The sequence below is a fragment of the Rana temporaria genome, chromosome 2, assembly GCF_905171775.1.
Source record: "Rana temporaria chromosome 2, aRanTem1.1, whole genome shotgun sequence".
In the NCBI taxonomy this organism is placed as follows: domain Eukaryota; kingdom Metazoa; phylum Chordata; class Amphibia; order Anura; family Ranidae; genus Rana; species Rana temporaria.
In genome coordinates this window covers 265,903,205-265,975,293 of record NC_053490.1, presented here as the reverse complement: position 1 = coordinate 265,975,293, position 72,089 = coordinate 265,903,205, and the positions used below count along the sequence as shown (strand labels likewise).

Here is a 72,089-nt window from a genome sequence, read left to right as displayed (position 1 = left end):
CGAGGAGGAGATGGGGTCTTCCTCAAAATTTAAGTTATCCCTGGAGGAGGTGGACGGTCTTCTCAGGGCCATTTATGCTACCTTAGGCCTTAGTGAGGAGAAGAAAGACCTGAGTTTGCACAACCGCATGTACGCTGGTCTCTACGAACCCAAGGGGCGTACCTTCCCAGTCCATTCAGTTATCTCTGAAGTTATATTACGGGAATGGCAGGATCCAGAGAAGAAACCATTTTTCTCTAATCGCGATCCACAGACTTATCCTTTGAGGATATGGGTTCTCTGAGGGATCCTATGGATAAGCGCATGGATCTTCTCCTTAAGAAAGCCTGGCAGTCGATTCTTATTAACCTGAAGCCTGCTATGGCTACCACCTGCGTGTCCCGCAACTTGGAATTTTGGGTAGATCAGCTTAAATCACATATTGAGGCAGATTCCCTGAAACAAGATATTTTGGATTCTTTCTCTACCATATCTGCAGTCGTAGCTTATATGGCGGATGCCTCGGCCAAAGGCGATTAAAATGTCCGCCAGATCTGCAGCTTTAGCCAACTCAGCCAGGAGGGCTCTGTGGCTCAAAACTTGGCCGGGCGATACGGCGTCTAAAAGTAAGCTGTGTGGGATCCCGTTTTCAGGTGATCTTCTCTTCGGGCCTGAACTGGATAGTATGCTGGACAGGACGGCAGACAAGAAGAAGGCCAGATGTGTCAGGTACAAAAAATTCAAAATGGATTCGATTTTCTCAATCAGGAATCTCTTGACGCCAGATTGTTTCATAGCGTCGATAGACTTGATAGATGCGTACCTACACATTCCGATCTCTCCGCAGTCCCAGAGGTTTCTCAGACTAGCGGTAAAGATGGGGGGTATAGTTCAGCACTTCCAGTACAGGGCCCTCCCTTTCGGGCTTTCGTCATCACCTCGGATCTTTACCAAGGTGCTGGCTGAGGCCTTAGCCCCACTGCATCTACGGGGGATAGCAGTCATCCCCTATCTGGACGACCTCCTCTTCTTTGCTCCCTCAGAGGAGAAGTTGTTGGAGGATTTGCCTCAGGCACGGACTCACTTGGAATCCCTAGGCTGGATCTTAAATCTTCAGAAATCCGCCCTAGTTCCTTCTCAGGAAATTCATTTTCTGGGATACCAGGTGAATTCGCGAAGCCAGAGAATTTTTCTCCCCCTAGAGAAAGCAACCAAGGTTTTGGATACTGTTCGGTTGCTACAATCCCATCAGTCTTTGACAGTCAGGCAGGTGATGGCAGCTCTGGGAATTTTGACTTCAACCATGCCGGCCGTCCAGTGGGCGAGATTGCATTTCAGACCCCTGCAAGCATTTCTCTTAAGAGCGTGAGATCACAAGCCTAGCTCGCTAGATGCCCAGGTGAGGATTCCAACCAGGGTAAAGAGATCCCTTTACTGGTGGAAAAACCAGCGAGTGCTGCAGAGGGTCTGGAATGGTCATTCCCAGTAGGAAAGAGGCTTACCACGGATGCCAGCGCTTGGGGGTGGGGAGCCCACTTAGAGGAGAAGTTCGCTCAGGGAAGGTGGCTAAAAAAGGAATCCCTGCGTTCCTCAAATTGGAGGGAATTGAGAACGGTTGCCCTAGCCCTAGTGAAGTTTATTTAAAGGTGATAAGCGCTAAAGTATAAGTGTATAACACAGGTGGCTAAGCGCCGACACACTAAGACTAGTAGTGAAAGGATGGGCTAGAAGAGCCCAAAACGTGAGAGTAACTATCCCACTGTGCAAAACGATGAACAACAAACAATAAAGTCTATATGAAAAAATGGCAAACAATAGAGTCTATATGAAAAATGGCAGGTGGATAATCTTGGAGGACTTATCCAGTGGATGGATCATCTAGATGGGTATATACAATACGGTAACTTGTCTCCTATTGCCCTTACCTTAAGCCTGTTAGATCAGCGCCGTCACTCCTGGATCCGTTCCAATGATGTCCTGGTTCCGTTCCAATGATGTCCTGGTGGATTGACGGTCCTGGGATCCGTGTGTCCGTGGTCCCGGAGATGGAGCCAAGGGATAGCCAGGGGATGCAATAAGGAAAAGTAGCCACAATAGTGAAGTAGGTTGTGACCGATAATGGTTTTATTCCAAAAAAGATAATATTCCAAAAAGTATGTTTAAAAGATCAAAAGTTCGCGCTACAGCGCCACAGCATATAACAGCGTCGGACGCGGCGTGATGACTAGCCGACTTACTTCCGTTGGCCTCCGGCTGCTTGCATAGGTCTCACTTCCTACGCCGTTACGTCACTGTCTCGTGACTTCTTCAGGGATCCCTGAAGAAGTCACGAGACAGTGACGTAACGGCCATCCGGGAGGCTTATTTGCAGGCAGGCCTGATCCCGCCAGTAGGGATCTGCGCCCATTCGACCAGAGCTCTCGCAACTTCATGGGCAGAAAGAGCTGGTGCCACGCTGGAGCAAATCTGCAGGGCAGCGACGTGGTCAAGTTTTCACACGTTTGTGTGACACTATAGGTTGGACCTCGCCTCGGCCAGTCACCAGGCTTTTGGCAGGAAGGTTGTCCTGCCATAAGGTAGTAAGTCTCTGTTATCCTCTCAAGGTGCTGTCCTGAAAGACGCCTAGGGAAAATTCAAGTTAGACTTACCGGTAACTTGTTTTCCAGAAGTCTTTCAGGACAGCAATGACCCGCCCTACTATTTTGGATGTATTATGCTGTGACTAACGTATGTGTTTATGTGTTCTAGCCGGGGGCCGGAGGTTTCTCTATGACAACTGACTAGTGTAAGGAGGGGCCTCCTCTTTTAAAAGATTGAAAGAAGGTGTTTCCTGAAGGAGTGGGAGGAATCATGATATGTCAAGGTGCTGTCCTGAAAGACTTCTGGAAAACAAGTTACCGGTAAGTCTTGAACTTGAATTATCACCACTAAAACAATCTCTGACGTGAGGACCAATACAATTGGGATAGGCACTACAAATTGCTTTGACAGTTTGCCGATTCCCTCATTTTTACTTTCTATATTTATTTTTATTTTTACTGTAGTATCTGTACAAACATAAGGATGTCTATATGCACTCGTGAATTTATGTATACCTGTGTAATCTCAAACATAAAGACTGATATAATCAGGATCGGCACTGTAAATGGTGGTTTGCCGACACCATCATTCCAATAACGGCATCCACACGATCATAGGAATGTTCATATGTACCTGTGGATTCATGTCATTATCCCTATTCTCTATCTCCATTTTCAATTCCTATTCTCCACGTTATTTTCTTAATGTTAGTATAGTCCAGGGGTATTGAATTAAAATTCATGGAGGTCCGATAAGTAAAATTTTCTTCCAGCCGAGGTCCGCATCGCAGTTTCGTACGATTACCCCAATTCTTTACATTGCAGCCCAAGGGTGCAGGCACGACACACCATTCGTTTGAATGGGCTGCTGCGCCTGTGTTTCTGCTGGGAAAAGGTCCTGGCATCTTTTTAAAAATGCAATTTCCATGTGCAGAAAATTGCACTTTGCATTTTAGTGCATTTAGGAGTCAATGGTACCCCTTTACGTTTTCTGTGCAGCACCTCATTTTGTGCGCAGCTGGTTGTCCGCTTCACATCTTCCCCACCACAGCCCTGTCCCCCTTCACATATCCCCCCACACAGTATTACCCCCTTCACATATCACCCCACACAGTATTACCCCCCTTCACATATCCCCCCACACAGTATTGCCCCATCACATATCCCCCCCACACAGTATATTACCCCATCACATATCCCCCCCACACAGTATATTACCCCATCACATATCCCCCCCACACAGTATTGCCCCATTACATATCCCCCCACACAGTATTGCCCCCTTTACATGACCCCCATCACAGATCCCCCACACAGTATTGCCCCATCACATATCCCCCACACAGTATTGCCCCATTACATATCCCCCCCACACAGTATTGCCCCATCACATATCCCCCCACACAGTATTGCCCCATTACATATCCCCCCCACACAGTATTGCCCCATCACATATCCCCAACACAGTATATTACCCGATCACATATCCCCCCACACAGTATTGTCCCATCACATATCCCCCACACAGTATTGCCCCCTTTACATGACCCCATCACAGATCCCCCCACACAGTAATGCCCCCTTTACATGACCCCATCACATATCTCCCCACACAGTATTGCCCCATCACATATCCCACCACACAGTATTGCCCCATCACATATCCCACCACACAGTATTGCCCCATCACATATCCCACCACACATTATTGCCTCATCACATATCCCCCCACACAGTATTGCCCCCTTTACATGACCCCATCACATATCTCCCCACACAGTATTGCCCCATCACATATCCCACCACACAATATTGCCCCATCACATATTCTCCCACACAGTATTGCCCCATCACATATCACCCCACACAGTATTACCCCCCCCTTCACATATCCCCCCACACAGTATTGCCCCATCACATATCCCCTCCACACAGTATATTACCCCATCACATATCCCCCCACACAGTATTGCCCCAATACATATCCCCACACACAGTATTGCCCCCTTTACATGACCCCCATCACAGATCCCCCACACAGTATTGCCCCATTACAAAACCCCCCACACAGTATTGCCCCATTACATATCCCCCCACACAGTATTGCCCCATCACATATCCCCCCACACAGTATTGCCCTCTTTACATGACCCCATCACATATCTCCCAACACAGTATTGCCCCATCACATATCCCCCACACAGTATTGCCCCATTACATATCCCCCCACACAGTTTTGCCCCCTTTACATGACCCCCATCACATATCCCCCACACAGTATTACCACATTACACATCCCCCCACACAGTATTACCACATTACATATCCCCCCACACAGTATTGCCCCATTACATATCCCCCCACACAGTTTTGCCCCCTTTACATATCCCCCCACACAGTTTTGCCCCCTTTACATGACCCCCATCACATATCCCCCACACATTATTGCCCCCTTTACATGACCCCATCACAGATCCCCCCACACAGTATTGCCCCATCTAATATCCCCAAACACAGTATTGCCCCATCACATATCCCCCCACACAGTATTGCCCCATCACAGATCCACCCACACAGTATTGCCCCATTACATATCCCCACACAGTATTGCCCCATCACATATCCCCCCACACAGTATTGCCCCATCACAGATCCCCCCACACAGTATTGCCCCATCACAGATCCCCCCACACAGTATTGCCCCATTACATATCCCCCACACAGTATTGCCCCCTTTACATGACCTCATCACATATCCCACCACACAGTATTGCCCCATCACATATCCCCCACACAGTATTGCCCCCTTTACATGACCCCATCACATATCTCACCACACAGTATTGCCCCATCACATATTCCCCCACACAGTATTGCCCCATCACATATCCCCCCCCACAGTATTTCCCCTTTACATGACCCCCATCACAGATCCCCCCCATACAGTATTGCCCCTTTACATGACCCCCATCACAGATACCCCCCATACAGTATTGCCCCATCACATATTCCCCCCCTCCACACACAATATTGCCCCATCACATAATTCCCCCCACACAGTACTGCCCCCTTTACATGATGCCCCTTTACATGACCCCCCCCCCTTCACACACACAGCACTGCCCCCGCTCCCCATCCTTATCATTTTCATACATTTTCCTCCTTTCCCTCTCCACTCCTACCTTTCACAGAGCGCGTGGGGCGGGAGGCGGGACAGTCGTGGACTGAAGGCGCGGGAGCTGTCGGGTTGACTTTTCGGCGAACTGGTGATTGGCTGCTAGGACCGCCTCCTAGCAGCCAATCACCTCCCATCTAACACGACAGGCAGCTACCTCTCTGGTCCCGCCTCCCGCTGTCCGCTCCTCTGCTAATAATAGCGGAGGAGGCTGGGGACCAAAGCGGCGACTAAATGGCGCGATCGCCGCGGTCCGGAAAGAGCAGCAGCTCGGGCCGGACGCGGACCGCGGGCCGCCATTTAGTGATGCCCGGTATAGTCTATATACAGGAAATGTGTGTGTGTGTGTGTGTATATATATATATATATATATATATATTGTAAGATTTGGGTGAACAGACTCCAGCGGTAGGTACGCTTTTAGTGAGTACGCCAGTCCAGAACTGAGTTTTTAAGGGCCTGGTAGCCCACTTTTATTTAAAAGCACAAAAAGTTCACAAATGCATCAGTCGTCCTCGCAGGGGGTTCCGCCATTACTGTATCTTGCATACTCAACACTTTAGCCTCCTGGCTTTCAATCTTGCCATCCGGCTGTTTCAGGCCATTAGCCTAGGCCTTAGGTCTGTTCCTCAGAACAAACAAAGTATCCTAGAGATAAGCTTACTCCTGGCCAGCGCCTTGCTGCTTAATCACCCATGACATCTGCCTCCTGCAGACATGCATACTCTAGCTGCACCCATGCAGCATCTCTGACTCCTCTCAGAGAGATGGGAGCTCACCTGACTCCCAGGAACAGATTTCCTGTCTGTGGGGCGGGGCTCTGAGCCATGTCAGATCAGAACTAAATAGCTGGCGTAAACCAGCAATCTTTAAGATCGCACAGAGTCCCATCACAACAATATACAGTGGGGATTGAAAGTTTGGGCACCCCAGGTAAAAATTTGTATTAATGTGCATAACAAAGCCAAGGAAAGATGGAAAAATCTCCAAAAGGCATCAAATTACAGATTAGACATTCTTATAATATGTCAAAAAAAGTTAGATTTTATTTCCATCATTTACACTTTCAAAATTACAGAAACCAAAAAAATGGCATCTGCAAAAGTTTGGGCACCCTGAAGAGTTAATATCTTGTACTGCCCCCTTTGCCGAGTATCACGGCTTGTAAACGCTTTTTGTAGCCAGCCAAGAGTCTTTCAATTCTTGTTTGAGGTATCTTTGCCCATTCTTCCTTACAAAAGTCTTCCAGTTCTTTGAGATTTCTAGGCTGTCTGTCACGCACTGCTCTTTTAAGGTCTATCCATAGATTTTCAATTATGTTGAGGTCAGGAGATTGTGAAGGCCATGGCAAAACCTTCAGTTTACGCCTCTTGATGTAATCCCCCTGTGGATTTTGAAGTGTGTTTAGGATCATTATCCACTTGTAGAAGCCATCCTCTCTTTAACTTCAGCTTTTTCACAGATGGCATCAAGTTACCATCCAAAATTTGCTGAAATTTTATTGAATCCATTTTTCCTTCTACTCATGAAATGTTCCCTGTGCCACTGGCTGCAATACAACCCCAAAGCATGATTGATCCACCCCCATGCTTAACAGTTGGACAGAGGTTCTTTTTAGGGTTGTCCCGATACCACTTTTTTAGGACCGAGTACAAGTACCGATACTTTTTTTCAAGTAGTCGCCGATACCGAATACCGATACTTTTTTTTAAATGTGTCCCCAAATGCAGCCATGTCTCCCCACAAATGCAGCCATGTCCCCCCCATATCCAGCCATGTCCCCCCCATATGCAGCCGTCTCCCCCCCATGCAGCATGTCTCCCCCCCATGTAGCCATGTCTCCCCCCATGTAGCCATGTCTCCCCCCATGTAGCCATGTCTCCCCCCCATGCAGCCATGTCTCCCCCCCATGCAGCCATGTCTCCCCCCATGTAGCCATGTCTCCCCCCATGTAGCCATGTCTCCCCCCCATGCAGCATGTCTCCCCCATGTAGCCATGTCTCCCCACATGTAGCCATGTCTCCCCCCCATGCAGCATGTCTCCCCCCCATGCAGCATGTCTCCCCCCATGTAGCATGTCTCCCCCCCATGCAGCATGTCTCCCCCATGTAGCCTGTCTCCCCCATGTAGCCATGTCTCCCCCCCATGCAGCATGTCTCCCCCCCATGCAGCATGTCTCCCCCATGTAGCCATGTCTCTCCCCCATGTAGCCATGTCTCTCCCCCATGTAGCCATGTCTCCCCCCCATGCAGCATGTCTCCCCCATGTAGCCATGTCTCCCCCATGTAGCCATGTCTCTCCCCCATGCAGCATGTCTCCCCCATGTAGCCATGTCTCCCCCCCATGCAGCATGTCTCTCCCCCATGTAGCCATGTCTCCCCCCCATGCAGCATGTCTCCCCCCATGTAGCCATGTCTCCCCCATGTAGCCATGTCTCCCCCCCATGCAGCCATGTCTCCCCCCCATGCAGCCATGTCTCCCCCCCATGCAGCCATGTCTCCCCCCATGTAGCCATGTCTCCCCCCATGTAGCCATGTCTCCCCCCCATGCAGCATGTCTCCCCCATGTAGCCATGTCTCCCCCCCATGCAGCATGTCTCCCCCCATGTAGCATGTCTCCCCCCATGCAGCCTGTCTCCCCCATGTAGCCATGTCTCCCCCCCATGCAGCATGTCTCCCCCATGTAGCCATGTCTCTCCCCCATGTAGCCATGTCTCCCCCCCATGCAGCATGTCTCCCCCATGTAGCCATGTCTCCCCCATGTAGCCATGTCTCTCCCCCATGCAGCATGTCTCCCCCATGTAGCCATGTCTCCCCCCATGCAGCATGTCTCTCCCCCATGTAGCCATGTCTCCCCCCCATGCAGCATGTCTCTCCCCCATGTAGCCATGTCTCCCCCATGTAACCATGTCTCCCCCCCATGCAGCATGTCTCCCCCATGTAGCATTTCTCCCCCATGTAGCCAGCCATGTCTCCCCCCATGTAGCCAGCCATGTCTCCCCCCATGTAGCCAGCCATGTCTCCCCCCCATGTAGCCAGCCATGTCTCCCCCCATGTAGCCAGCCATGTCTCCCCCCATGTAGCCAGCCATGTCTCCCCCCATGTAGCCAGCCATGTCTCCCCCCATGTAGCCAGCCATGTCCCGCTTACCTGTCCTGCATCCCCGCTACCGCCAACAGTCAGTGTAATACGCGCGCCGTTCCATTACAGCTTTGAATAGCTGTAATGATTGGCGCTGCATATAGACACTCCCCCTTGTTTGGGATTGGACAGTTCACCCGAGCAAGGGGGAGTGTCTATACGCGGCGCCAATCATTACAGCTATTCAAAGCTGTAATGGAACGGCGCGCATATTACACAGTCAATCGGCGGTAGCGGGGATGCGGCGTAACGGCATTGGCGGCGGCGGCATTACGGCATTGGCGGCGGGGGGGGAGTATTCTATTCTGGTATCGGGGGTATTTGCGGGAGTACGAGTACTCCCGCAAATACTCGGAATCGGTCCCGATACCGATACTAGTATCGGTATCGGGACAACCCTAGTTCTTTTCATTAAATTCTGTGCCCTTTCTTCTCCAAACGTACCTTTGCTCATTCCAGCCAAAAAGTTCTATCTTAACCTCATCGGTCCACAGAACTTGTTTCAAAAATGCATCAAGCTTGTTTATATGTTCATTTGCAAAGTTCAAACGCTGATTTTTGTGGTGAGGACGTAGAAGAGGTTTTGTTCTTCCATGAAGACCATATTTGTACAAGTATCTCTTTATAGTGGAATAGTGTACCACAACTCCAGTGTCTGCCAGATCTTTCTGGAGGGATTGTGCAGTCAAACGTGGGTTTTGAATTGCCTTTCTCACAATCCTGCGAGCTGTTCTGTCTTCCACTTCCACTGTTCCTGATGACTGCCATTTCTTAATTACCATATTTGCCGGTGTATAAGACGACCCCCTAATTTTACAGTTTTTTATGATTTTTTGCCTGTACTCATTGTATAAGACGACCCCCTCTTCCGAGGCTTCCGACATTTCATATTTCTTCATTCTGGAGCCATATTCTTCTTCATTCTTGCTGGAGCTGGAGCCATATTCTTCTTCCTTCTTGCTGGAGCTGGAGCCAATCACAGCAAGCAATGTATTCTATTAATGAATACAAAGCCTGCTTGGATTGGCAGATTGGCTGTAACATCATCAGCCCACGCCCTTCTGACTCTCAAAGCCAATCCGAGCAGGCTACTGTATGTAGCCTGCTCGGATTGGCAGAGGTTGTTACTCCAATCCGAGCAGGCTCTGTATTCATTTGAATACATCGCTCACCGGGATAGGCTAAGCGGTATATACTGTATGTAACCAAAGTTACATACAGTATTACCGCACATCCAGCAGGCATCCGAGCAGCTGACCTGGCGTATAAGATGACCCTTGCTTTGTGGCCAGTTTTTTTAAGTGTAAAAGGTAGTCTTATAAGCCAGCAAATACAGTACATTCCGAACAGAGGATATTGACATCTGAAAACACTTTGCTATCTTCTTAAAGCCTTCTCCAGCTTTGTGAGCGTCAACTATTTTCAGTTTCAGTTTTCTAGACAACTGCTTAGAAGAACCCATGGTGCTGATTGTTGGGGCAAGGTCAGATGAGTCTGGGCATTTAAAACCTTTGAGATTGACATCACCTGATCTTCCCAGACGATGATTGAGAACAATCCATGACACTGACAGGTCTCAGCTTTGCAAAGGGGGCAGTGCATGCTATAAATTCTGCAGGGTGCCCAAACTTTTGCAGACGCCATTTTTTTTTCTGTAATTTTGAAAGTGTAAATGATGGAAATAAAATCTAACTTTTTTTTACATACAGTATTGTAAGAATGTCTAATCTGAAATTTGATGCCTTTGAGATTTTTCCATTTTTTTTGGCTTCGTTTATGCACATTAATACAAATTTTTACCTAGGGTGTCCAAACTTTCGATCCACACTGTGTGTGTGTGTGTATATGTATATATTTGATCTTTACATTTTTCAGAATCAAAGTCTCTTTGTCTCTTTAGATATGCAGTTATGGTCCCCTCTACATCTATACACTTACCGATCGAGAGCCATTCTTTTCTTAGTTTTTCTTAGCTCTCAGCATTTCATGCAGAGAACATGGACGTATAATATATGCACTCATACATTTAATAGTAGAATGCATGATCTCAACAACAGTACGATGTGTTTTTATAGATGTGTCACTCGAATAAATACATTCCAAACAATTATTTTAATCATAGTTTTTTTTTTTTAAGTCTATGATCCATATATGTATTAAGTAAAGATTTGTATATCAATTGTGTTTAGAACATGTGTATTAACTTGTACAGGAGCAGCCTCTGCTCTGCCTCTCTGGTTGAAAATCGTCAGGTGTCTGTAATTATCAGGCATCTGCCGGTTCTCCTTCTATACCTAGAACCCAGGTATAGATTATATGACTATTGGTTGGCGTACTCGTCTCCTTTTCTATTTTTCTCCATCACTTTTTTCAGAGTTTTAGATAAGTGTAATTCAGCAGCGGGTGGGGATCTTAGTGCTGACCTTGCACTGGCAGAGAGTCACTCAGAGGTTTGCCATCGGGAGGGTTTGTTTGGACACTGGCCACTTAGCGAGCTAAAATGGTGGATGGCAGGGGGGCCCTGCTAAATTAATGATCATTTATGAATTTTACAACGGGCGGGAATCAGACACTTTTGGACCCCCTTTTATGCTTGACTGGCAATCAAGGTTGGACAATGAATGTCAGTGGGATAGTTTGTCCATTTGATTGGAAGAGGTGTGTTTGTTTTTTCCTTCCCCTTTTCCACCTCCAAGAGAGGCACGAGTGGCTTTCCAAGTAGGGTATGGCCATAAAAATTGGGGGATAGGCCTGTGATAATGTTTGGACTTGGTTGCACGCTTTCTGGTGTTATTTTGTATTGATTTGGTTATGAACCTTCATTAAGGTGTAGTTAGACTTACCAGTAACTTTTTCTCCAGGAGTCTTTTGTTATTTTTATTCTGTGACTAACCATATTCTGATTGAGTGTTCCAGCTTGGGCCAGCGGTTCTCTGCTACAACTGAAGAGCTGTGAGAAGCCTCCTTTTAAATTTGGTGAAAGTGGAGTTTCCTGTGGTGAAGTGGAAGGAGCCACTCGCAGGTGCTGTCCTGAAAGACTCCTGGAAAACAAGTTACTGGTAAGTCTAACATGAATTGTTCGAGCAGTCATATACATAGTAAAAAAAAACAATCTAGGCCCAGGCAGTCATCAAAAGTGAGGAAATGAAAAGGAGATCACTTTGAAGGAACATACCATCAGTCTCAAGCCTCTCTTGCAAAAACAGAGAGAAATACCCAGATCCAAGTGGTGTCTTGGAGAAACCCCAGATGACACAGAACCGTAGTGGCAGGTTCCTACAGCAAATTCAAGGTGGCGATATCTAAAAATACACATATTTGTTGTCCACCATGTCCAGAAAAAAAACATTGGTGGGCTGAGGCAATGGCAAATATATATATATATATATATATATATATATATATATATATATATATATATATATATATATATATATATATAGATAGATCGATAGAAAAAACAGGAAATTGCCACCCTAAAATAAACAAAGTAACATAAGCTGCAACAACTAAGTGTTATACACACAAAAAGTACAAAGAAATAGAAAATGAAGTTGCGCTGTGATTAAATAATAGCGAATACTAAACTAATAAAAATACGTTAAAGGGACAATGTGTGAACAAAATGACCCTTATAAAGTGAATACAAAAAAGTCCAATTGTGAAAATAAAGTTCAAATGACAAGAGTAAGCCAAATCAGCTTGCAGTTGTACTCCCAGTTGAAAGGATTTTGTGAAACAAATCTTGTGTTGAAACCAGTCCAGATTAATGGAGGTCCAAAAAAAAAAAAAACCACCACCAGAAACAACACCTTTAAAAAATGGAGGCTTACCAGAAGGCAAGCATAACGAGCCTGCAGCTGTAAACCCCAACCTGGGCCTTTATGAAGTCCACACCGGGTAGGAACCAGTTGAGGGAACCTCCAAATGGATCGTCAGCAGGTTGTGTGTGTCAAAAAAAATATATGCATAGTGAAGTATTGCAAAATAAACATATGACTGTCACTAGCAAAAGTGCCACCACCACCAGATCACCTAGTAAATTGAAGGCTTACCAGAAGCCAAGTAATATGAGCTTGTGGCTATACACCCTAGCCAGGGCCTTTGTATGGACCGACTGCTGACTCTGATGTCCTACAGATCCTTATGTTAGATAGCTGGAGCAGGCAAGTGATGGATGTTGATGGTGTCCATTAACAAACATCAGCAATATGTCCTTGCACACAGAATGCAGTGTCCTTGCTGTGAGCACACAACATGCTGCTGTATTAATTAAGACCCAAAATAGCTGTTTTCAGTGGATATATATCGGCCACCGATATATCGGTGCATCCCCAATTTTATATATATATATATATATATATATATATATATATATAGCGCAACACTTCCCATCATGCCTAGTCATGTCTGCAAATGTCAGGAGTTTTACAATGCCTCATGGGACATGTAGTTCCGCAAGAACTGGGAGGCCAGTTTGGAGATCCCCTGCTCTAGAGAGATGACTCCTTTGGTCCAATGACCTAACTTATCTTTGCTGATGTATGTTCCATGTTGTTCAGGCAGCTGGATCCTGGAGAAATCATCACTGAGACACAACCTCCTGCATGCAAACATCAAGATGCTAAACGTGCAGGTGTGTGCCAAACTCAGAAGATATCCCCCTACCACAGAAAGAAGAGGGAGCAATACACCTTCCTGCCAAGGACAGCTTCGCCATGTGCTTGGCTTCTTTAGGGTCTCAGGACTTTTGGGCTGCCACAGAACCAGGGCCTTAGAAAACCTTTGTATGGAAACAGTCCTGAAGATATGAATGGAGCATTTTAGGGAAAAGAACGAGTGTGCGATCTTATGATGCAAACCCTTCATAAGCCCTCAGGGAATTAGTACTCGAACCCACAGTTATGTTTTTAGCAAGTTAATCAAACACAGCTACAAAGAAACTGATGGCCACAAAAGGATCACCTTTTTAGAGACCTACTGTGCAATCCATCACTTTCAGCCATAGTGGTCTGTGCATCAGTACCAACCTGAGTGATGCAAGAGCAAGTGACTGGCACCAGTGTGTAACACTTTAGCACAAAGGGAATCTGGTTTGCGAGATCCACCAATTACTAAAAAGGAGAAGTTCACCTTTTGTAATGTGTTACATCCATATTCAGGGGATAACATGTTATAAATCCACCGGCCAACATATCCCCTTGTGACAGGGGACAGAAGATCCTCTCCCCCCACTCTCCGTCACAATCAAAGAACGTGGCCGTGCAGGGCATCAGCCGTCATTCAGAGTTCTGTGAATGGAAAACTGCAAGGTCCGGCAGCCTTTGTGGAGGTCGGCTTGTTATTCTCCATAAACTACAATGGCACTGTTGAGGGGTCTTGCAGGGTTGAAAGGAAACACATTACAAAAGAGTTTGGGTTGCCCCACACTCACACGCGACTAACAGACTAGGTAAGTTCTCTCCTGCACATGCATGAGAGAAAAGGGCGCGTGTACAGCATTCCCTGACAGATCACTTCCCCCTACCTACTCTGGCTCACCCAGGATTGGCTGCGCCACATCTGAGCAGAATTGGCCAAACTGAAGTCAGATGGTGTCTTCCACCATTTGATTGGTCGGCACTCGTGAGTGGCTGGCCAGGTGTTAGAGTTGTCCTGCAATCAGCCTGGAGATTGCTGGGGGAGAGGGTAGAGTCCAGTGAGGTCATGACTCCGTCCCCTGAGCTCCAGCATGCAGACACACCCACTGATTAGCAATTTGAGGGCTGAGACCAGGGGATCAAACATTTAAAAAAAAGGTAAAAGTCCAGCGCCTTGCTTTTAAACTGTGAACACATTATTATGGTGCATTTATTTCATATTGCTTGCACTTGAGATTTACAGCTACTTTAACCTATTAAGGTGGGCTCTGATGTGCTTTAGTTTTAAATGTTATGCATGCTATAAGATTACAGTGAGCAGTAAAAGCAATTTCAGTATAGGAGAGAAGATGTACATCGGTCTAAGACTTAAAGTGACACTAAATTCAATTTTTACATCCATTTTAAAATATGAAATATACCATGGCTCTTTAAACAGAAAAGGTATATTGTTCAGGCTGTTTTTTTTTTCCAATCCTCAGTTAATGCACCTTAGCCCTACTAGTGTAGAGCGACCTTTCTGGTCACATGTTCCCCTCTTCATACTATTACTATAGTGTTGAATGCATGTGTAGTCAAAGTAGATGCATAGTCCATTGTGGCAGGAAAGGGTTGCATGGAAAATGAATGTAGCCACCCTACAGCAGGGAGTCTGAGAATAGCAGGGAAAAAAAATAAATGCTTGCATAATAGAGAATTCTAGTTAAAATTTAAACATATTGCATTTATATAGGTGTGTTTATTTGTACCAAAAAAGTGTTTTGTGTAACTCAAAAGGTAAAGCTGGGGTTCAGTTAAAAAATACAAATAAAAAAACAGGTGCTTTCATTTTTATTTCTTTATTTAAGTGAACAAAAAAAAAAAAAAAAAAAACAGTACAAATTAATTAATGACAACTTACCACAATCAGTAACAGTTAAAATAAGTTAAAAAGCACTTTATGCAGTTTTGCAAAATCCTTAAAATGTGTAAAATCATCAGCAATATGTAAAGGGGAAAAAAATAATAATACATGATTACATATTAAATAAGGTTTTATTTTCTTAAAACACAAAAGATTAAATTCATACTAGCTTACCAACCTCTAAATACCAGCCAGTGGTAATACATAGTTGGATCAGAGAAAAAGATGACAGAATTATGCTAAATATGAAAAAATGTTATAAAACTTTCAAACTCAACCTTTTAAACAGACTTTATGATGTAAACCATTTCAGTTGAGCTCTTCAAAAGTGGCATTTTATTTTGATGATACTAGAGCAGGGATATGCAATTAGCGGACCTCCAGCTGTTGCAAAACTACACGTCCCATCATGCCTCTGGGCGTCATGCTTGTGGCTCAGTCTTGCTATGCCTCATGGGACTTGTAGTTCTGCAACAGCTGGAGGTCCGCTAATTGCATATCCCTGTACCAGAGCATTTATCCTGTGTAGAAATGCTCTGGACACAAAATATAACCCAGAAATATACATCTACCTTACACTGGTTGACTTTATTAAAAGTTGGCAAGTGTTTTTATACTTGACATAAAAAGGATCAGTGTCTTTTTTTTTTTTTTTTGCTGTACTCAAGTAATTTAGTTGTTCAGCTGCATTTGTAAAGCTTGCCAAATCTAAAACTAATGAGGTAACAGCCTCTGATAAAAATATGTTTGAGAGACTTTCCAAATTAAATTTGGTCCATCCTTTTATTTATGGACAAGGATAAGCAAGGATAAGCTGGCTGCTATTTTTAGAAAATGTACTATTATTATCATTTTAAAAAGGCCAAGTATGTCAGACTTAAGTTATTATGATGCTTCAGCCATTTAAAGACTGGGGGGGGGGGGGTTGGGGGGGGAGAGAGAGAAAAAAAAAAAAAAAAAAGGGGGAGAGAGACTTAACATTTCTTAGCATTAGTTATTAAACAGTCCATTTTTGTTTCTCAAAAATGTCAAATCTACACCAAGCTGGAATTTCTGAAATTGCCAAGAAAAAACTTAAAACTAATGCAGCCTTCCAAAATTTGTAGACATTGTCTAAAATAGTCACTTCTATTCCCATATATACATACATATAAATTGAGATAAAAAATTACAGGCATCACATTTGCAGTTTCAGTTCTAGGTAAGATTGCATTTATAAAATAACGGTGTGCATTGCTTATTACAATATATTCAATTATTGTAGAAGTTCTAAACTTCAGCAAAAGTACTAAAATAGTATCTATTGAATAGATTTAAGCATTTAATTCCATCCCCAAACTATTCTGCAAATCATTAAAAGGAAACGTCTGGCTCCTCACATCAGTGCATTCCAAGAGCCAATTTATAACTGATATTTTACGAGTTGCTCGTTTTGGGTCAGTGGGGTAGATTTACTAAAGTAAACTAGCATGGTAACTTTGCCAAGTGATTGAGATAAAACAGTGTTCATTTAAATCATTTGAGCAAAAATCCTGTTTTTGTTCTCTTGCAAGGGACTGGGCATATAAAACAAACACAGCTTCATCTAATTTACGAAGTTAAGTGAACCTTCACTTTGGTAAGAGAACAGTCTACTCCTACAGCGACACCTAGTTTTTCAGGGATGTTAGCAATAAGTCTACACGTTTGCGTTTAGATTTCCTTATATTATTCACTCATAATTCCATGTACTTGGTCATGTTCATTCTTTCGAAAACTGGTCATAATGTAATATATAGTTTCACTAAAATATTATAATGTACAAACTTTAAACCCAAAAATGCTATACCATTTTTGTTTATAACCTTTTGCTCTTTCTAGAACCAGGACAGAATAAAAAAAAAATATCTTTACAAATACATCTTTAGTAAGCTTAACCACGTAATGACCGAAAGATTTGCCCCCTTAATGACCAGGCCATTTTTTGTGATACGGCACTGCGTCACTTTAACTGACGGTTGCGCAAACGTTGTACCCCAACAAATGTTATCCCAATAGAGCTTTCTTTTGATGGTATTCGATCACCTGTGCAGTTTATTTTTTTGCGCTAAAACAAAAAAAGTTATATATATATTGCATATAAAAAATGTAATTCATCAGTTTAGGCCAATATGCATTATTCTGCATGTTTTTGGGAGAAAAATAAAATAAAAATTGCAATAAGCGTACATTTAGTTTGTGCAAACGTTTTAGTGTCTACAAAATAGGGGATTGATTTATGGCATTTATTATTTTTTTTACTAGTAATGGCAACGATCTGATTTTTAGCAGTATTGCGGTGGACAGATCGGACACTTTTGGGACTATTGACATTTTATACAGCAAAAAATAGCCACTGATCGCTGTATAAATGTCACTGGCAGGGAAGGGGTCAACACTAGGGACAACCAAGGGCTTAAATGTGTTCCCTGGAAGGGGTTTCTAATGGTGGGGGGGGGGGGGGTAGTGTGCTGACTGGGAGGAGAGAGAGATGTCTGTTCTTGAACAGCAGATCTCTCTACTTCCCCATCAGAACGGGGATCTGTTTGTTTAATACACAGATCCCCGTTCTGGCACTGAGGAGCGATCGTGGACAGACATTGCGGCTGCTGGCCACGCACCCCCTATAGTCCTTAAAGCATCTGTCGTACAGCTACCGCGATTCAGGCAGGGGAGTCAACCTGCAGCCGTATAACGACGGCAGCTGGCCAGCAAGTAGTTAAGGAGCAGTTTTCATTTTAAAGGGGAATCAAGTGTTTTCCAGTTAAATAGGTGGTTGATTACCTCAGAATGCAATTCCGTCAATGGCCATCCCATGTAAGGGCACCTGAAGCTGGCGCTCTTTAACTTCCAAGATTTTGTGCAGCTGGCTACCCAGCATGCACATCTAGCGCTCAAGCCTGTGCAATCATCACCCTTTGCGGTGTGTAAAGTTGAAATACCATAAAGCCACAAGCTGAAGATTCCTGTTGACTCCTGAGATTGATGACAATCATATCCAAGGAGTCAATAGGACATTGTAGTGACACAGATCACATAGGCAGACAGATCCAGAAGTGGAGACAGAGGCTCGGTCTGAACATTCACATAGGGCATACTTGTGGAAGAGGGCAAGAGCATCACTCAGCCGAGAACCAATGAGATCGATAGGCCTGTTATCAGTCTAAGCATTTCACTTTTAGGCAATGTATTTTATTTTGTGCTCATTCCAGACAAAAAAAAAAAAAGAAGAGAAAAATCAGAGCAAATTTAAAACACATTACAATAGCTGCCGGTTAGGTCCTCTTAAATTGACTAAATCTACCCTAACCAAACGTTACAATTTCCATGTGGCAAAGCAGTAAATGCTTCATGTACAAGATATAGTTTGGAAAAAATAGTCTTCATTTGCCTCAGACTACTTAAGAGACCATTACCTTTCTTTTCTGCATTCCAGATCATTTAAAATACATGAAGTTCAATCGTAATCTAGAATTTAGGGCTCTTAAGCCACCAAAGATAGCAACTGAAGTTATGCTGGAGTTTTATTGTACAAACAGGTCTAAATCCACTTACAAAACAAATTAAAATCTTGATCAAACCCCTGTTGGTAATGTTAGGTGCAGTGTAAAATGGGGTAGCAACATTTTGTAGTGGAGCTAGATGCAGCATCATGATTATACGCCCAATAATAGTGATCTGTATATTTCAGTTGTAATTCAGCATAATTTTGGCATGCAAACTTACTATTTTGCAGAAATATGTATAAAAAAAATCCTACAGCTTGGGACCCATTTGCATTTGTGGTGTGTTGCCTAAAGGCAGTATATTTAAAATGATTAGGCTGCAACCAAACCAACAATTTCTGGCAGTGCACTACATGCATCAGCAAGGTGCACTGGAGTGCCATTCAGAATAAACCGCACTGCCTTCTGTTACCAGAATAGTGTGATAAAGGACCAAGCCTCTTAAGATTTGGCATTTACAGGTTAAAAAAAAAAACTTTTTTTGCTAGAAAAATTACTTGGAACCCCCAGATATACCATTATTTATTTTTTCAGACACCGTAGAGAATAAAATGGCAGTTGTTGCAGTACTTTGTGTCACACCGTATTTGCACAGCGATCTCACAAGTGCAATTTTTTGGGAAAAAAAAACACACATGATGGCCCAATTTTTTTTAGATCGTGAAAGATAATGTTACGCTGAGTAAATTGGTACCAAACATGTCACACTTAAAAATTGCGCCCACTCGTGGAATGGCGTCAAACTTTGACCCTTAAAAATCTCCATAGGCAATGTTTAAAAATGTCTTCAGGTTACCAGTTTTGAGTTAGGAGTGCTAACGATCGCGGCGATACCTCACATGGTTTGAACACAGTTTTCATATAAGGGCACGACTTGCGTATGCTTTCGCTTCTGCGTACAAGCTTGGCAGAATGGGGCGCTGTAAAAATGATTTCCTTCTTATACATTTAACTATTTTTTTTGTTTTTTTAAAAGACCGTGTAAGAAATAAAGAAAAAAAAAAGCATGACAGGACCTCTTAAAATGTGAGATCTGCGGTCAAAAAGACCTCAGATCTCATATTTCCACTAAAATGCAATAAAAAAAATAAAAAAAGTATTTTTCCCTTTAAGACCATTGGGCGGAAGTGATGTTTGACGTCGCTTCTGCCATCCAATGGGGTGGAGCCCAGTGGGGGGACATCTTTCCCACACTTGGCATCGAGCCTGTGAGGGCAGAGGACCCGATAGTTTCTGCCGCTACCGGTAAGCAGCGGAGATGACCGGAGCGCAGGGGTGGGGTCACCTTCTCGCCCCCGATAAAAGTGTTCTTGTGGTGAATCCGCCGCAGATACCACTTTTATCTGAAAGCCAACTGACCCTGAAGAAGAGGATACTGGGGTTATGGCAGCTAGTTACTGCCATAACCCCCGGTAGTCCCCTTCAAACAGCCGCCGTATAATGACGGCGGGCGGTTGGCAAGAGGTTTTATATGCACAGATCCTTCCCTCCTACACTGTATCTAGGGAAAGCTAGCTAACAGTCAGGGTAGCCAACCTGCACATGCTCAGTTGTGTCTTATGCTGGAGAGAATAATTACTTGTTCCCAGAGATAGCCGGGTCACATGATATTGGTATCACACATGTGGGCGTGTATACAGGCTGAAGTGGAAATCTCCTCCTACTTTAACTTTCATCACTAGAGATACTGCAGTTTATCATGTAAACGTGGTATATAGCTCAGCCAAAAAGATATATAGTGGCAGTATTTTAATGTAGGGTTGCAGAAGAACCATTTTCATATTACTGGGTTTAGTAACAATTTAAGACTACCCATCTTCCATCAACCTCATGTGGAGACATTCTCTTGCAAGTTGCTTTAATCACCAGCCAACCTTTATGTTATCAAGTACAGGCACCCACCCTCTAGAGAGATGATTGAACAGTCAGACACCATGAGCGCATTTAGTGTATTTAAATGAATTCAACCACACCCAATTAAAGTAAATCTTTTGATGGCCAAGTAACTGCTTTTTATAGATCACGTCCTCAACTACGAATGCTGCTGCCATACACGGGCTCTGCATAGTAGGAGAGAGCCCATGCTCCCCTATACTCACAAGCAATATGCGATGAAGAAAGCCTGTCACTTTCCTCCATATGGTAAAAAATAGTGTTTACATTTTTTTTATCTGCATTTACTTATGTCTTTATAAATAAGTGACCACTTAAAATCAATTTGATACATTCCAGACGATCTGAATTTTTTTGTATTAAAACCTGTTCCCAATAACAATTACGCATTCGATTAGAGCCATTTTCTTGACGCAATTCAGACACGAGTCACACTTATCTAGAAAACACACAATGCTCAACATCGCCCTCTGCAGAGCTCAGGTGGAACATTGTGACAGTTGATACCTTTAACATGTACATTAAAATGTATACATGTCAGTCATACATATGTACAATTTTAAAATTATAGGGATCCAACATTATGTATATATACACACACACACATATATAAAAATGTTAACATATATTAACAATTTAAAACCACAACCAGCTAAAAGATTGGAAATCCAAAAAAGCCTACATCTGGAAGGAGAGACTGTGGGGCCCGCTTATATGAAAAATGCAGTCTGAAAACAGGAAACATATTGAAGTGATGGAAAATAAAAACATCAATACAGGCAATGGGTTTGAACACGATATGCAAGAATTATTCAACACACACATATACTTTTTCTATGCTGATGTAATAAAGGATGACCAAGTTTCTTCTGACCTCGAAGACTGCGTCTCATTATAACCCTCTCTGTACTCCTCCTTTTCGGTGTGGTAGAGGGGCCTTCAGCCTGCACACCACTACTCCTAGTTAAGGTCCGTCTTGATTTTTTCACTGCAGGTCCACAGTTGGACTCCTCTAGAGTTCGTTTTAAGGAAGATAACTTTTCCGTTTCAGTTTTTGGACTATTACTGCTTGGCGTTTTAGTGCCCTTTGTACCAACAGCTGAAGAGGGGCCAGGGAAGATATATATAGAAGGGGAGATGTTTGGAGATCCACTGGCCCACTGACTATCTTCAGGGTTTCCAGAATCCCCTAAAGGATGTGAGGGGTTTGCAAGTGCTTTAGATTTGCCTGACTCAGAGCCCCATTTGCTACAACTATCAGAGAAGGCATTTCGGCGAATAAGGGATGGAAGAGGCTCAGATAGAGTAAGTCTCCACCATGGATCATCTTCCAGTATCTAAAATAAACAGACACTCATTAGAAAAAAAAAAAAAAAAAAAGCACACATTAAATCCCAATACTATTATATATCACTTAACTGAACATGTTTTAAAACTATATAGTCAACACTGGTAGTGTGGTTTTGGAAAAGAGTAATTGCTCAGCTCGACTCGGGAGGGGGGGGGGGGGGGACAGAAAAAAAACACAGAAAAACAAAAACAAAGACAACCGTCATTGAGGAAGCACTTTATTTTCTCAATACTGGAATATATATTTTTTTTTTTGCAATGTTTTGTCACAAAAAGTATCTCAAACCATGACGACATTTATTAGTGCAACAATAGGCAACAAGACATAGCTTATGTAGACGCGTGGCCAGTGACCAAATTATTCACAGCATATATAAAAATTGCACATTTTACAAAATACAAATACATTTAATATATTTCCCCCTACAAATCTAGGCATTTTAAAGCAGACCTACAGTCAAAAACGGTTTTACTATGAATACCCAATCATTTATTATGCAATGCCAATTCCCAAATCTGGCAACACATGCTACTACAGAGAAATCATAGAGGCCATCCACTTTCTGCACAGAAAATACACAATCACAGTAGTCCCAACACTGGGAAATAGCCAAAGCAGAACTAAAGTGCTTTTTATATCTAATGCAAGCATTTGGAGAAATTAAATTAAAAATTGTACATACACATTTGTGTGCAAAATTTTGCATTATCTAGACTTCAATTTATCCATATGCCCTCTGCCTGTTCTTAAGCATTTTGGGCGTGAACAAGGTAGCACTTCCACCTAAAGGAAGTGATGCAGTTTGCCCACAGAAATTTTTCTGCAGGTACCATTTCCATTCTTTGTCAGGAAATTGGATATGCGATGGAGTATTAGGGTGGTTAAAGAAAACACCCTGTTTTATTTTCTTTCACCAGACACTTGTAACTTGTTCTTCTAAACGCTACAGTTAATCACATAATGAGGAACAAGGGACATGACTGGGAGCCACATTGTTTTGTGCAGGGATGATCTCTGCCTCCAATGCAAATTTAGGAGCATAACAAAATACATAGAGGGAAATATGGAAAAAAATATTAAGTCTGGGCTGGGCAGCTTGCAGAGCTTATACAAAAAGGTCATATAGAATCAAAAGGAAATGCTGATAGGCCTGCACAGCAGCCGAGTAATCTGAAAAGATACAAGACCAAGTTTTGTATAGAAAAAAAAAAAAAATCCCCCACACACACACACACACACACCACACTTTAGTTCTGCTTTGAAAATACCATTATCAAAAATTAAATACATTTCATATAAAAACAGTTTCATATATCTGTGCAGGTCTCCTCAGAATTATACTTTAACATTGTTTTTTACACACATAAAATTACATTTTTATAATATATATATTAAAAGCACCTTAATAAATAAAATATACACAGGTATTAAATAAATACTGATTAAAAATTAAAGCAGAGTTTCACTCAAAAGTGGAAGCTCCACTTGTTTGCTTCCTCCCCCCTCCGGTGCCACATTTGGAGAACAGTACCTGTCCCCACTTCCGGGAGACCTGGCTGCAGTTAGGTACTTTCTCTGCCACCATGCCAGTTGTAAAGCGCAGCACGATTCACGCATGCACAGTTAAGTGTCAGCAGCTACTGTATTTAGCTGTCAACTTAATTTCTGGAGAGGGGGGGGGGGGGGGCAGCTGGAGCTCCGCTTTGAATACAATACAGCTTAAGTAGCCACCCAGACACATCAAGTTTGTCAACTTCTCCAGCAGCCCCCCCAGCTCACTAAGCCTGGGTTTCACACTATTGCCATTTGTGAACCAGCATGATTCCAGTGTGGGTTCCTGCATTGCATTTCTCCCTCCTAAACAGTTCACACTGCCCTATGCAAACCACTGCGGGTGTCAATACAAAGTTAATGATACCCCCAGATCGGTTTGTAGTGTGAACAGTGAATTTGGCAAAGAATCAGATCCTAATGCAGGGAAAAAAAGGTTCCTGCACCCTTTTCATGCGAATCCAATGCAATTTCATCCATACAAATGTATGGCTGAATTCCCATTGCATGTCATCTGCACAGCAATGTGGTGCAAATCACATGCGATGTCTGTGCTCGTAACAGTGTGAACTCGGCCTCAATGAAATGCCATGCCATCAGGATCAACCCTCTGGTGTCAAAGCATTTTTATGATTTTTCAAAGAGTCTAAGAAAGAATTAAAATAACATTAATTCATATAAATACAGTACTGAATTCTGAGATGAATGTTAAAGGAGTTGTAAAGGAAAAGGTTTTTTCACCTAAATGCCATCTATGCATTAAGGTGAAAAAAACTTAAGTGTATACCGGGCCCCCCCGAGCCCCTGTTTTACTTACCTGACCCCCTGGAAGTCCCGCGCTCGGTCCCGAGATCCTCTTCGCCACTCAGCCTGGCCACCGATTGGCTAGAGCGGATGGATTGAGAGCAGCGCAGCCATTGGCTGGCGCTTCTGTCAATCACATCCAGCGGCGCACCAAGAGGCGGGGCCAAGTGATACAGTGAGCGGCTATGGCGGCTCGCTGTATCACCAGAGTGCGCCCGCAATTACTCACCACAATGCAAGCTCTCTCGCATGACTGTGGTCAGTACTTGCGGGGAGGACCAGAGACAGCCGCCGAGGGACCCCAGAAAACGTGGATCGGGGCCACCCTGTGCAAAACGAACTGCACAGTGGAGGAAAGTATAAAATGTTTGTTATTTTAAAGAAAAAATTTTTTTCCCCCTCAACTAACCCTTTAAAGCAGTGTTAAACCCAAAAGCAAACATATTGCAGTTTATTAATTCTTAGATGTGATGGCTGCATTAGTTACCCTTTTTAGGCTATTTATTCTGCCGATTCAGGCAGGAATTCTGTTTTTCAACAGAAAAGCTCTTGCAGTTACAGGGATGACAATTTAACCACCACACTCCCCCAAATGACATGGTTGCTGTCCAAATCTACCCCATTGCTCCTTCATCCAGAGTAGGGCACGCCAATACAGGAGCTGTGTTACTGGCAAGATCACCAGGAGGGCGCCATCCAATGATTGATAAACTGCAATATATAGTTGAGCGAAAAAGTATTTGCCCCCTTTCTGATTTTTTTTTTGCATAATTTGTCACACTTAAAATGACTATTACACAAAGATAAATACAAAAGAGTAAATACAAAATTACGTTTTTAAAATGATGGTTTCATTTATTAAGGCAAAAAGGCTGTCCAAACCTGCCTGGCATTATGTGAAAAAGTAATTGCCCCCTAAACCCAATAACTGGTTGTGCCACCCTTGGTAGCAACAACTGCAAATCAAAAGTTTGCGATAACTGGCAATGTGTCCTTCACATTGCTGTGAAGCAATTTTGGCCCACTCTTTGGAAAATTGTTTTAATTTGGCCACATTGGAGGGTTTTCCAGGATAACAGCCTGCGTAAGGGGTCACGATACAGCATCTCAATTGTATTTAAGTCCTGGCTTTGACTAGTCCACTCCACATTTGGAGGTGGACTTGCTGTTGTGTTTCGGATCATTGTCCTGCTGCATAACCCAAGTGGACTTGAGGTCACGAACTGATGGCCATACATTCTCCTTTTGGATTTTCTGGTAGAGCTCAGAATTCGTGGTACCATCAATTATGGCAAATTGTCCAGGTCCTGAAGCTGCAAAGCAGCCCCAGACCATCACGCTACCACCACCATGTCCGACTATTGGTATGATGTTTTTGTTATGAAATAACTGTATTCATTTTATGCTAGATATAAATGGGACGCACACCGTCCAAAAAGTTTAACAATTTCAGTCCACAGAATATTTGCCCAAAAGTCTTTCAGGATAATCATTATGTTTTTTGGTAAATGTGAGATGAGCCATTTTGCTCTTCAGTCAGCAGTGGCTTTGGCCTTGAACTCTCCCATGGAAGCCATTTTTACCCAGTCTTTCTTATTGTTGAATCATGAACATCGATCCCATCTTAGGCAAGTCAGGCGTGCAGTTCTTTTTTTTCACAAGAAAAGGCGTGCAGTTCTTTAGATGTTGTTCTGGGTTCTTTTATGACCTCCTGGATGAGTCGTCACGCTCTTGGAGTAATTTTTGTAGGCTGGCCACTCCTGGGAAGGTTCATTACTGTTTAAAGTCATCTCCATTTGTGGATAATGGCTCTCCCCGTGGTTCACTGGAGTGCCAAAGTCTTAGAAATGGCTTTAAAACCCTTCCTAGACAGATACATGTACATAACTTTGTTTCTAATCTGTTCTTGAATTATATTTTTACATTGGGGCATGTGTGTGGCTTTTTGTGATCCATTAGCGTGCTTCACTTTGTCAGACGCTTCTATTTATGCGATTTCTTGATTCAACAGGTCTGGCAAGTGAAATTTAACTCCGCTTTCCAAAAGATTGTGGTTAATCACAGTTCATTCATGATTCAGCATGGGAGGGGGCAATTAGTTATTCACATAGGGCCAGGCGGGTTTGAACAGATTTTTTTTTTTTCTTAAATTAAGTATTTAAAAACTGCATCTTGGATTTACTTGGGTTATCCGTGTGTAATGTTAAAATTTGTTTCATGATCTGAATCATTTAAGTGAGAAATATGCTTTTAAAAAAAAAAAAAAAAAAAAAAAAAAGGTGCAAATACTTTTTCACAAACTGTATTACATTTTTGGTGTTGGGTTTAATAACACTTTAAATAGATCATCATGTCTCTGTAAAGTAGCATTCGATGTAGCTGCATCAAGGTACATATTTAAACCAACATTTCAGAACCCAAAAATTCCATAAAAAAAAAAAAAAAAAAAAAAAAAAAGTGGAAAATGTCATTACCCCTAGGGCGTACAGTTTAATAGATGAATTACACTTCATCCACTAAAGTGTGTAAACATAAAATTACCACACTTCAAATAACTTTCAGGGCCAGTTCATTCCTTTCCGGTTTGGTTTTGCAGCCCATTCACTTAAATGGGCTGAAACATGCACTGGGGCACAGAAAAAGTAGTACAAAAACCCACTACCTTTTCAGAACGTACTGCACCAAACTGCATGGTACCATGCAATTTGGTGGCTGTGACTGCACTGCATTTGCGAGTTGCATTCAGGACTTGTATGCAAATCGTAAGGGCAGCAAACTCACCTGCAGTGCAAAAAAACGCAAGGAATATATCTTTCTCATGACACATTTTGGTGTGAACCAGCCCTAAAATACACTATTCTTTAGAGATCACTTCAGTGTTATATTTGTTCATTTAAAAAACCCAGAGGTTAAAAAGTACCATATTTAGAATATGTAATTATTTATCAAAAGCATAAATACAGGTTTACTTTTCCACTGGAAAAACTAGAGAAATAAAAAAAATAAAAAGTATCTCTACTGTATAAAAAACTGTTCATAATGTGATCAAGCACATGTCGGAAAAAAAAAGTCCTCCCAAAGCAGCATTAAAAAAACTCTGTATTTACCATACTTACAGTAGGGCTGTTACAAGTTTTTATTAATAAATATATAAAAAAAATAGCTTAAAAAGCCAAGTGTCCTTGAGGAAAATCATTTTACACATGTATTACCTTGACTGGAGGTGTGGAACAAGGTGACGTTGACATGAGGTACATGTCCTGGCTATTGTAGTGCGGTCTCTCAGACAAATTTATTATCAGCTCCTCATTAGAACATCTGTGTTTTTCTGAATCAGACGAGATGCAAATGACAATGGCACTTGTGTTGTCTGCTCGCAACATGCGTTGTCGCCACTGTGTCAGTGCCCGATTTACTAGCATTTTTGCACAAGACTGCCCACATTCTCCCTAAAATTCAAATAGATTTGATATTAGAGAAACGCGTTTACCTTACACAAATTTGTACACAGAATACTCAGCTGGACAGGTAAGCTTACTAACCCACATATAGTTGGGCGTTGCTAGGCCTCAAACACCGTGCTCGTGCACTTTGTAAAACATGTTGCATATACTAAAAGTTGCCAGTACCCAGCATCAAATCGCTTTATGATTTTGTTGGAAATGTCAGAAACACCGTGTTCACCGCTTTGATACTATCCATGGATGAGCTCACAGTACCAATGAATTGCGCATCTTGACATCATGTATACTTGTATATGTATACTTTCATGAACTAAAATTTAATTCAGCGGGCGGGGTTGAATGAAAAAAAAATAAATAAATAAATAAAATAAAAACACACCACACCCCCTATTCGGCCTTAAATGCGCCATTGAATCCTGACAGTGGGGAGACACTGCTATCAGAATACAGATCAGCGCTGCAGCCCATTGCCATCAAGCAGCTTTTATCAGACAGGGCAGTTGCTCAGTAAATAGAGTTCTGTTCAACAGCAGTGGCCAGAAATTTAAATTCAGCTGGTCCCTGCTGCACCAGTCAAATTGTGATCCATGAATGGCCAGTTTAAGGGCACAAAAAGTAAATATATGAAGCGATAACGTCTTGGTAGTTAAAGAAATGTTTACTCACAGATGCGCAGGATTTCTCCAGCTCCTGACACAAAGAAACTGAATCCTGTGCGGAGACCATGTTCCAAAGGCCATCACTGCCAATAATGATAAACTTGTGCTTCTGAGGATCAATTGTGTGCACACTTGTATCAGGTTCCGGAGACACCACAAACTCCCCACTGTAGAAATCATAACTCCATAAGTCACCTGAAAATGATAGAACATTAACCATCAGCTTTGCAACGTAAAAACACAAGTACAGCAGCTTATTAGGGGGATAATGTATACATGCCCAGAAAAATGCCCGAGGCTTAAGAAGCCAGCATGTATTCCTTTAATAGCAACAGGACAGAGACTTGCGAGATCAGTTAAGCCCACAATATAAAACAGTTAAACATTTCATATTCCTGATATGCGCTTACTGTACCAAGTACTTTTAAGAAGAAGAAAAAAAGTACACCGTTATTTGTATTGCTTCCTTTGCATGAAATACTGGATGTTCCCGTTTGTCCAGTTGAGAAACCAAGGACTACCCCCTGCACCCAACCACCTCTGTCTACACCCTAACCCTTAGTACTCCAGCTGGTCCACAGTTTCATCCACTGACTTAAAATATGGGCGTCCATCGATTGTCTGTCCACTTTGACAGGTTCCTGGCGGGATAGCCCAAATGCCTGAGCTTGTCTCTACAAGCCACAAATACAACCATCACAAGCAATGTCCCAAACACTGCCATGAGCACCATTACAAGTACTGTTACAATACATTTTTACCAGCCAAAACATGCACGCATACAAGCAACATGTCACATGCCTTCCCAGAATGTCATTACAGGAAGGCATTCAATTTATTTAGCCCAAAACGGCCTGTTGCATTAGTAACAAAGATTAATTTGGCTTTCTATAATGAAAATCTTCCCATGATGCCCCAATATTGAGGATTTTCAATCCCATAACTTTAACATCCCCATTAGGTCTCTTGAATAGGATTAAACCAGGGTTTGACAAATTTGCTTGGAATTTAGGAGCCAGCTAAAAAAGTTAGGAGCCAGAAAACACGAGGAGGACCCGCCAAGCAAGGAGGACCCGCCAAGCAAGGAGGACCCGCCAAGCAAGGAGGACCCGCCAAGCAAGGAGGACCCGCCAAGCAAGGAGGACCCGCCAAGCAAGGAGGACCCGCCAAGCAAGGAGGACCCGCCAAGCAAGGAGGACCCGCCAAGCAAGGAGGACCCGCTCGATCACACAGCGGGGTGGCATCGCTGGATCCAGGGACAAGGTGAGTAACTTGTGTGTGAATCCAGCGAAAAGGTAAGCCGCGCCGCTGCACACTCTGCATGTCCACCCGAGGGCTCCTGCGTTAATCGCGCGACAAAAATATTGACGGCGTTAACATGGGTTTGCGTTAACGCCGTTAATATCGCGTTTAACGCACAGCCCTAATATATATATATGAGAGAGAGAATATAAGATTTCCTATAATCTGTGCCCAGTCTTGCCACACAGTTAATCCAGCTCTGAGCAATCCTCTTATTGTTCAGTGAAAATAAAAGGACTTGCAGAGAAAAACCTGTCTAAATAAAAAGTCCTTTCCGCCCTCCTTGCTTTGAGTGACAGGTTATTTACATATCTCGTGCACTAGCTTGGACACATGCACAGCCTCTGTATAAAGTTCCCAATTCACATCCCCCTCCCCAAGCTCTCCCAGGATTGGCTGCCTGTCCTGGATGTTTATCATAATAAGGGGTGTGATCCACAGTTCAGTACGACGAGGAAATGTATGGTGCAGTGAACAGCCAGCAGAATATACATAGACAAGTGATTAGGGGAGATGTACTGTATTTATTTTTTCCTGAAACTTCCCTCTTAAAGTTAGGGTGCGTGTTATACACCGATAAATACGGTATATAGTCAGAGCTGGGCAGAGTAGAAGCTTGAGTGATCATCTTATTATATTGCAGTGTGTGTGTGTGTGTGTGTGTGTGTGTCTGAGGTCACCTGATCTCCAATCCTGGGAGAACTGGAGGGGAGAGGAGCAGAGGGGGGGGGGGGGGGGGGTGCGAATTGGGAACTTTTTACAGAGGCTGTGCATGTGTCCAAGCTAGTGCACAAGATATGTAAATAACCCGTCACTCGAAGCAAGGAGGGCGGAAAGGACTTTTTATTTAGACAGGTTTTTCTCTGCAAGTCCTTTTATTTTCACTGAATAAAAGAGGATTGCTGAGAGCTGGATTAACGGTGTGGCAAGACTGGGCACAGATAAGAAATCGTATTCTCTACATTGTGACATCAAAAATAAATAAATCATTTTTGGGTTTACATCCACTTTAAAGCGGAGGTTCACCGTTAGAGAGCACATTTCCCCCATTAGATTAATGCTCGTTTTGTCTAGGGGAATCGGCTATTGGTTTTAAAATATGATCCGTACTTACCCGTTTACGAGATGCATCCTCTCCGTCGCTTCCGGGTATGGGCTGCGGGAATGGGCGTTCCTTCTTGATTGACAGTCTTCCGAGAGGCTTCCGACGGTCGCATCCTTCGCGTCACGATTTTCCGAAAGAAGCCGAACGTATACTGCAGGCGCAGTATAGAGCCGCACCGACGTTCGGCTTCTTTCGGCTACGAGTGACGCGATGGATGCGACCGTCGGAAGCCTCTCGGAAGACTGTCAATCAAGAAGGAACGCCCGCTCCCGAAGACCCATACCCGGAAGCGACGGAGAGGATGCAGCTCGAAAACGGGTAAGTACTGCTCATATTTTAATACAAATAGCCGATTCCCCTAGACCGAACGAGCAGGAAGCTAAGGGGAGAAATTTTTTTTTTTTACAAATGGGTGAACTCCCGCTTTAAGAAAACCATCCAAGCCCGACTAAACTTTGCACAAACGCATCTGAATTCTACCAAAAACACATGAGAAAATGTTTTATGGCCTGGTGAAACCAAGGTTGAACTTTTTGGCCATAATTCCAAAAGAGATGTTTGGCGCAAAAACTGCACAAAACCAAAAGAACATCATACCCACTGTGAAGCATGGTGGTGGCAGCATCATGCTTTGGAGAAGTTTTTCTTCATCTGGAACAGGGGCCTTAATCAAGGTAGAGGAAATTATGAACAGTTTTAAATACCAGTCAATATTGGCACAAAACCTTCAGGCTTCTGCTAGAAAGCTGAACATAAAGAGGAACTTCATCTTTCAGCTTACATACAAAGGAATGGCTTCACCAGAAGAAGAAGAAGAAGAAGAAGATTACAAGTTTTGGAATGGCCCAGCTGAAGCCCTGAATCTGATTACAAATCTGTGGGGTGATCTGAAGAGGGCTGTGCACAGGAAGGAAATGCACTCGCAATCTGACGATTTGGAGTTTTTTTTTTGCAAAGAAGAGTGGGCAAATATTGCAAAGTCAAGATGTGCCATGTTGATAGACTCCTGCCCCAAAAGACTGAGTGCTTTAATAACAAATACAAAAGGGTGCTTCAAAAAAGTATTAGTAGTTTAAGGGTGTGCACATTTATGCAACCATATGTTATTTTTTAGGTAGAGGGAAGAAAAAAACTATCAATTTGTTCAACTGAGTTGTACAGTTTATAGGCCACAAAAAAAAAAAAAAAAAAAAAAAAAAAAAAAAAAGTGGACAAAGTTCTGGAATGATTTATATATATTTTTTTTGTTAAATAAAGGAATTAACAGGGGTGTGTAGACTATATATCCAATGTATTCTGGATTATCAGATGGCTCATATGATGTTTCCAAAACACAACATAAGCAATAAGATTGTAGATATAGATATATATATTAAATAAAGTAGTGACACTACAGTTATAACTGAGGATAGCATGCATAGAAGAATTTGTTTCCAGTAGTGGCGGCTGGTGCTCAACGTTTTTTCTGCCCCATCAAATGCACCATCTTGGTGGTGGGTCAGGCAGCGTGTGCTGGCAGCGAGCTGTGGGACTTGGTGTGGGTAAGACAACAGCTTCTGTTCCCGTGCCTCTTTCTTTCTGCTAGGCATCCAATAAGGATGCCTGTGCCTTCAGCCAATCAGGTGACGCGTATTAGAAGCGCGTTTACCGATTGGCAGATCCATTTTACATATGGGGGCGGCGCCTGTAATTAACAGCCCACCACTGGTTTCCAGTGTGCACTAGAATATAGTGCACACTGGACCCCAAAGCACCATGTCCCCATGTTGATGGGGACAAGGGCCTCATCCCCACAAGCCTTGCCCAGTGGTTGTGGGGGGTTTGCGGGTGGCTTATCGGAATCTGGAAGCCCCCTTAAAGGGGTGGTTCCCCCGAAATTCATTTTTTTTTTTTTTTTAAATCCCTTCTCCCGCTTAGTACATGTACGATAATGTACTCACCCGTCCCAGGAATCTAGGCGCCAGCATTCTTAATTCATCAGAAAGTAAACTTTATAAAATACAGCGATGGACGTTTCCATCTTAGCTCCTGGCATTCTGAAGCCCTATGCTCGAAAGAAATACACGCCCAGCCCCACTCAGACAAACCAGGAAGTGCCTGCTTCACAGACCATAAAGAAAAGGTAAACAAACGTTTTAAAAATTTTTGTTTGGCGAACGGTTTTTAGGCTAACTATGCCCTTGTGTTTAAGGTTAAGTTGTTAGATAGGTGGAACCTCCACTTTAACAAGGGGACCCCAGATCCCGCCCCCCTATGTGAATTGGTAACGGGGTACATTGTATCCTTACCATTTCCGGTAAGTTCTGGTGCGAACCGAACTGGGGGGTGTTGGGCTCATCCTTATTTATAATGCAATTCTAACGTTTTGCAAAAATCTAAAAGATAGTTATTTTCAAAATTTTTGGTATGCTCCTTCATATAGCAGAAAAATAAAATGTTAAAAAATAAAGCGACCACCACCAAAAGAAAGCTTGGTCTCAAAAACAAACTGATACAATTTGGGTACAGTGTTGCATGACTGAGTAATTGTCATTTAAAAGAGCAACAGCGATAAAATCTAAAAATTGGCCAGGGTAGGAAGTGTTGTGAAAGTGTCCAGTATTGAACTGGTTTAAACACACACAAACCACAATAGTTTAAAACTAGCTTAATTTAAAATCTAAATTTTTTGTGCATATGCGTTTATACTCCGTTTAGAAGAAATGTGTTTCACTGCATGTGGTGTTAACGAGCCGTTAGTGCCACTGTGGCCTTCGAGTGCACATCCAGTATGTAGCACCCATGTTCGTTACTATGCAAAAGCAGTAAAATGGATGTAGCAGATCTGTTACAGCTAATATTTCCAAGAAATCTCGAGGTAGCCATAGATCTTACAACTAGATTGTGCACTCTGCTAAGTTTATGCATCTTTAACTGCTCGGTTTTTATTTTTTACCTATTCTAGATTTTAAGAACTGGCACATCATTTATATATATGAAGTTCTGGCACACTTTTAGATGAGGCACATAGGGACTAAAATTCTAAAAAGTCACCAAAAAAATTCAAAATAAACTGACCCTCTATAACTTTCTCCACACACCATATTTTAAATGAGAAAGGGGGAGGGGAAATCCACTCATCTTCAGTTAATTAAACTTTCAGCAAACAGGACAAGGTTAGCTTGGCAAATGTAAAGAGGAACACTGGAGTTTCACACGCTGGCCAACAATAAGGGCACATTCAGACAACACCGAGACCCATCCTAGGTGCTCCGCCGCTTTTTGCTGCGCATGCATCCACCTCAGAGCTGCATACAGTCAGGCTGTAGAAGTGGATGCAGAGGCAGCAGCTGAATGGACACAGTCACACGTCCAATTTGACATGCAGGGTAGGAGCAAGGGCATGACGCAGACACATTTTGCCAATCCCCTTCTATGGGCTGCCTGCATGCAAGTGGATGCATGTGCAGCAAAAAGTGGCTCAGTACAGAGGACGAGTCTTAACACCGTTTGAATGAACCCCCAAATATGAAACTGCATGTTTTAGCCCTGAACATAAAAAAATTATATGAGAACGCCAATATTTTCTTGAAATGCAACTGTAAAATGTCAGAAACCGCCAGCATGTTGTACTTTTTGTTGCCACTCACAAAACAGCGTTAACCACTTAAGCGCCGGATCATTTTGTTGCGATTCGGCACTGCGTCGCTTTAACTGACAATTGCGTGGTCTTGCAACGTGGCTCCCAAACAAAATTTATGTCCCTTTTTCTCCACAAATAGAGCTTTCTTTTGGTGGCATTTGATCACCTCTGGGGTTTTTATTTTTGGTGCTATAAACAAAAATAGAGCGACAATTTCGAAAAAAAAAAAAAATTTGTGTATGTATGTATGTATATATATATATATATATATATATATATATATATATATATATACACACACACATATATATACACACATACACACACACACACACACACACACATATACATTACACACACACACAATTTATTTATTTTTTTACTTTTTGCTATAATAAAAAAAATACACTTTTTTCCTCAGTTTTGGCTGATGTGTATTCTTCTACATACTTTTGGTAAAAAAATAATAAAATTGCAATAAGCGTTTATTGATTGGTTTGCGCAAAAGTTATAGCTTCTACAAAAATAGGGGATAGTTTTATGGCTTTTTTTTTTTTTTTACTAGTAATGACGGCGATCAGCGATTTTTATCTTGACTGCGACATTATGGCAGACACATCGGACACTTGACATCATTGTCATTTTTACAGCGATCAGTGCTATAAAATTGCACCGATTACTGTGAAAATGACACTGGCAGTGAAGGGGTTAACCTGTAGGGGGCGCTGAAGGGGTTAAGTGTGACCTAAGAGAGCGATGCTTACTTAGCGGCGTCACTGATAGTCGTTCCCTATGACAGGGAAGACGATCAGTGACACTGTCGCTAGGAAGAACGGGGAAAGGTTTGTTAACACTTACCTCTCCCCATTCTCCAGCTCAGTGACCCAATCGCGGGACACCGGCGGCGATCAGGTCTCGCAGCTCACGACCGGGTCGCGTGTGCTCCGTGGCTGGGCTCTTAAAGGTGCTTATGCCCAGCCGTGCCGCTCTGCCGACGTACATTGTCGTTAGGCGGTCCTTAAGTGGTTAATGTGTGGAAGAAGAAAAAAACACCATGTAGAGCTGCACGATTAATCGATAGAGATTGCGATTCTACTCTCCTCCCGGCCTTTAACACAGCATTTTCTCGATTCCGTGCAGTTTTTTGCTCAAGATAAACATTGTAACATTTCCTTCTTTCAGCTCAAAGGAATGAACTTTGGTCTGTAGATGAGGGCAATGTAACCACTTAAAGACCAACATTTTCTGACACCTGTTGCTTACAAAAGTTCAAAATCTGTATGTTTTAGCTAGAAAATTACTAGAAATTTTTATGTCACACTATTTGCGCAGCTTTCTTTCAAAAACGCAATATTTTTGGAATAAAATACACCTTTAGTTTTTTTGTTTGTTTTTAATTCACTTAAGTCGTGGACCATTTGGCTGGCCAAAGACCAGGCCACTTTTTGCAATTCGGGACTGCGTCGCTTTAACTGACAATTGCTCGGTCGTGCCACGTGGCTCCCAAACAAAATTGACGTCCTCCTCCCCCCACAAATAGAGCTTTTTGGTGGTATTTGATCACCTCTGGGGTTTTTATTTTTTGCGCTATAAACAAAAATACAGCGACAATTTTCAAAGGAAAAAAAAGTAATTTTTTACTTTTTTGCTATAATAAATATCCCCAAAAAAGATCCATCAGTTTTCAGTGTGATCGACTGGAATTCTTTCCCAGCTGGTCACCCCGTTAAGAGTATTGCATGCATGCACTTTATGATGCAGTCGTATTTTTAATATAGACAACGTTGTCTTATTAATTTTATTGTGTTGGGTGATGGTGACGGGTTCCGAGTGCCTGCTGGTATTTATGCAATTGCTATTTATATATTATTCTACCAATACATTTCCATTATTCATGCGGCATGGTCCACCCGTGGTTTCTTTATCCGGGGGGGTCTCTTTATATTCTCCCCGGTGGGTTTGTTTTTGGATCAGTGACATGTCACTAGGAAGAGAAAGGGGAGATGTCGCGGTACATGGCGGACATCGAGTCCGGTGTGTGCCCAGTCGTGCCATTCTGTCGACGTATAAGTGTGTGCGGCGGTCGGCAAGTGGTTAAACAGTAAAGTTAGCCCAATCATTTTGTACAACGTAAAAGATACCATGAGAATCGTGATCTTTATTCCAAGCAAAATAAATAAAATAAAAATCGTGGTCCTCATTTTAGCAAAAATTGTACAGCTCTAACTCCATACAATCAAACCAGTGTTAAAAAAAAAAAAAAATATATGTTTTTATTTTTTGTATTAATGGACTGTGCAACATATATTTAACAGGTTATTATAAGTGGGGGGGGGGGGGCAAGAATGTGGAAGAACAGTAGAGAAAACCATCTATGCAATATATATATGATTTAGAGCTGAATGCTTACCAAGGGCACGAGCCACAGCCAGGAAAGGAATCTGGTCAATTATTGTACTTCTCCTTACAGGACCATTGTGTGTTAAACGGGGTCTTTTCCAAACCACTCTATTTACTCCAGATTTATTAATAACACTAGAAAAAAAAAAAATACATTCACTTAAAAATTAAAAGCATTAGGTACATTTTATACTACAGAAGCCTGGAAAGCATTGAACCTGGCAGCTAGAGCTGAACAGATTGATACACGTTGCACCCTAAATTTTGCAGCCGCAGTAAAAGGAGCTGAAACTCCGAGTGCATACCCCACCCTGTTCCAGTGTGCCCCCGTCACCCTCACTACAGCCCCTGAGACCTCAACTACAGCTCTTGACACCCCCACTACAGTCCCTGACCCCCCACTACACCCTAAAAGTGAAAAAGGGTATTTTTTCACTTTAAGTACATTTTCGTTTTACATACATGCTCTGGTCCCGTTGTGTACTTAAAAGTGGGGTATGCCTGTACCATGTTCAAGGGCAGGTTTACATAGGGTAAACATTAGGGAAGGTTTTATTTTTTTATAAAGAAGTGGAACTCAAGCAGACTGTTGCCTATCATTTTATTTTTTCTCAACTGTTTGCCAAACCTTTACCCTTACACTTGATAGTTGTAAGTAAAAGCATTCTGCAATACGACCTCTCTTGTTAACGGTTTTTATTATTAAACACTTGTCTACCAGCATCCTTTATAAACAGCAGCTGGCTGCAAGGAATGTTAAACTTATTTGTGGCTGTTACAGCATCCAGGAGCATGTTTAACTTTAAGCCTGTGCACGGTCTGCTTTCTAGTGTTAGTGCTTTGAACGGCTAGAAAGCCATGCATTGAGACTCTGTGCAAAAATAGACTTAAATAAATATTGTCTGAAATTTCAGATTAGTGTCCCCAAACTCAAATGGCTGAGATTTGCCATTTTACAGAAAACAGCCAGAAGTATTTTATTGTGCCCAAGCGCTACCCTGAAATATACATTTTACCTGGTTATATTAAGAGGAAGAATAGATACATCTCCCAAGATGCATCTGGAAGGCAGAGCTGGCCAGGATGAACAAACATACCCACCTTTCTAAAACACTTTTTTTTTACTCTTGTGGTATCACCAATGAACAGTGCACAGTTTATGTTTAAACCAAGTCTGCTTTAGTGCAATCTTTCATAGGCATAATTGTAAACTTTAGATCTGGGTATACAAAAAAAAAAAAAAAGGGAAGGACACAGGACATGCATTCTTAGATCGTGGTTATATGCTGCTACCTTTAGGTGATTGGACATGGCCTTACTGAAGCTCACTTCAGCAGAGGCCACAGATCCACCTAGTAAGACTATGATAAAGTATGACTTGACAACCAGGTGATGGCCTTGCAAACCTGCAAGACAGATTTTTGATAATGCCCAAGAAACAAAGCACAGATCTGTTGGAGTAGGCCGACAGGCAAGAGGGGGGGCAAACTTTTCCCTAGAAGTCATCAATACTCAATTTTTTCTGAATTTGCTGCAGCTAGGTAGACCATTTGCTCTGACCACATCAAGGCAGTGGAGTGAAATCTTGACATGCTTCTGGGCATGACATAGGAAGGGAGGTTAAAGAAATGCCACCTTTAGGAGGAAAGACTGTCTCAGGACCACCTTTGTTTATACAAGAAAAGGCTCTTTGCAAGAACAACCAACTCAGAATTACTACACACAAGCCAAATGTCGGGCAGCATCGGCCAGTGTGTAATGAGTCTGTCCACCAGAAGCAGAAGAGGTATGACTGAAAAAGTCAGGCGACCGTCTCCCAGTTGGCTGTCTTTGTCAAAACACACAAAAGAACAGCAGGGGAGATCGCTGTACGAACGTCCATTTTTTTTTTTTTGTTCATCCATGCAGAGTTGATAGAAAAGTCAAGTTAGGCTTACCGGTAACTTGTTTTCCATGAGTCTTTCAGGACAGCACCTTGAGAGCGTGGCTCCACCCACTTGACAGGAAACACACCTCCAAACTTCTTAAAAGGGAGGCTCCTTCCACTTAGTAGTAGAGAAACCTCCGGCCCAAGCTGGAACACATAATCAGAGTATGGTTAGTTACAGCATAATTATTCAAAACATTAAGGGCGGGTTGCTGCTGTCCTGAAAGACTCATGGAAAACAAGTTACCGGTAAGCCTAACTTGACTTTTACCTTATCGTCTTTCAGGACAGCACCTTGAGAGGATAACAGAGACTTACCCACTTAGGGAGGGACCACAGCCTGTAAGACCTTTCTGCCAAAAGCCTGATCGCTTGCTGACAGAAGATCCAGTCTATAATGACGGACAAACGTAAGGTAACTTGACCACGTAGGCACCTTGCAGATCTGATCTGGGGTGGCACCAGCTATTTCTGCCCATGTAGTGGCCTGAGCTTTAGTAGAGTGTGCTTTAATTCCTAATGGGGGAGATAGCCCTGCTTGGGAGTAGGCTTCCAGAATAGCGGTTCTTAGCCATCTAGCAATTGACCCCTTAGATGCTTGGTGGCCCTTCTTTTTCCCTGAAAACAGTATGAACAAGGAGTCTGAAGATCGAAAATCCTTGGTCACTTCAAGGTAATGTAGTAAGGTTCTTCTTACATCCAACATGTGAAATTGGCGTTCCTTCTCCCCTGATGGATTAGAGCAGAAGGTTGGAATGACAATTTCCTGCACCCTATTGAGGGCTGAGGCCACTTTTGGTAGAAATGCTGGGTCAGTCTTTAGTACAACCCTGACCGTATAGACAGATAAGAAGGGTTTCTTTATTGACAGGATGTGTAGTTCGCCGATTCTTCTGGCTGTCGTAACTGCCACTAAGAACACCATCTTGAGAGTAAGGTACTTCAGAGAAACGTCTTATAATGGTTCAAAGGGTTCTTTAGATAATGACTGAAGAACTACTGACAAATCCCAACTGGGGAAGTGTCGCACGGGAGCTGGTCTAGACCTAGAAAGTGCCCTGAAAAATCTTGCCACTAAAGGCTCTGAAGATATAGGCTTTTCCAGAAAGACTCCCAATGCAGCCATCTGCACTTTTAGTGTACTGATTGACAGACCTTTTTCTGCTCCATTCTGAGGGAATTCCAACACTGACACTAGATTTTTTTACCACTCTATTTGACGAGTGACACCAGGAGTTGTTGACCTTCCAGTATTTACCATAGATCTTTCTGGTAACCAGTTTTCTACTGGAAAGTAAGGTAGTCACAAGTGGTCGAGACAGACCTTTTCGTCTCAATAACTGCCCCTCAGATACCACGCCGTGAGGCTTAGACAGGCCACCTCCGGGTGGCATATCGGACCCTGCAGAAGTAAGTCCTGCCAGAGCGGCAGCCGCCAGTGCGGCCTGACCGCCATTCAAAGAATGGTGGTAAACCAGGCTCTTTTTGGCCAGAATGGAGTAATTAGAATTATTTCCACCTTCTCCTTCTGGATCTTCCTCAGTACCAACGGGATTAGTTGAAACGGAGGGAAGGCGTAAGCCAGCTGGAATTTCCAAGGCTGTATTAACGCATTTGTTCCTTGGGAACTGTAGTTTCTGTGAATGGAGAAAACAGGAAGTTGCGTATTTTTTTCTGATGCAAATAGGTCTATTTGTGGTTGGCCCCAGGTACGGGTGATCAACGTGAAGACTTCCGGATTTAGGGTCCATTCTGCTTACTGAATCCGTTTTCTGCTTAGAAAATCTGCCACTATGTTCAAAGTGCATTTGAGGTGGACCGCTGATAAGGACGTGATTTTCTGCCCATTTTAGGATGGTTAAGGCGAGAAGCTGAAGTGACCTGCTTCTTGTGCCTCCTTGCCTGTTTAAGTAGGCTATAGTAGTGGCATTGTCCGAGAATACTTGAACATGGGCACCTTGAAGGTCTGCGGAGAAGGCATCCAAAGCTAAGGCTACTGCTCTTAGTTATCTCCAGTTGGAGGACTTTTCTGCTTCTGACCGGGACCAAACCCCCTGAGCATAGTTTTCACCCAGGTGTGCCCCCCATCCCCATAGGCTGGTGTCTGTTACCACTTTTTCGATTTGGAATGACCATAACAGGCCTGCTGAAAGGTTTGCCAGATTTCTTCACCACCACAGCGACAGTTTTACCCTGGTGGGGATTTTCACCTTTTCCTCCAGAGATTCTGTCCTGCGATCCCAAATTTTCAGAAGGAAACTCTGAAGCGGCTGAAGTGAAGCCTGCCCACTGCACCGCTGGCATAGATGAGGTAAGGGTTCCCAGAGCTGACATTACTTGTCTGATTGATAGCTCTTGGTTTGTCTGTAAGGAGGCTACAACCCTTAGCATCTTTAGTTTTTTGTCTTCTGGGAGAAAAACTTTGCTCCACTGAGCTTATATGATACCCAATGCTTCTAGATGACTGCGAGCTCTCTCGAGATCCTCCAACGATTTTGCCCTGGAGGGGGCAAAGAAAAGCAGGTCGTCCAGGTATGGAATTACCGCTACCCCCTGTAAGCGAAGGGGAGCTAGGGCTTCTGCAATGACCTTTGTAAATATTCTCGGAGCCGAGGAAAGGCCAAAGGGGAGGGCTTTGAATTGGAGATGCACAACCTCTTTTCCCATGTTTACCGCCAGCCTTTTAAATTTTGGGGATTGGGGGGCTATGGGGATATGCAGATAGGCATCTCGCAGGTCAATTGATGCCATAAAGCAATCTTTTGTCAAAAGCTTTGACCGTGAAGATTGAATCCATAAAGACTTTTTTGTATAGGACCGATCTGTTCAATGGCTTCAGGTTGAGAATGAGTCTGAAACTTCGATGGCTTTTTTACCATGAATACATGGGAATAAAACCCTTGATAAAGCTCCCCCTCTGGTACTAGAGTTACAACCCCCTGGTTCATCAGATCCTTCAAAAGGTTTTTCATTGCTAGGGATTTGACTATATCTCTTGGTAGATTTGTGAATAGATACCTCTCTGGGGGAGGGTCCGCGAACTCTATTCTGTAACCTTGAGACAGCATAGAGAGAATATAGTGATTCTCTGTAATGCTTGCCCAAAAAAGGGAGAAAACGCTGAAGTCTTCCCCCTACCTGCTACCGGTTGTCATTGCGTTTTGCTGGTGGCCGCAGGAGGATGGAAAAGGACATTACTTTTGCCTTTTCCCTTTCCTGACCAACCTTTCTTCCTCTCTTGAGGCTTACTTTGTTGTTGAGCCTTTTGAGGACAAAAAAAAAAAAATTCTGCCTGACTGATTTTTCTTTTTGACAAGGAAAGATTTTTTTCTTGTCTGCAGTTTTATCAAGCACTGCATCTAAATCTGGCCCAAACCATAAATCCCCCTGAAAAGGTACTCCACAGTTTGTTTTTAGATGCTGTGTCCCCTGGCCAAGTCTTTAACCACAGCGCCCTCCTAACCGAATTAGTAAGGGCCACGGACCTTGCTGTCATTCTGATAGATGCATCTGAGACATAGGCTACAGCAGCTGACAGGGTTGAAAAGGAGTCTAGGATTTCTTGCTTTGGCGAATCAGCTTTTATATGAGCCTTAAGCTGGGTCAGCCAATACTCCATGTTTTTGGAGACGCAAGTAGTCGCCATTGCTGGCTTAAGGTTGCCCATGATGGATTGCCAAGCCCTTTTTTAACTGCTGATCCATCTTTTTATCCATGGGGTCTTTCAGAATCCCCATGTCCTCAAATGCTAGATCAGAAGATCTTGAGACTTGAGAAAAGGCTGCATCAAGTTTTGGAACTTTATTCCATGGAGCTGCTGGGTCTTCATCAAAAGGAAACCTTCTTTTGTGTGCTTTAGCAAAGAAAGGTTTATTTTCAGGATCAGTCCATTCCTTCTTGATTGCCTCAGAAATAACTGAATGGACTGGGAAGGTACGCAACTTGGGCTCCCCTAGTCCTGCATACATCCTGTCATGTAAAGATAATTCTTTATTTTTACTGTAAAAAAAAAAAAAAAAAAAAAAAGATAATTCTTTACGCTCCTCCTCTAATCCCAAAGTTGCATGGACAGCTTTTAGGAGGGCATCAACTTGTTCCAAAGACAATTTATATTTTGAAGACACATTTTCCAGCTCGTCTTCTGCCTCTTCCGATTCCTGGGAATGTGAAGAGGAAGGACCTTCCTGGTTCAGAGGACTCTCTTCTGCCTCTACTGCAGGAACTAACAGTGAGTCTTGTGAGGTAGAGGCTTGTCTCACGGATGGTTTTGTGAGTGAGGATTTAAATGACTTAGTTGTAGCATCCAACTCTTTAATAGATGCGGTTATGTCGCTGCAAGCGGTAGACGCTTCCTCTTCCACCAATAGGTCAATACATGACTGACAAAGTTTTTCTCCAGCCTTCAGAAAGTTTGGACTTGCATGAAGGGCATTTCTTTTTATTTCCAGGTTCAGAGCCTTTGGCCTGATAAGAAAAAAAGAAAAAAAAAACATCCATATGAGTCAGCCTGAAACCCATCAAGATGCTCACTACAGGTGCACAGTGAGAGATCCTTAAACACTCATGTGCCCAAAAAGGCCCCACGCCACCAGGGGGGGGGGGGGACACACACACCCCCCCCTAAGGGAGAAGAGAGCTAGAGAGAGACCCCAAAGTAAATAAGGGTAGAACCTCAGTCTACCCCTTACCTGGGTCTTGCTGGTGCCAGTGCCTGTTCCACTCGCTGCGGATCTTGCGTCCATGCTGAGGCAGCAGCGTGATGCCGGTGGTGAATTGCTGGTTCCGGACTCCGCTAGTGCTGCTGCACCGGACCAGAACTAGCTAATAAGGCACCAGACCTGTTCCTCCCTCCTCCCTCAGCGCTTCCTGTGCAAATGACGTCTATGCCCTGCGCCTGCTTGTAGGATACCGCCCCTTCCGGTTACCTCACTCCCGGGGGAAAATAGCCTGGCTGACCCTCCCAAGATGGCGGCGGAGTTTGGCTGCTTGGACAGGAAAAAAAGATGTCCACGCCTGTAGCTTGCCAAGGAGCAGTATCCCTGAGCAGTCCTGGCTCACTGAGCACCGATGAGGGAGAAGGAGCCCATGCACGAGGCACTCTCTAACCAGTGAATGGGAGGACCAGACTCTGAGGTAAGAAAAAACAGGTGGAGTAGGGAGACAAAAAAACTCTCCAAGGAGAGCTCCTAACCCCCACATGTGTTCCCACCGGAGGAAACACAAAAACTGATAAGTGGAAGGAGCCTCCCTTTTAAGAAGTTTGGTGGAGGTGCGTTTCCTGTCAAGTGGGTGGAGTCACGCTCTCAAGGTGCTGTCCTGAAAGACGATAAGGGAAATATATAAAGACACCACACACGGCAAACACACTACTGGTGTGTACTAGGCTTTACCGAAGATAATGGCCACCAAAAAGACCAACTTACTGGTAAAATCCCCCGCATGATATATAGAATCAGTTCAGAGGGAGGTCTTTGAAGAGTGAATAGTACAGACTCAGATTCCAGGGAGACACAGGAGGTCAAAAGTAGAGGACTGGCACCAGTTACTGCTTGCACTACGGTCTTGGCAAGTGAATGTAAAGCCAAACGTTTCTGAAACATAGTAGATGAGGCATATCTATACAAAGCCAGGTGCTGGCCAGGCTAGAGGAAGGCTAGAACATAATAGCATAGAATATTCCCAGGGGTTGAGAAACTGTCTCTCGTACCAGCCAAAGTATGCCTTCCATGTGTGATTGTAGATTATACAGGAGATAGATTTTCTCACCTCAAGCAAGCAAGGGATGACAGGATCAGAAACTCCCCTATCCTTTAGGACCTGGGTCTCAAACAGCCATGCTATTGAAGCAAGCAGCTGAGAAGCAGGAGGGCCTTGTGACAAGAGTCTGTGTACCACGTTCTCCTGGGCCAATCTGGGAGGGGGGGGGGGGCATCACAAGAAACTATTCTTCCTCCATCTTGTGGCATAGTCAAGAAAGCGTCCTCATTGGAAGGCAACACTTCGATAAGTTTGAACAGGGACCAAGGAATTAACAGGAGAGTCAAGGGATCCCCTGGACAATGCCACAAACCTATATAGGTTTTTCCTGAATCTGGAGGCCATGATGTCCCCACCTGGTATGCCTTTTGTCTATGCTTTGGCAAAGCCACTTGCCAATTTTCTACTTCTGGTATACAAAACAAACAGAGAAAGATGGAATGTGGACCATCACCCAGGAGAGAAACAGGCTTGCTTCTTTCAGGACTGCCTGAATTCTGGTACCCCCTTGGAGATTTATGAATGGATGACCGTTTTAGCAGGGTCCGTGGCAACAATTAACATTATCTTGGGCTATTTTATCAGAGTTTTGTCTTTTCTGTATTTATATGGTTTCGAGCTACTGAGCTGGTTTGAAGTTTTCCTTAATCCGACTACACATGCAAGTCTAAATTTCCCAGTGCTTTAGAGTATGTTCTGGTGTCTACAGAATAAGGGGATATCCCTGATGGGTTCAAAAGGTGGTTTCTGCAGTGCCGAGAGAACCACCTTGAGGTACCAAGAAAGCACAGGGTGCTGCGGGGGTTACAAAATTTAGGATGCAAAAATCAAGAGAAGGCGCATACTTGTTCCAGGTCATGCTGTGCTGGAGGGCTTAAAAATTAAATTGAGCAAATGAACAGCCTCAAAGGAGGACTCTAATGGAGAACTTCATGGTAGGAAGTCACTTTGACCTCAACTCCCAAACATGTGACCTGGATACCCCAAGTTCTCATGCCCGATGCAGGGGTGCCGCGTGGCTCCGAAACTTTGCACTACAGGGTTTGTCATGTGCTCTTTCAATAAAAAAAATTGGGCTTTATTAAAGATTCATGGTATGCTGGAAAAATGTTACGTTGTGCCGTGTATGCTCCAGTATCCAGCTGGTGGTTGCTGCAGCACCCAAATACTTTTGAGAACCCATTCCGGGAATGTGTTATAGGAAACTGGGAATATGGACCGTTAAACTGACAAAAGAGAAATCAGATATAAAACAGCAACCAGGATCCACACTACGTGCTGTGGATTGAGGCAAGTACTAGTAGTGTCGGCAAAAGCTTTGCCAGTGTAAAAAAATTACCTGAAAGGTCTAGTTATATAGGTCTGTGCACCTGAAAGAGCTAGAAACATAGGAAGGGAGCTGTGACCTTGCTCCATTGCAGGGGGAACAGCTACCACCCTGAACATGTCGCTGGAGTTTCTCAGTGCCGCCTGCAACCCTTTAACAGCTCTTCTGTACCTCATCACCTCCATTGCCAAGTAAGGGAATCCCTTGTGGGGTGCTCAAAGTAGATGTGAAATGCAGAATGAGAGGGTATTTACATGTCTGGGAATGCAGCCGCTAAAACACATGTGCTGAGCGATGTCATCTGGAGCTCTAGATGGTAGGCAGTTAGAAGACCAGCCAAAGTGCTTTTGACATTTTCTGTGGAAATGGCAGGCAGAAGTGCAACCGGGACCCGTATAGCACCCTGCAGCTAACTAAACTGCTAATGACAACACTTGTTGCACCATATATGTCAAGAGTGAGTGCCAAAGGCAGGATCAAGTGCCTAAAACAAAACAGTATAGGCCAGCATCATTGCTGTGGCTCCAGGTATAGGTCCCAAAATACATATAGCGTGCTTTAAAACGTCTCCATAAAAAAAAAAAAAATATAAAATAATAATATCGATCCATCTCCCAACACTTGCAAAAAATAAATAATGAAGTTCCACCAGGCTTGTGGGGTTATAGGTGGGTATACTAGGGGCATCACATAACCCATGGTCTATTGATAGAAGTCCTTTGTCCTGTACGATTAAAGTGGTTCCAAAGCCTTAAAGTGGATGTAAACTCAATTTTTTTTTTTTTTTTTTTAATTAAGGCTTGAACCTTGTACAGTATGGGATTTCAGGTCATCTGTGCCCAGTCTTGTCACGAAGAGTTAATCCAACTCTAAACAGTCTGCTTATCTTTGTTTTCAGTGATATAAAAATGGACAGACAGAAATAGGAGTCTCCCTTGCTGTGAATGACAAGTGATTTACATATCATGCACAAGCCTGAGAGAGACATTCTGTGTACTTCAGATACCCTCTTCCTTTCTTGCTGAAGTCATGTGGTGACTCTTTGGGTTTTGACATGAAGGTAAAAAACCTTCCTTAAGTTGAACAGGATCCCCCCTTATACTTACACGAGCCTGATCCAGCGCTGTGCACAAGTAGCATCTCTCTCTCCCCCCTCACTGGGCAGATTAGCAGCTGGAGCCACTGACTCTTGCTTCAGTCAATTAAATCCTATGACAGGGATCAGGGGCGGGACTGGTCCACAATGTCTGTGTCAACAGACAGTGATAGGGCCGCTCGGGAGCGAGCCCCTATGCGAGACCCTGAAGAAAGTAGCTATGGGGGCACTTGGCTGGGAAGGAGCCAGGAGCATTGGTGGGGGACCCCAGAAGAGGAGGATTGTGGCTGCTCTGTGCAAAACCATTGCAAAGAGCAGGTACGCAGAAACAGATTTTAAAGCATTAGTAAACCACGGCTTGAAAAAATAAAAAAAAAAAAAAAATAAAAATCCCCCGCAAGGGCAAATGGCATAACAGCAGATTATAAAATAGCTTGCTTACAACGAAGCACTCCAGCAGCAGGCAGTCACCGCTGACAGGGCTTCCATCTTCTCCTGGGTTCGCAGGCAGATTAGTGGCTGGGGGCCGTGATGAAATCACTCCTGCGCACGCGTGCAGAAGCCGTCAGCTGCAGCACAGCTCTGAAGGTCCAGCACAGTATCCCGGACCTTCAGAGTGCATGTGCTGGTTACGTTACCGGCTGCATCTAGTGGTGGGGGGGGGGGGGGGGGGAAGCTATATTGATCACTTTATGTCTTTTGACGGAACCCTCAGATGGAGACCATCTTCAGACTGCATATAAATTAACGGTTAGTTTTGGAAACATTCAACTTCGGCATCTTAGACCAAGTATGCAGCCAACAACTGAGTTAACGGAATCAATTATTTTGCTTTAAAATGGCAAGGTCCCTTTACAGTTAATACATAATTCAACGTAAATGCTCAGTGAAACACGAGGGACACCAACAGGCCAGGGTCTGGATACATAGAGGAAATAAAATAAAAAATACCTGCCACCAAGCCCTTCTATTCTTTCTCTTTCCTTCGGGAGCTCTGGTTTATGGTCCTGTGTCACTTCCAAGGCCTTCACAGTCTCTTTAGCACCATTCTGAATCCCAAATACAACACCAGAATCACCGACATGTGCAACATATAGTTTATTTCCACGCACAATAACAACGCTTGCTGTAGTTCCTGATGTGCTAGGGAGTCCAGTCATTGTTTTTGGCCATTCAGCTAAAGAAAGCAAAGATGCCATTATTCATTTAACGCAGGGCTTACAGACAACGTTGCATTATTATCAAGTTATACATACATATAAAAAAAAACCACACACACCTTCTCAATCAGGGTTGCTAGGGGTTACTTGAGCAAAGCCTCTCAGATAAGTTTCCACTGACACCAATGATCTTTTTAGCTATATGTAAGGGGGCAATTCTTCCCAAATGATCACCGACCACCACATTAATGTATACATGTAGATATAGAATTTAGCAGGGGTTCCCTGAGAACAAAAAGTTGAAGGGGTTGTAAAGTGCAGTCCCCCTTCACTTACCTTATCCTTCAATTTTGCTTTTAAATGTCCTAATTTCTTCTGAGAAATGCTCACTTCTTGTTCTTCTGTCTGTAACTCAACACCGCAATGCAAGGCTTTCTTCCTGGTGTGGAGAAAGCCTCGAGTGGGCAAGCAGGAGTGTCAGGACGCCCACTAACACACAACTCCTTTTCTTTTCCTGACCGTCCTGCTCGCCCCCTCCCCCAAGAAGCTTTCTTCACACCGGTGTGTAGTTACAGACAGAAGAACAGGAAGTGAGCATTTCTCAGAAGAAATAAGGACATTTAAATGCAAAATGGAAGGTTGAGGTAAGTGAAGGAGGACTGCACTAAGGTAAAGGAAGCTATTTAGGGAAAAAAAATGTTTTCCTTTACAACCCCTTTAATTTAAATGGTTTCTCCGTGTTGAAAAGGTTGAGAAAGACTGGTTAAGAGTGTCTAATCAGATCCTGGAAGCATAGAATCCTTGTTTTCTCTAAACACACTAAAATTACCACACCTAAAAATGCAGGTAAATGCACAGTGGGAATGTCAGCATTGAAAAAATCATTACATACATTTAGACATATGCTCTAAAACGCATATAAATGCAGGTTTAACAGCTGCCAGTGTCCAAGATGCCCAAATTAAAAAACTGTAGATGGTGATGAACCCAGTAGCACCTTCACATACCTGTGGCAGCGGTCAGTACCTCACTGCCTCATGCAAATGACAAGTTGTTCCGACAAAAACAATCCAAGAGCAGAATTTCTACCAAATGTATGGTATGGTTTAGGAAGTAAATGAGCTTACATTTTTTTTTTCTTGGTATAAACCACACTCCGCAGGATGGCTGGCAGCTGCCATTAGTATGGCTTATTGTAGGAAAGACAATGGGGACGTTTTCAGACGAAAAGATGTGTAGCTCTGGGCATGGCCACACAGTGAAGATAGCTGGAACAGTGACAGAGGTTGATATAGGACCAGGTATGCTCCACACCTCAGAAGAAAACTTGCAGTAAAATGTACAGCCATGGCCAAACGTTTTGAGAATGACACAAATATTACAATTTTACAAAAAAAAAATTTTTTGCAATAAAGTTACTTAGAACCCTTAAACATAAGGTTTTTTTTTAGCCGATAACCTAGAGCAGTGATGGCGAACCTTGGCACTCCTGATGTTTTGGAACTACATTTCCCATGATGCTCAACTACACTGCAGAGTGCATGAGCATCATGGGAAATGTAGTTCCAAAACATCTGGAGTGCCAAGGTTCGCCATCACTGACCTAGAGCATAAAAGGACGATCGTTGCAATATTTTTTTGTCAGACTACTAGAGAGAAAAAAAAAAAGTAAACCCAAGTTTTTTTAGAACGTGAAAAAGGATGTTACACCAAGAAAATAGATACCCAACATGACATGCTTTGAAATTGTGCACACCTGTGGAATGGTGACAAACTACGGTATCTATAAATCTCCATTAGGCGACGCTTTAGATTTTTTATGGTTACAGGAGGTCTTTTGCTAGAATTATTGCCTTCACTCTGTCATTCGCAGCGATACCCCACGTGTGATTTGAACACCCGTTTACATATGTGGGTGCGACTTAAGCATTAAACCGGAAGTGTCGTTTTTACATAGGGAGACTAGATTAAAGCAGTTTCCGGCTTCGTTGCAGTCTTAGCCTAACAAGCGGAAGTGCTGGATCGAGGATCTGGTCTCCAGTGGGAAGGGAGGCCCGGGAAGAGCGGCGGAAGGATTTTAGCCGCATTGGTCGTCATCACTAAAAAGCTGACCGCTAGCTCTAAAAAAAAAAACAAAAAAAAAACCCACAACTGTACTGGGTTGATGCCTCCAGTGTAACCCCTTCAAGCCGAGGCCGCATATACAGTGATGAAAATAAGTATTTGAACACCCTGCTATTTTGCAAGTTCTCCCACTTGGAAATCATGGAGGGGTCTGAAATTGTTATCGTAGGTGCATGTCCACTGTGAGAGACATAATCAAAAAAAAAAAAAAAAAAAAATCCAGAAATCACAATGTATGATTTTTTGAACTATTTGTATGATACAGCTGCAAATAAGTATTTGAACACCTGAGAAAATCAATGTTAATATTTGGTACAGTAGCCTTTGTTTGCAATTACAGAGGTCAAACGTTTCTTGTAGTTTTTCACCAGGTTTGCACACACTGGAGGAGGGATTTTGGCCCACTCCTCCACACAGATCTTCTCTAGATCAGTCAGGTTTCTGGGCTGTCGCTGAGAAACACGGAGTTTGAGCTCCCTCCAAAGATTCTCTATTGGGTTTAGGTCTGGAGACTGGCTAGGCCACGCCAGAACCTTGATATGCTTCTTACAGAGCCACTCCTTGGTTATCCTGGCTGTGTGCTTCGGGTCATTGTCATGTTGGAAGACCCAGCCTCGACCCATCTTCAAAGCTCTAACTGAGGGAAGGAGGTTGTTGCCCAAAATCTCGCAATACATGGCCCCGGTCATCCTCTCCTTAATACAGTGCAGTCGCCCTGTCCCATGTGCAGAAAAACACCCCCAAAGCATGATGCTACCACCCCCATGCTTCACAGTAGGGATGGTGTTCTTGGGATGGTACTCATCATTCTTCTTCCTCCAAACACGGTTAGTGGAATTATGACCAAAAAGTTTTATTTTTTGGTCTCATCTGACCACATGACTTTCTCCCATGACTCCTCTGGATCATCCAAATGGTCATTGGCAAACTTAAGACGGGCCTTGACATGTGCTGGTTTAAGCAGGGGGACCTTCCGTGCCATGCATGATTTCAAACCATGACGTCTTAGTGTATTACCAAAAGTAACCTTGGAAACGGTGGTCCCAGCTCTTTTCAGGTCATTGACCAGCTCCTCCCGTGTAGTCCTGGGCTGATTTCTCACCTTTCTTAGGATCATTGAGACCCCACGAGGTGAGATTTTGCATGGAGCCCCAGTCCGAGGGAGATTGACAGTCATGTTTAGCTTCTTCCATTTTCTAATGATTGCTCCAACAGTGGACCTTTTTTCACCAAGCTGCTTGGCAATTTCCCTGTAGCCCTTTCCAGCCTTGTGGAGGTGTACAATTTTGTCTCTAGTGTCTTTGGACAGCTCTTTGGTCTTGGCCATGTTAGTAGTTGGATTCTTACTGATTGTATGGGGTGGACAGGTGTCTTTATGCAGCTAATGACCTCAAACAGGTGCATCTAATTTAGGATAATAAATGGAGTGGAGGTGGACATTTTAAAGGCAGACTAACAGGTCTTTGAGGGTCAGAATTCTAGCTGATAGACAGGTGTTCAAATACTTATTTGCAGCTGTATCATACAAATAAATAGTTAAAAAATCATAAATTGTGATTTCTGGAATTTTGTTTTTTGATTATGTCTCTCACAGTGGACATGCACCTACGATGACAATTTCAGACCCCTCCATGATTTCTAAGTGGGAGAACTTGCAAAATAGCAGGGTGTTCAAATACTTCTTATTTTCCTCACTGTATGCGTACGGTCAGTGCTAAGGGGTTAATCAGACAAATAAAATTAAAAAATTCACACAGCATTTCAGCCCTGCCACAAAACAATCAGCCGACATGTCAGCGATTCTCATTAACACAGGCATCAGTGTTAATGAGGACAAGGCTGGGAATCAAACTAATACCGCATTAGAATAACAGACTGGACGCTTTAAAAAGGAGGGTGGTGCTTAAAATCATTGTTCTTCCTCTGTTAAAGCGGAGTTTCACCCTAAACTGGAACTTCCGCTCATCGGATTTCCCCCCCCCCCCCCTCCGGTGCCACAATTGGCACCTTTTGAGAGGGTGGGAGGGACAAGATACATGTCAAAGACAAGTATCCTTCCCCACTTCCAGGAGTCCGGCCGCAACGTCACCACGGGGCACCCTCCTCCCCTGGCCACGGCTGTGCAAATTGTCCTTTAGTCTCCCTAGTGAATCCAACTACAAAAGAGGCAGTCTAAAAGCCACTGTCAACAATCTGAGGAATGGGCAGATCTAGATTACATGGGTAGATCTCAGAGAAAGAAATTAAGCTAAAAGTGCAGTCACATTGCCGTCAAAAGCAAAGATTTGGGTGGTCTCCAAGACCCCTTTCACACTAAGCGTTTTTCAGGCAATAAAGAGCTAAAAACAGCGACTGGAAAAAATGCCTCCCCTGCAGCCCCAGTGTGAAAGCAGAGTGCTTTCACACTGGGGCGTTGCGCTGGCAGGACCTCAAAAACTGCAAGCAGTGTCTTTGGGGGCAGTGGCTACTCCACCGTCCCCGTCCATTGAAATGAGTGGGCACCGCTGCCAAAGCTGCTAGCTGGGGTTAAAAGTACGCTGCTAAGACGGTAAAGCGCCGCTGGAACTAGCCACAATTTACCGCCAACGCGGCATAATGTAAAAGGGCTCTAAAGGCTGTGAGAAACACATAGTTTGTTGGTAAACATGTAATCTTGGTAATGCATTTATGCCCCTTACACACACACGTTTTGACAGAGTCCGCCTGCTCAGCAGTGATCGATCCGTTGATCCCCACTGAGCCGCCGGATGACAGGTCCCTCTCTGCTTACTGTGCAGGGATGGACCTGTCAGATCTGCTCTTTTCTATGGGGGATCAAATGGAGAAAAAAAAATAAAAAATAGGGTTTCCATCCATCTGGATTCATCGGACATGTCACCACCGACGTCTGTCGCTCCATAGATCTGCATGAAGCGTCAGTTCAGGGCCAACAAAAAAAAACACTGACAAGCGGACCTGAATGGTCCCCCATGTGTGAAAGGGGCCTTACATGCAACGGCTACACAGGTCAGTTTGTAAATTGGGTTTACACCACAATAAGTTTACTGCATTGTTCATCATAGCCAGAATGCAAAGGAATCTGAAACAATTTATTTTTATTTTTTTAAGTGCCGATTCACACTACAGCGAGTTGAGATGCGACTTGTAAGATCTCAAATTGCCCCAAGTCGCTGGACATAAGAAATTTCATTGAAGTGAATGAGAGCCGTCTTAATGCACACTACTGAAGTTGCTCTGACTTCAGAAAAGGTTCCTGTACTACAAGGCGACTTCTAGGCAACTTATATCCATAGATTTCTATGGAAGTTGCCTCCAAGTCGGATCTCCATCTTAAAGCGGAGTTCCGGCCACAATTTTAAATATAAAAACTTTTTAAATATAAATACCCCTGTAATACACAAGCTTAATGTATTCTACTACAGTTAGTCTGTAAACTAAGGTCCGTTTTGTTAGGTTGTTACAGCATTTAGACACTTTATAAAACAGAAATTGACTGGGGCCATCTTAAGTGTGGGCATCATGAAGCCAGACTGTATGACTTCCTGGATTTCAGCCTTGCACACCTCGCACATGCTCAGTTCTGCACAAGCAATGTATTGGTTTCAGATCAGGTTTCAATAGCAACGGGAGTGTCAGAGGAAGTTACCGCCCCTTATCTATGCAAACCTCTCCTCCCCTCCAGGAACCAGTAAATATACGAAATAATTTGTTCCTGTGCAGATATAGCTACATAACAAGATGAGAGAGATATATATATATATATATATATATCTATATCTATATCTATATCTATCTATCTATCTATATATATCTTGTTATATATGTAGTGTGTATACATATACCAGACATGTGCACTGTCAATAAATTCATTTTGTTTAGTTCCGTTTCGCATTAGCCGTTCTTTCGTATTTTGTGCCCGAAACTCACTTCGGATTCGTACGCTCATAATGGGCACAGCAGGAGTACAGGCACAGGAAGTCAGCACAGAACAGGGATGGTGGGAACCCTTCATGAGGGATTCCCACCATCCCTGCACTGAGTTCCCGGGTCTGTACACCAGCAGTGCCCATTATGAGGGGTTCCCACCATCCCTGTACTGAGTTCCTCCTGCTTCCTTCTTCCCCCAGCACAGCACGTTGCCACCATAACATTGCCCACCGCATCGGCCCCAGCCCACCGCATCATCCCCGGCACAGCACCCCGCGCTGGCCCCGGAACCACAACCAGACCCAAATGTCAGGGTACACCAGTGCAGATTATCAGTGCCCACCAGTGCATTATCAGTGTCCATTAGTGCGGTGACACCAGTTCATTATCTGTGCAGTGGCACCAGTGCCTTATATCAGTGCGGTGACAACATTATTAGTGCCCATCAGTGCGGTGACATTATTAGTGCCCATCAGTGCGGTGACAACATTATTAGTGCCCATCAGTGCGGTGACAACATTATTAGTGCCCAGTGCAGAGTGGGGGGAGGTACAGATGATCATGATGACAGAGCGCATCTCGGTCTGATAGATCTGTATGCGAGTACACCGATCGCAGTACAGCCCCGCCTCCCTGCACCAGAATTGTAACACACAGTGCAGAGCGCGCTGGTTCAATGTACAGGGAGGCGGGGCTGTACTACGATCAGTGTTCTCACATACAGATCTATCAGACAGAGATCCGCTCTGTATCTCCGTGCACCGGAGACAGACGGCGGGCGGGTGGTGGAGGGGAGAGGACGGGGGAGGTGCTAGGACGGGGGAGGAGTTAGAGAGGGAGAAGAGGAAGGACACCACCACTATGGGTGGCACTGCCCTCCCTCCCACCCCCCGAGATGTTCAACTACGGCTGCGATGTTCAGCCCAGCCTCCTGGGATTGATGACACACATCTCCCAGGAGGCATAGCAGCGCTAGATGCGGCGGGGAGGCCATTCCGCCGCAACAGGGGAAAGAGACTCGCATGAATAAAAACGTGAGTTTAAAAAAAAAAAAAAAAAAATCCCAAATGTATTTAAAGGGGCAGTGCTAAAAAGAATGCTGAAAAGTTCAAAATAGGGTGGAACTCCACTTTAACTGAAGCAACTTTACAGGAAAAGAAAATAGTTTGCTCAGGCAAACCCCTCCCTCCCACAGAGCCGATTATTCTGCGATTGGCCACAGCCAAAGTCATCTGTCCTGGAGGCAACTTTAAGTCACGTTGTAAGTCGCTCAAAGTCACACTGAAGTCGCCTCCAAATCACCTTACAAAGTCGCGCTGTGTGAACTGGCACTAATGCCGCGTACACACAATCGGAAATTCCAATGGAGTCAAATCCATAATTCCGACAGAAAATTCCATTCATGAAGCCAACTTCCATCAGTCTTGCCTACACACTCTCAGACCAAATTCCGACCGTCCAAAACGCGGTGACGTAAAACACTATGACGTGCCGAGAAAAATTAAGTTCAATGCTTCCGAGCATGCGTCGACTTAAAACTGAGCATGCGTGGATTTTTCTCCGATGGGAAATTCTGATAGTCTGTGTGGAATTCCATCGGAAGAATTTTAAAATATGTTCTATTTTTTTCACTCCGATGGAAAAAAGTCCGATGGGGCCCAGACACATAAGTGATAAAACAAGTCCATTGGAAAATCCGATCGTGTGTACGCGGCATAAGGGTACCAATTTATATCAACAAGCTATAATGGTTAAAGAAAAAAAAAAAAAAAAAGTCCTGTATGGCAGAAATGTATCCTGAGTCACCAATTTGGCATTTACTCCCTCTTCTACTCAGCTATATATTTTTAAACCTTCATGCTAAATATCCAGCCATTCTGACAGATAAAGCATTGTCCTGACAATTCTGAAGCTTGCCCACCCCTTCTGACCTATTAGTCAGTGAATCTGCCCATCATAATAAAAGGGCCAATAGAACAGCCCATGCGATGAGCATTTCTGATTAGCAAAGCTGACACTTCTGTGCAGTGTTGGAGCTTAAAGCGGAGCTCCACCCTAATTTTAACATTACCTTAATATTACTGCCGATATTAAAAAAAGCTTACAACGGATGTTTTTATTTTTAATATGTGTACAGTACCTTTTAGGGGGTGCAACGGATCGTGCCCGATCCGAACGGGTCGACCTTTTCGGATCGGCACAGACTGCGATCCGCGGAGCGCACCCCCGCCGTGGCCTTAGGAAAGACCGTGGCTTCGGCCTAGCTCTGGAGCGGTCCGCCATCTTGGTTCACCCGGCGGCGGTGCGCGCCGACATCATCACCCCTCTGCTATTCCTACCAGAGCGCGCGCCACGATCTATTTTGAATGCATCTGCAAGACTGCAAGTACAGTGAGTTGAATAATGATTGTTGGGCAATGCAAAAACTACTGGCTATTATTACTAATATGTGGGGGCAATGTTATACCACTGAGTGGCTATAGATGTACCTTGAATTTATTACTAAATGTGGGGGCAATGTTATACTACTGGCTATTATTACTAATGTCATGTGGGGGCAATGTTAAACTACTGGCTAGTGGCCAGTATTACTAATGTGGGGGCAATGTTGCTGATCCGAAAATGATCCGATCCGTGACTCCTGATCTGTGAGTTTTTTGATCCGTTGCACCCCTAGTACCTTTACATTCATGAGCCTTCCGGTGAGCACAACTGCGGGTATTCTTCGGGCATGAGGTCACTTCCCGTACCACTGGGAGCGTCTCTCATAGCTCTGAGTGTTCAGTGCGGAGCTGTGAGAGCAAATATCGCGTGATTTGTGAACCAGGAAGTGACGCGAGTCCAGTCTTTCAATGTGACTTGTCTTGTTAGATGAGCCTGTGTTTACATCACAATGGGGCGGTAACTTTAACCACTTAAGACCCGCGCTGTAGACAAAAGACGTCCACAGCGCGGCTCTCAAGTGCCGGGTGGATGTCCCTGGACATCCGGTTTACATTCACTGGGCGCGCAGCGGGGAAACTCTGTGCCCGGCACATCGCTGGGAAGCCGATGCGCGTGCCTGGCAGCCATGATGTCCGCCAGGTACCCGCGATCGGCGGTGACAGCAGGGACGTGGAGCTCTATGTGTAAACACAGAGCTCCATGTCCTGTCAGGGAGAGGAGACCGACGCTGTCTCCCTTGTACATAGGGACACAGCATCGGTCACCTCCCCCAGTCACCCCCCTCCACACACAGTTAGAACACACCCAGGGAATACATTTAACCCCTTCCTCACCCCCTAGTGTTAACCCCTTCCCTGCCAGTCACATTTATACAGTAATTAGTGCATTTTTATAGCACTGATCGCTGTATAAATGCGAATGGTCCCAAAATTGTGTCAAGTGTCCGATATGTCCGCCACAATATCGCAGGCCTGAAAAAAAATAAACCTATCCCCTATTTTGTAGGCGCTATAACGTTTGCGCAAACCAATCAATATACAAAAATATGTAGAAGAATATGTTTTGGCCTAAACCGAGAAAAACATTTTTTTTTTTTTTTTTTAATTGGGAAATTATTATAACAAAAAGTAAAAAATCTTTTTTTTTTGTCAAAATTTTCTGTCTTTTTTTGTATATAGCGCAAAAAATAAAAACCACAGAGGTGATCAAATACCACCAAAAGATAGCTATTTGTGGGGGGAAAACGAAAACAAAAAAAATAATAATTTGGGTACAGTGTTGTATGACCGCGCAATTGTCATTCAAAATGCGTCAGCGCTGAAAGCTGAAAATTGGTCTGTGCAGGAAGGGGGTTTAAGTGCCCAGTAATGAAGTGGTTAAATTGCGACGCCTGCCATTGTGATGGCAACACAGAAGCTGACGCCGCGGCTCCCCCCAGCATCACCGCAACAGGGAAGTACCTGCTTGTGGGCTTCTAATGCCCACAGTTAAAATGGCAACGTCACGAACAGCGGAATATAACTCTAAGAGCCCTTTCACACTGGTGCATTTTTGTCGCATTTTCGCGGTAAAAATAGCGCTATTAAAATGCTCATAAAACCCATGCATCTCAATGGACCCTTTCACACTGAGGCGTTGCGCTGGAGGAGCGTTGAGAAAAGTCCTGCAAGCAGCATCTTTGGAGCAGCTTTTGAGCGCTGAAAAACACTCCAAAAACGCCCCTCTCCATTGAAATGAATTGAAAACGCTGTAAAAACAACTGAAAAACGCCCATAATCTGCCCTGAGCTGTAGAAAAGTCACATGATCTCACAAAAAATTAAACATGCAAGCAGAAAAGAGAACATCTACAACAGGAATAAAATTATGAGAAGATCAAAATGCTCAAAAAAATTATCTATCCCATAAAAATGAAGTTTTTAAGTAAAACACCACACTACTGGATTTACTTTACAATACATTGCTTGTTTTACAAGATCCCCAATCTCACTCCCAATAGTCCCAATTCACTAACCCTAATCCCACTCCCAATAGTCCCAAATCCCTAACCCTGCTTCCACTAGTCCCAAATTCCTAACATCGCTCCCAATAATAATCCCACTCCCAATAGTCCCGAATCCCTAACCCCGCTCCCGATAGTCCCAATTCACTAACCCTAATCCCACTCCCAATTCACTAACCCTAATCCCACTCCCAATAGTCCCAAATCCCTAACCCCGCTTCCACTAGTCCCAAATTCCTAACCCCACTCCCAATAGTCCCAAATCCCTAACCGATACTAGTAAGTAAAGCGAATAAAAAAAATACCAGCATACTGTAGATGTCAGCAGTATGCTGGATGTAATGGTATATAGGTATTTAGGGTGAACCTCCATTTTAAGTATGGCCCAAGTGTGTTTTTTATTTTTTTGTCTGTACTTCTCTTGGGGATCTCAGGAGTGCACTTTGTACTAGACTCCTGTGTCAGATTCAGCGGACAGTGGGCTAATTAATAACTGCTGTTGGCTGACATCACAGCATTGGTCCAGGCTCTGCAGGGATCCCGACAATGCCTGAGCCAACTGCTCTTGCCTTTTGGTGCACCAGTGAGCATTGGAGGGGCAGATCAGACACACAGTGACTGATAGTCGTTGTGTTCACCAAAGACTGAGAACTGAGCGATGAGCCATTTTTTTGATCAGTTCTCGGTGTAGAGCTGGTGGGGTCAGATGCAGCATCGAATTGGTGCTAAAGCCACCTAGAGGTGCGTGTGTGGTGAACCCATACTACTTTTAGGCCCCTTTCACATGTGTGGGCCTGAACAGGCACTCCATGCAGGTCTATGGAGCGACAGATGTTGGCAGTGACATGGCAGAATTGGTTAAATGCAGAGCACACCACCATTCTGCCTGTGCTAGTAAGCACACACTTCATCTTAGTGAAATAATCCATCTTTAAGCTAAAAGGTTCACTCACCATGCATTCGGTCTGCCATTCATTCAATAACACAACACCCCCATCTTGTTCTCAGTTTGCCATTGCCGCCGTCATCTGGCGGCCCAGATAATCACCTCCCCCATGGGAGTGGTCATCACAGGATGTCCCCTCAACACAGCAAGCACCATGTAATGACATCCCTCTAACACAGACCTGGGCAAACTACGGCCCGCGGGCCGTATACGGCCCGGCGGACCTTTTAATCCGGCCCACCCCCGCCGCCGCAACCTACTGTTATCACCGCGGCGGGGAACATAACAGACAGCGTTCGTTTGAACAGCTGTTTTCCCCGCCGCGCATAGACACTCCCCCTTGGACGGATCTGTCCAATCGCGAGCAAGGGGGAGTCACATAGACACTCCCCCTTGCTCGCGATTGGACAGATCCGTCCAAGGGGGAGTGTCTATGGCATAGACACTTCCCCTTGGACGGATCTGTCCAATCGCGAGCAAGGGGGAGTCACATAGACACTCCCCCTTGCTCGCGATTGGACAGATCCGTCCAAGGGGGAGTGTCTATGCGCAGCGGGGAAAACAGCTGTTCAAACGAACGCTGTCTGTTATGTTCCCCGCCGCGGTGATAACAGTAGGCAGGGCCGGGAGGGGTCACTGTGCCCATCACACGCAGCACATGCAGCCACTTGTGCCAATCACACGCAGCCACTTGTGCCAACACACGCAGCCACTTGTGCCAACACACGCAGCCACTTGTGCCAACACACGCAGCCACTTGTGCCAACACACGCAGCCACTTGTGCCAACACACGCAGCCACTTCGCCACCATAAATTGTCGCCACTGTGCCAATCACACGCAGCCACTGTGCCAATCACACGCAGCCACTGTGCCAATCACACGCAGCCACTGTGCCAATCACACTCAGCCACTGTGCCAATCACACTCAGCCACTGTGCCAATCACACTCAGCCACTGTGCCAATCACACTCAGCCACTGTGCAATCAATTGTTGCCACTGTGCCAATCACATGCAGCCACTGTGCCAATCACACGCAGCCACTGTGCCAATCACACGCAGCCACTGTGCCAATCACACGCAGCCACTGTGCCAATCACACGCAGCCACTGTGCCAATCACACGCAGCCACTGTGCCAATCACACGCAGCCACTCTGCCCATCAAACGCAGCCACTGTGCCAATCACACGCAGCCACTGTGCCCATCAAATGCAGCCACTGTGCCATCACATGCAGCCACTGTGCTAACACACGCAGTCACTGTGCCATCAATTGTTGCCACTGTGCCCATCACACGCAGCCACTGTGCCATCAATTGTCGCCACTGTGCCCATCAAACGCAACCACTGTGCCATCACACGCAGCCACTGTGCCATCACACGCAGCCACTGTGCCATCACACGCAGCCACTGTGCCATCACACGCAGCCACTGTGCCATCACACGCAGCCACTGTGCCATCACACGCAGCCACTGTTTAATCAATTGTTATTGATTAAACAGTGGCTGCCTGTCCCCAGCCTCTGTCCCCCTCCTGTGTCATGTCCCCAGCGTCTGTCCCCCCTCCTGTGTCATGTCCCCAGCCTCTGTCCCCCTCCTGTGCCATGTCCCCAGCCTCTGTCCCCCTCCTGTGCCATGTCCCCAGCCTCTGTCCCCCTCCTGTGCCATGTCCCCAGCCTCTGTCCCCCTCCTGTGCCATGTCCCCAGCCTCTGTCCCCCTCCTGTGCCATGTCCCCAGCCTCTGTCCCCCTCCTGTGCCATGTCCCCAGCCTCTGTCCCCCTCCTGTGCCATGTCCCCAGCCTCTGTCCCCCTCCTGTGTCATGTCCCCAGCCTCTGTCCCCCTCCTGTGTCATGTCCCCAGCCTCTGTCCCCCCCCTGTGTCATGTCCCCAGCCTCTGTCCCCCTCCTGTGTCATGTCCCCAGCCTCTGTCCCCCTCCTGTGTCATGTCCCCAGCGTCTGTCCCCCTCCTGTGTCATGTCCCCAGCCTCTGTCCCCCTCCTGTGTCATGTCCCCAGCCTCTGTCCCCCTCCTGTGTCATGTCCCCAGCCTCTGTCCCCCTCCTGTGCCATGTCCCCAGCCTCTGTCCCCCTCCTGTGCCATGTCCCCAGCCTCTGTCCCCCTCCTGTGCCATGTCCCCAGCCTCTGTCCCCCTCCTGTGCCATGTCCCCAGCCTCTGTCCCCCTCCTGTGCCATGTCCCCAGCCTCTGTCCCCCTCCTGTGCCATGTCCCCAGCCTCTGTCCCCCTCCTGTGCCATGTCCCCAGCCTCTGTCCCCCTCCTGTGCCATGTCCCCAGCCTCTGTCCCCCTCCTGTGCCATGTCCCCAGCCTCTGTCCCCCTCCTGTGTCATGTCCCCAGCCTCTGTCCCCCTCCTGTGTCATGTCCCCAGCCTCTGTCCCCCTCCTGTGTCATGTCCCCAGCCTCTGTCCCCCTCCTGTGTCATGTCCCCAGCCTCTGTCCCCCTCCTGTGTCATGTCCCCAGCCTCTGTCCCCCTCCTGTGTCATGTCCCCAGCCTCTGTCCCCCTCCTGTGTCATGTCCCCAGCCTCTGTCCCCCTCCTGTGTCATGTCCCCAGCCTCTGTCCCCCTCCTGTGTCATGTCCCCAGCCTCTGTCCCCCTCCTGTGTCATGTCCCCAGCCTCTGTCCCCCTCCTGTGTCATGTCCCCAGCCTCTGTCCCCCTCCTGTGCCATGTCCCCAGCCTCTGTCCCCCTCCTGTGCCATGTCCCCAGCCTCTGTCCCCCTCCTGTGCCATGTCCCCAGCCTCTGTCCCCCTCCTGTGCCATGTCCCCAGCCTCTGTCCCCCTCCTGTGCCATGTCCCCAGCCTCTGTCCCCCTCCTGTGCCATGTCCCCAGCCTCTGTCCCCCTCCTGTGCCATGTCCCCAGCCTCTGTCCCCCTCCTGTGCCATGTCCCCAGCCTCTGTCCCCCTCCTGTGCCATGTCCCCAGCCTCTGTCCCCCTCCTGTGCCATGTCCCCAGCCTCTGTCCCCCTCCTGTGTCATGTCCCCAGCCTCTGTCCCCCTCCTGTGTCATGTCCCCAGCCTCTGTCCCCCTCCTGTGTCATGTCCCCAGCCTCTGTCCCCCTCCTGTGTCATGTCCCCAGCCTCTGTCCCCCTCCTGTGTCATGTCCCCAGCCTCTGTCCCCCTCCTGTGTCATGTCCCCAGCCTCTGTCCCCCTCCTGTGTCATGTCCCCAGCCTCTGTCCCCCTCCTGTGTCATGTCCCCAGCCTCTGTCCCCCTCCTGTGTCATGTCCCCAGCCTCTGTCCCCCAGTTTTCCAACAATGATATTTACTGCTTTTTATAAAGAAATACAATTGATTTTATGCAGTATTGAGTTTAGCCTTTTGGCCCGGCCCTCCAAAATATTTTTAGGTTCTCATGTGGCCCCATCGAAAAAATAATTGCCCACCCCTGCTCTAACAGGATGTCCTATACAATACATGAATACAATACATACCATGAGTACAATGTTGGCTAAAGTCTTATGGGCGTGTCTGGGCAGGGAATGCATGTATGCCTTGTAGCAGGCAAAGCCGTATTGCTTTTTAAAACATGGACGCCCTCCCCAACTCCAAAAACGGTTACAAGCTCGCATATTATCGCTGATGGAATCCTTATTTTGCACCATTCTATAGAATAATGCATATTCAGATTATACCATTATTGTAGGTGGAATGGAGGCTATCTACAGGCGTGCGCTACATATCCCAAACCATGCTGATCAGACACAGCAGAGACAAGAGCGCACATCCGCCAATAACCACTAATGTCGGAGTGCGGAGTGAGCATATCCCCTCAACGATCGTCCGCACTAATGCACAGAGGGCCCCTCGCTGGCGGACATATGCCCACGCCGCAAACATTACACTCCAACCTCAAGACATTTTCTACTACCAGACAAGATTCAACCATTCTCAGACTGCCCCAGTCAGCTCTTTTAGAGCGGGTTGCGGAAGTACTAATACTGAGTGACACTATGACAATACATATTAAATACATCTTGAAATTTCCACAACAGCAGTGACATGTCCGCTGAATCCAGACGGATGGAAACCCTATTTTCCATCCGTCTATTGGATGAAAACAGACGGGCAGTCCGTTTTTTTTCATCTGATGCCCCATAAAGGAGAGCAGAGTAAGCAGAGAGGGACCTGTCATCCGCCAGCTCAGTGGGGATCAATGGATCGTGTCACCTATCAGTGTCACAAGTGCCACCTATCTGCTATCAGTGTCAGCCACCTATCAGTGCCCACAAGTGCCACCTATTGGTGCCCACAAGTGCCACCTATAGGTGCCAGCCACCTATTAGTGCCACCTATCAGTGCCCATCAGCAAGACTCAGTGCCCATAAGTGCCGCCTATCAGTGCCAGCCACCTGTCAGTGCCACCTATCAGTCCCCATCTGTCAAACTGCCACTTGACATTGAAAAAAAAGTATCGGTATTGGCGAGTACTTGGAAAAAAGTATCGGTACTTGTACTCTGTCTTAAAAAAAAGTGGTATCGGGACAACCCTACTTACCGTCTTATAGTTCTTTTCACCCGGCTCAGAGTTCTCACTCCCGCGGGGAGTAGGCGTTCCTATAAAGAGGCGTAGATGATTGACGTACGGGTAAGGCGCGTCACGCATTCCGAAAATAGACGAACTAGGACTCGACTCTATACGGCGCCTGCCGTGTAGAGCTGACTGCGCAGGCGCTGTATAAAGCAGAGTCCCAGTTCGTCTATTTTCGGAACGCGTGACGCGCCTTACCCGCACGTCAATTATCTACGTATCTTCATAGGAACGCCCACTCCCCGGAGCAGTGAGAACCCGGGTGAAAAGAATTATAAGAAGGTATATACAGCGGAAAAAATTAAATAAAAATACCAGCATACTGTAGATGTCAGCAGTATGCTGGATGTAACGGTATATAATTGTTTTAAGGTGAACCTCCGCTTTAATTAAAAATCAGATACTATGTTCTGCCACAGCAACAGAAAGCAGGTTAGAAAAAGATATACACCCACACCTCACAAACCCATTCCCATTAGCAAAGGGAAGACTCCCCTATTAGGAACAAACAGCAAAAAAATAAAAAAGTTTTTATTAAATATTAAGGAGAGGACTGTCCTGTTGGTGACATCAGGAAGGTGCAATAGGAATTAGAATGACACCTGTGCTACATGATGCTAGACACGCCTGACCAATAAGGGCTCAGTAAACGATTGTGAAACTGCTCATCCAGACATGTCCTGGCAAGAATCCTGTCAGCAAATTTCTAAAGCACTGAATGATCGGAGTACAAAAAGCTCCAACACATAAAAAGCCAAGACAGCTGATTTCAAACTGCTAATTATTTGAGTGGCAGAAATCTTGTACAAACCAATTACCCAAGTTTTCTATAAAAGGGAAAAGGATTTCCAGGATTGCATTAACACTGGAAGGTTTTATAACATTTGTACAACTTTTTACTTTGAATAGTCTAGGAATGAAGTTAGTACAAGTCGCAATTTTTGTGGAATATTGCTATAGACATACATTATTTTCATACCCTTTTAACCCTTTCACTGTCAAGATTTTTTTTTACACTGAAATTTAACTTTTGAAACCTGAATACTACTTAATACTCTGACAGTTTCTGAAAGCAGTTGCAATTTATGTCACAAAATATTCGCTTAACAGTTTATCCACCCCATATTTTTTTCCCCCCCCGAGAAAAAAAGAAAAGATTTAGGGCACAGTACTAAATTTTGTGGTAAAATATAAATGATGCTGCATTAAGTAAATAGATACCTGACATGTATTAATGATGGCTCTAGAATTATTTCTCTCACTGAGGTGCAACTGTTTTTGAACACAACCCCACAAGATGCACAAAAAAAAAAAGTTTGTGGTTATCTTTTTTCCTTTCTTATTAAATTGTGGCCTTTTTTTGATTCATTGATTCTTATCACAAGGCTTCCATTTAATGGGCTAGTGGAAATGACAAACTCCCCTTAGGCCCCTTTCACACATGCAGATCCATTTTCACAGACTCCGCTTGCTCAGTAGGGATCACTGTTGATCCCCGCTGAGTAGGTAGGTGACAGGTCGGTCTCTGCTCACTGTGCAGAGACGGACCTGTCAGATCTCTGCTCTCCTCTAAGGGGGAGATGGGATAAAAACAAACCGCCTGTCTGTTATCATCCGATCGACGGATGGAAAATAGGGTTTCCATTCATCTGGATTTAGCAGAGCAGATGTCAGCAGACAGGCATTTCTTCATAGGAGGAGCATGGTGCGTCTGTATAAGTCCACCTGAAAAAGCTGACAGGTATGTGTGAAAGGGGCCTAAAGTGGTCTTGCATGCTGTATAATCACTTCAGCCAGAAAGCCGACAGCTTACTGTGAAAACATATGAGCTTGAAGTTTGTGTACATGTCAACGGGAATAAAAGGTGTTAGAACGATCACTTCATTCTGAAACATCAAAAATCTGGAGCATTATCTTTCAGCATGCTATTAACTGCAGTATGTAAGCCATTAGGAGTAGCCAATCAAAATATCATGGACTGACAGATGTCAGAATATGAAAACTCTGATTGTCTATTGGGGTCTAACAGATCAGTGTATAAACCATTTCTGCTAACTGGTACATGAGTTTTCTTTCAAATTGGTTTATTTTTGCCTAAATGACTAGATCTCTGGCCCAAGCCACTTTCAATGCCTTTACTTATTATACTGTTGGGATTAAAGCATTTGTCAACCCCCAAAAAAAGTGTTTGTGTTGTATAATTTGGCTCGCTGTACACTCAAAACACCTGGCTATACCCTCCCCTCTGAAAATGGGCCGTTGTGACAGTTTGTGTGATTCGGTCATCCGCAGCTCTCTTGTGTATGTGTATCATCTGTCCTCCTCCCCCCTCCCTGCTCTCATATCTGTTAGCAAATCATCTTATCCCCTCTGTACCATTATAACATGCATGCCTGTGCAACGTAAAAAAAAAATTAAATCTGCCCATCTGTACCTGTATAAGCTCCACTCCGGGTGCTCAGCTGATTGTCAGCACTCTCTCTCCCCCCAACTGGCGTCAGCGGGAGGGCTTGGCTCCACCCACTGCAGCAGTGAGCCGAAGAGAGGAATCAGCTGAGCGCCCGGAAGGAGCACACACACACACACACACACACACACACACACGTTAGGGTACAGAGGGGTTAAGACTATTTAGTAGAAGTGGGTTACCAATCACTTTAAGCATCCTACATTTATCAAATATCACAAACCAAGGAGCCAGCAGAGACTCTACTAATGCAAATAACACGAAGAAGGGATTTTACCTTGATTTAGAACTTGAAAAACAGGAATACAAATTAGGACAAGAATCCAGGGTTCTCCTCAAACACAAAATAACTGATCTTAAAACAGTTATTTTGACACCACCAATAATTTTAGTATACTGGACCTAAGAGGCTTACTTTAGACAGTCCGTTTTCCAAATTTACCAGCTGTCAAGATTAAACACTGAGCTGTACTGATGTAGATAATGCAAGTTGTTTCCAAATGACTTTAGAGGGTATTAGTAGGGGGATTTATTAGAAGTGACGTTTAAAGTGAAAGATTTTAAAACACAAATTTCAGTTAAAATATGAACCTGCTCACCCCTCCAACCCATCCTGCAAGATGTTTTTGTAGCTGCTGGCATAAAGCAAGACATAGCTGTTGAGCCCCACAGGCTGAAATTTGTTTTATTATTTCCCCATCTGTACTAAAAAGTACCAAGCAATTGTGAGCTGATAGCTGGCACCTACAGCAGTCAGAATACCTAAACAAAATACTGCATCTGATCGGATTCAACCACTGTTTGGTCCAAAAAAATTCTTTGCCTCCTTTGACAAAAGTGTATTGAAAATGTTTATGTTGAGTCAAGTGGTACCAACAGGTCCTCCCATGATCCATTCATGGCTAGCTTACGTTTTAATCTATGACCGCAACCCAGATCTCTCACCAGGGCTGTTTTTGGGAACTAACCCAGTGCTGCAGATGGTCCCTTTTCAGCTGGTCCTCAATTGTCCCCTTGTTAAGACGTCACTACTCTTCTGGATCTAGAGAGAATGCCATCACTGGACAGCCACAAGTGACTATGCCACACCTGAAGGAGGACCCTACCACTATACCCTATGTCCCCCCCTGATGTAAACAGAAGAATAAGAAGAGAATGCTCTAGACTGCAGTGACATGACTACAGCTTTTGGTAGCCAAAAATAAGACAACACAAAGAATTAGGAAAAGCTACCAGTAGGCTTCTTGAAAACATTCACTAGCTGTGCCCCAGTGCAATCAGATTCACATTGATAGCACAAAGCCAATCAATTTACATTACATCCATTCAATAATTTCTTAGCCAATAACTTCCAAATAACAGTTGTGAGATCTCTAATGATTTAGGAGGTGCACTGGAGCTTAAAAAGAAGGAGAAGTATGCTCCCCCCCCCCCCCCCCCCATTATACATACCTAGGTGCGATGCTGCATCTAGCATCCCAACACTGAGAGCCGAGCCATCGAACCCCACCAATGGCTCGGTTCTCACAGATCCCTGAGCTACTGACTGCCAATCAGCTACTCTGCTCCTCCACGCTCACTGGAGTGCTGAGCTGTGGAGGGGCGGGGAGTGGCCGTCTTAGTGGCTCGCTGAGAGGCTGAGACACCCATCAGTCCAGGCACCTGGTGGATCCAGACTCAGGATGACACGGCGCCTGGACTGATCTGTGTCAAGTCGGACCTAACTAATGCTGTAGAAAACAAAATGTAAAACTCAGTAAGGTTACCCTTCATTCACACAAACATTTTATTTATTTATTATTTCCTTTGCAAATAATGTAGGTTTTTATTGCCAGAGCTAACAAAATCCCATGCAACCAAAACACTCATGTTCTTCAAATGGCTAAGGGCTTATTTAGATGAGTCCCAAGGCCCATCCTCCATGGCGAGCAGCATTTTGCTGCATGTGCATGCACCTCAGAGCTGTGTTCTGGTACCCCACAGAAGTGGATGCAGACGGCAGCTGCACATGCAACTCTGACATTTGGACACTGGACAGGAGTGGGTGCGTGGTAGCGATTGGCTACCATGCAGAGCTGCACCAGATTTTGCACTTTCCAGTTTAAGTAAATCAACCCCAATGTGTTCAGGATCTATGCACATGTGTGTCAAATTCTGACATGCTAAAAATCCAAAAAGTTAAGCACATAAAAACCTTATAAAGCTTAAAGAATTTTGTTCTATTTATAGTATTTCCTAACACATACTAAGAATTTATGCATGCATTTCTTCATGCTTAGATGAGCTTTAGGATTGATAAGGGTTTTTATGCGCTGCACTCGTTTGATTTTAGAGGTTGATCTCCTTTTTGTGCTAGCAGTTCCACCCGCTGATCTTTTATTATTTGTTTGCATTTTAAAATGCAACCGTGTCTGTGCAGCAACTGCATCCACTTCTGCGCACAGCTTTGGAGGTGGATGTACACGCTGCCAAGAGCTGGAGGACGGGTCTCAAGATCAGGGCTCATTCAGATGACAGATTAGCGCTGTCCTTGCAGAACTGCTGGCCGACGCATGTATGTCCACCTCGGAGCTGCGTGCAGGCAATCTATAGAAGTAGATGCAGACACAGTGGCTGCATGGACACAATCACATGTCAAAGTTTGACATTTGGGCACCATCTTTGCCATCGTGTGTGCTTGGTCCACACATCTGTTAGTGGATGGCACTAATCTGCCATCTGAATGAGCACTCGCATTTATGCATTCATACGCCTATCGGATCAGTAAGTGTCCTACTTTCTGTATGCAGCTAAACGCCAGACACATTTCACTTGCACTACTCCATGTTTTCCTTTAGCGCTGCGTTTAGATGCGAATAAAACTATCAGAGCCAAGACGGCTGTGTGAATGAGCCTTAGGCCCCTTTCACACGGACAATTGTTATGACACTGGTAAAAGCATGTTTTGTCATTTTGCAATACCAACACTCTTGGTACAGAGATTACCCGCATTTGTACATTGCGTTTATGTGCGATTACATGTGGCTGAGTTCAGCTGCGGTCGTAAATACTTGGGTAAGAGAAACCAGCAGTAAAGCCTTGTGGCTTTGCAGCCGGTTTCCTACTGCGCAAGCACAAATCGCGCTGTGCATTCTCAGTAGGCCTGCTGTGGCGAGGGCCGACCTTCTGACTGAGTTTGCTGCGGCGAACTCAACATTAAGTGGGAGCGGGTACCTGTCATAGCGAGGCATCTGCTCTCCCCCAAGGGGTGTGGCACCGGAAGGGGGAATGAGACAGACAAGCGGAGCTTCCCCTTTTGAGTGGAGCTCGGCTTTTCACAAAAAAACAAATGGGAGCCAATTGCTTTTTTTTTTATTAAGGATGAGCTCTGGAGTGTTTTCAAACCCCACGTGTAGAGCCCGCTAATCACAAGCATTGAGACAGTGTCCCGATGCGCGACTGTAGACATCGGGAAATATCTCACTGCCTGTGATTAGCGCAGTGCCTACTTCCTGTCGGGCTCTGCACATAGGGTTTGCAAACACACCAGAGCGCATCCTTAGAGCCGGTTCACACTGGGGCGGCTCAGCCGCCTGACGAGTCGTGTCCTATTCAATGCAATAGAACCGTTCGAATAGGAGTGACGCAAGTCGCTCCGACTTAGAGAAAGGTTCCTGCACGACTTCGGGGGCGGCTCGGGGCGACCTGCATTGACTTCTATACAGAAGTCATTTTGCTGGTCGCCTCTGAAGTCGTCCTCAGGACGACTTGCAGAGTCGTCCCCGAAGTCGTGCCGCGGGAGTGTGAACCGGCTCCTAGTTTCTATGCGGACCTGCACCAGATTTTGCACTCTCCAATTTCTCAGAAATCAACCCCTACAGGGTCTGAGTTGGGATCCATGCCCCCATCCCTGTCCACATGTCAAAGTTTGATGTGCAGCTGCTGTCTGCATCCACGTCTGTGGGTGTCTGCACGCAGCTCTATGGTGCATGCGCATTTACTGCGATTAACTGCGTTTATATACAGATAGCTGCAATACAACGCTGCTGTCAACTATATTTTTCTTAAATGCACAAAACCATATGTTATGAAAACGTTGCTGTGAATGGGGCCATAAGGATGCATTGCCTGCGGTAAATTTCCTCTATCCACCCTTATATAAGGGGCCTTAAAGGGGACACGCAGCCTTCCCATATGTACACACACAGTGCAATACTCACGAAGCTTCTTCCACATTGCTTGATGACAAGCCACAAAGCCCTTACGGATGGCGGCACACACTTCCTCCGGATCCCGTGACATGAAGCCCTTCTGCTTCCTGATGAAGCCCCACAAGTGATCCCGGGCGAAGTGAGCGGCCTCCCGCCCGCCGTGTCCATCAAACACCGAGAAGAAGGCCACAGACTGCCCGCTTCCCCCAGGGGCGCCTCTGCTGCGAGCTGGAGTCCGCCTCGGAGAGTCCTCTTCTCCCTCCGAGTCCCCATCTTCTTCTTCTTCTTCTTCCTCCTCCTCCTCCCAGGAAAGTTCTCCTTCCCCCGGCTCTGGCTCCACTAACACCTGAGTAACATCCTCCATGTACTTCCTGCCGCCCTGGTCCGAGGAGACGCTGACTCTCAGGATCAAAGGACTCTCCATAGCCCCCTCCTTTGTTGCTACGATAACAGCCGCTGCCCCCGACCAAGACACAATGGAGCCGGCTCAGCGCTGGGATTAGAAAGAGTCCTCTGTCTGTCTCTTCTGCCCGCAGCTTCTCCCTCTTCCTCCGCCCGCGCTTCTTTATTGTTTATTTTCAACACCGCTCCGACCTGTCCAACAACCGACGTGACATCACGCAGCCCAATGGTATACTCAGCTGTACCGCACGCACACTCCTTTACCCGCCCCGACGCTGCGAGCATGCGCGCTGACGTCACGCGCGAAGGGGAAGCCCCCGGCGGCTCCGGGGAGCAAGCGGCCAGTGGGTTAGGGAGGGCTCTCGAACTTTCTCGCGTCCATCTTTGTTGGTGGGAAATAAACATGAACTGGGAGTGGGGACGGGTTTCCAAAAAAAAGACCACCGCCTATAAAAAATTTCCATAAGGTGGAAAAATAATGGTAGCTGGCTGCTAAGTAGGTCACTTAGTGTTGGTTTAGTCAGCACAGCAGTGCTGTGCCTCTGGTCCTCCTTATGTTACCACATAGGGTGACATTCACCGTGCTGTCATGCATTGTTTAATTAAATCTGAGTAATCCACATATAATATACATAGGATATTATTACTGCACACAAACATTCTAATAAATTTTAT

At 44.7% G+C, this 72,089-nt stretch overlaps 1 protein-coding gene across 1 annotated transcript; it reads right to left on the bottom strand.

The window, feature by feature from the left end:
* Positions 1-20,012: 20,012 nt before the first annotated feature.
* PPM1D (protein phosphatase, Mg2+/Mn2+ dependent 1D) lies at positions 20,013-71,691 on the bottom strand. The gene is made up of 6 exons (XM_040336913.1): positions 71,022-71,691; positions 48,150-48,375; positions 37,102-37,226; positions 28,670-28,857; positions 27,752-27,988; positions 20,013-22,170 (listed from the first exon to the last, which is right to left on the bottom strand). Exons 1-6 carry the CDS (start codon positions 71,434-71,436, stop codon positions 21,646-21,648), a joined length of 1,716 nt encoding a protein of 571 aa, XP_040192847.1. The 5' UTR covers positions 71,437-71,691; the 3' UTR covers positions 20,013-21,645.
* Positions 71,692-72,089: the final 398 nt, after the last annotated feature.

Bases quoted from the DNA above. Each gene is read 5' to 3' on its own strand.
- PPM1D (XM_040336913.1), bottom strand. From the start codon at position 71,436: ATGGAGAGTCCTTTGATCCTGAGAGTCAGCGTCTCCTCGGACCAGGGC. The intron at 27,989-28,669 runs GTGAGTAAACAT...TTTGAATTTTAG, and splicing joins TGGAGAAATCCTGCGCATCT to GGAGAATGTGGGCAGTCTTG. The intron at 22,171-27,751 runs GTAATACATGTG...TGTTTATTTTAG, and splicing joins GTTCCACACCTCCAGTCAAG to ATACTGGAAGATGATCCATG.